Source organism: Stenella coeruleoalba (genome assembly GCF_951394435.1).
Source record: "Stenella coeruleoalba genome assembly, chromosome: 5".
Taxonomy (NCBI): Eukaryota; Metazoa; Chordata; class Mammalia; order Artiodactyla; family Delphinidae; genus Stenella; species Stenella coeruleoalba.
Window position 1 is genome coordinate 132,861,083 of NC_137150.1, and position 72,089 is coordinate 132,933,171.

The following is a 72,089-nucleotide window of genomic DNA, read 5'->3' on the forward strand; positions in this document are numbered from 1 at the left end:
GGTATATGCAAGGCCAGACAATAATGTCTGGTCCTGATTCTAGGATTGGAAAATGAGGACTCAGTCCCTGCTTAGGATGGAGTTTTATTTTGATTTATTCCTGAAGCAGCAAATAAGCTTTGCAAATGGTCAAAACAAGATAAAAAAAACAGGTGGGTACACATGGCTCTCAACGGCCTCCCTTATGACTCACTTTCACAATTCTGTGCTCTCAGCAGTTGTACTGAGAAGAGCCTACTGTTGTGGGTTCATAACGTTTTATTACCTCTAACCCAGATACAACTTATTCTACTAAATAAGACATCAGTTATAATGCTCAAGAATCATGTTTTGTGCTTTTTGAAAGAATAAACCAAACCTTTGACCTTTTAAATAAATAGATGTCCAAAGATTACCAGATGATGAGAAAAACTAGCAGCGTAAAAGAGAAGACAAAGTTAAGCAAACAGAGCAAATTGACTCTTGGAGAAATAGACTACTGGAACAGAAAAGAAGGTCACAAAAACCCAAGTTCTAAAAGATCTGAGGTGTTGGTGGATCCATAAAACAAGAACAGGGTGCTACTTAAAAAAAATCAGAATAATAAAGTGCTTTTGAAAATTAAACACACAGTTGCAGAAATAAAAATTTCATTGGAGGTCAAATAAGTCCTCCAAAACCAAGGACAAAAGTACAAAGGGATAAAAAAAAAACAAGAGTGAACAGATTAAGAGACATCAAGGGTCAAAGAAGAAAGTAAAACTTCCTACTAATAAGAAGAGAACAGAGAAAATGGAGAGGAGAAAGTATCTGAAAAGCAGTATAATGATGGGACTCCTGGTTCTGGATCTATATCAATACGCAGCTCAGGACAGCGATCCTTGAGAGAAGAGAAACAACCGAGATAAGCTCTGTGATTGCCCAGGCTGACTTTCTGGAGAGAACTGCCAGGAATCAGCACAGAGAGGAGGAACCCAGAGCCCTGTGGGTTGAGTAGATGGAACTAGGAATTCATGAAGGCTGAAGCAGCTAGATTTCACAGGCCAGAATAACAGGGTACAAAATCTGGATATCGGGAGAGAGATCTAAGTTGAAGACAATTTTGGGAGCCACCGGCATAAATGACAGCCAATGAACTCATGGAGGGGAAGATACCATGAGGGGAGATTGCTTAAAATGAGTAAAAAGAGGGGTTAGGACAAAACAGTGAGGGACACCAATATTAAGTAAAAAGCAGTGGTGTGGGTTTGTGCTGGAGCTTGAGAATGGCCAGAGAGACAGAAGGAACAGCAAATGAGTGTGAAATCATGAGACCCTGAGAACAAGGGAACAGGGAATGATGTGGTACATATATACAATGGAATATTACTCAGCCATAAAAAAGAATAAAATAATGCCATTTGCAGCAACATGGATGGATCTAGAGATTGTCATACTGAGTGAAGTAAGTCAGACAGAGAAAGACAAATATACGATATTTCTTATATGTGGAACCTAAAAAAATGGTACAGATGAACTTATTTACAAAATAGAGTCGCAGATGTAAAAAACAAACTCATGGTTACCAAAGGGGAAATGTGGTGCAGAGGCATAAATCAGGAGCTTGGGTTAACATACACACACTATTATATATAAGATAGATAACCAACAAGGACCTACTGTACAGCACAGGGAACTCTACTCAGTATTCTGTGATAACCTACATGAGAAAAGAAATGAAAAAGAATGAATATATGTATATGTATAACTGACCTGAAACTAACACAACATTGTAAATCACCTCTACTCCAATAAAAAATTTTTTAAAAATTGTAAATCACTATGTTGTACCCCTGAAACATATAATACTGTACATCAGCTATCCTGCAATTTTAAAAAAATTAATAAATAAAAAAGAAAAGGAAAGAAAGGCTGTGTCACTCCCTTGGTTTCCCTTTTTTCTCTGGATGGCTCTTCTGGGACCCATTTGTAGATTCTTCTTTTCCTTCCTGAATTTCTGTGCCTGTGTTCCTCAGTTCTCTATCATTCTCATTCTATACACTTTCCCTCTTAGGGACCTCATATGCATGCATGGATTCATTTAATAAAATATAAAGCTGATGACTACCAGATCTATTTTTCCAACTCAGACCTCTACATGCAACATTTACCTGCTAAAGCAGGTAATGTGTCTCAACATAAACTCATTGTCTTTCCACCCTGCTCTTCATTCCTCTTCTACTTTCTGTCTTGGTGATGGGCTCACCGTCAAGTCATTCTTTGAAGTGGAAGCCTAGGAGTTATCCTTGTTGAAAGAAATAATCAATAAACAATCTATAAGTTGAATAGAAAATAATTTTATTTGAGCCAAACTGAGGACTATATCCTGGGAAACACAGATTCAAGAAGCACTTGAATTGTGTTCTGCTGGACTACAAAAAAGGGGAGGCTTATAAAAGCAAAATTATATAAGTTTGTCAAGAATTATAATTGGAACTGGCAAGAAGTAAGGGTGCATGTGAAGCAAGGATTGGTTGGGGTCTGAAATGGTTGCATAGTTACAAGGCGAGACCTCGAGACCACAAGGTTGCAGCTGCTAGCAGATATTGTTTTGAGAATGGCTGTTGCTGTCCTTGAGTCTGATACAGTTCAGAAGATTCAAGTTCTCAGTAATGCAGGAACATGTCTGAAACCACATCCACAATGACCACCCAGTTCCATTTTGAATGGTTGAACTACAGTTACTCCATTTTGAGTTTTAAATGCATTCTTTTCTTTAATGGTTAAAGCAGATGTACAATGCATGTTTAATAAGCCACAAAACAGGCTGTTCTAGTTAGCATAAAGTTAAGCCAGAATGAGTTCCCCATATCTCAACACGTGAAAATTTCTTCCATCATCCTCAACTACAACCTCTTCCACAACTAATTAGCAAAAGATCGATGCTACTCCCTAGTATTCACTAGCTCCTTACCTTATCCATGAGTCCAGTCCTACCTTAAAGGGCATCACTTTTATCCAGGCCTAACCACAACTGTATTTTAAAAAATCTTTCAGTCTCCCACTGTTCTCTCTAACTCACTCTCTACACTGCTGCTAGAGTGTTTCTACTGGAAAATTGGATCAAATTATTGCTCCTTTTAAAGAAATCCATTTAGATATTCTCCATAGCCTTCAATTTCAAAATTAAACCTCTCAACTTAAAAAGGGTTTAAAAAAAGAAAAGAAAGAAAGAAAGGAAGGAAGGAAGAAGAAAGAAGAAAGAAAGAAAGAAGGAAAGAAAGAAGGAAAGAAAGAAAGAAAGAAAGAAAGAAAGAAAGAAAGAAAGAAAGAAAGAAAGAAAGAAAGAAAGAAAGAAAGAAAGAAAGAAAAAAAAAAAAAAAAGGAAAGAAGAGCTGCAAGTTCAGATGCATGTGAGATTTTGGTGGTGAGAAACTAAAGTCTGATCTGTGGTTGCCTGAATTTTCCAAGAAAGTAGGAGTTGAGTGGGACATCTGTTGAAAATGAGAAGTGGTGGGGCAGAGATTTGCAGTGAGTGCAGAAGGTTTTTAATGTCAGCCCAGTTGAGGTTAGACAAGAAAGTTTTGATTTTGGGGTCACATGATCCTTCAGAATAGCAGACCTAGATCTTCCCCCTGAGTCTTTCTGAAATAGAAAATACAATAATCACAATGGCCAGGGGAAAAATTAGCCAATATTTATTGAACACCTTGTGCCAGATTTTGGTGTTGGGGTTCAGGGAGGGTCACCCCAAAATATGCTGATGGCATGTTGATTATTTTGAATTGAAATTGTTTGAGAAGCAGTGGATGCAAGAAGAAAATTGATCCTCCTCTGTCCCCCTGAAAGCAGGAAATAAATCTTCCATGTGAAAGGTGCATTCCCTTGCATCTAGATGTAGGACACCCTTGTCACAAGAGATAGGGAATTCAGGCCCAAGAAGCCTATATAAACCAACTTTGTTACTTCTTTAATTTACTACCCCAAACCCAAACTCTGTTTAATATTTATTTATTTATTTGGCTGTGCCAGGTCTTAGTTGCAGCATGCAGGCTCTTAGTTGCAGCATGCAGGATCTAATTCCCTGACCAGGGATCGAACCCAGGACCCCTGTATTGGGAGCACAGAGTCTTAACCACTGGACTACCAGGGAAGTCCCCCAAACTTTGTTTAGATTCTTCACTAATTAAGCACCCAAAACTAAGTTTCTTTGTCCTGAAAATTCCTCACAAATTTATTATTTCTTTATCAAAAAAGTATAAAAGCTGCCTGCCTTGGCCACTTCTTAGGGCCCATCTCTATGAGAACTCCATATATACAAGTTAAAATTTGTTTCTTTCCTCCTGTTAATCTCTCTAGTGTCAATTTTATTATTAGTCCAGCTGCAAGAACTCAAGAAGGGAGGGGAGGGGGAAATTCCCTCCTCCCTGACAGTTGGTAAGCCAGCCAGGAGACTGGCCAGACCCTTGCCACCCCAAGGCTGCTACAGCTGAGAGATCCTGAGACACCTGACAAAGGCCAGCAGAAGCTAAGATTTCTTATCACGTCAGCCTCCCAGATCTCTGCCTGCAGGGTCTGGTTGAAAAGAAAGTGGTGGGAGTCCCTTTTCTCTCTCTCTCTATTTAGATTAGCAGGAGATTAGTTTTGGAGCTAGTTCCTTGTGACATAGAGCCTCTGGCATTTGGTAAATGATTCTGCTTTTTATTGATTCTGTCCTCCCAGATGGTCACTTGCTTTTTATTGATTCTGCTTTTTATTGATTTTTGCTTTTTATTGATTTTGCTTTTTATTGATTCTGTCCTCCCAGATGGTCACTGTTTTTCTTTGTTTCTATCTGTTGTGTTATTTATCAGAAGGAGGAAGAACTATAGGGCAGAACACATGCGTAGGCCCTATAAGTCTGCTGTTCAAGCAATAGTAGAAGTCTTCCCCCCCCAGATTAATTGGTCTAAGGTCAAATTATACACTCAGAAGAATGGGGAACATCCAAAAGCCTTTGTTGAACGTTTTAGACAAACTTTTCAAAGACACACCGCACTGAACCCAGAAGCCCCAAGAACACAGGAATCTCTTCATATCTGCTTTAGTGGGAAATTTTCTCCCTGTTATTAAAAACAGATTCAAAATAGTGTGGTCAGTTGGTCTGGGCAACTGCTAAGCTAATAATGGAAGCTGTAGTTCAATTCTTTGAAAATAGTTTGCAGGAAGAGTTCTTGCTTTGCAACTGGAATCTTTAGAAAAACAAAAGCATGATTCTAAGAGCACCTCCACACCCACTCAGAGCTCTTCCTATTTGCCTCCAGACAATTGCAGATACTGTAAGAAATCCAGACATTGGAGGAAAAACTGTCCTGCACTTAAGAGAAACGAAAATTTAAGAAACAACCTCTCTAGGTCCCATTACTCCCAGGTTCATGTTTCTCCTCCTGACAGACAATTCCCCCTCAAATGACAGTGTCAGCGGATCCTCAGTTCAACCCCAAAAGCCTACCATTAAACTTAAAACAGAGGTTCCAAACTGGATTTCTTAATTGACACTGGTGAGATTTTCTCTACCATCTGCTCAGAGGATTTATCTCTACCTGTCACCTCTGAGTCTTTTCAAGCAGCTGGAGTCTCTAGGCAGCCTACCTCATTGCCCATGTCTCAGCCCACCCTAATATCTTTAGAGCCTCTTAACACCTGTCATGCTTTTCTAGTTTCAAACTCCTCACCAGCAAGCCTTTTGCTACCTCCTTTGCAGCCTTAAAATTAGCTCTGGCTACACCTCCAGCTCTTGGCTTACCTCATTTTGACCAACCTTTTCATCCATACTGCCATGAAAATAATGGAATTGCTGCAGGCATTATAGGACAGTCTTTTGCCTCTCAGGTGAGTCCTATAGCATATTTCTCATGCCAGTTAGACACTGTAGCATTAGGTAAGGCCCCACACTTACATGTGGTGGCCACAGTTGCCACCTTGATTGACAAAGCCAGTACTCTAACAATAGCGTCTCCCATGCAACTTTCTGTTCCCCATGCTGTGTCTGCTATCTTGCAAGTTCATAGGATGCAGCATCTCCCTACATGGGCAACAAACCACCTATGAGCAGCCTCGCTTATTTATTTATTTATTTACTTATTTATTTGCCACACTGCACGGCATGCGAGATCTTAGTTCCCAGACCAGGGATCGAACCCACACCCCCTGCAGTGGAAGCATGGAGTCCTAACCACTGGACCACCAGGGAAGTCCCCAGGCTCTTTTTTTTTTTTTAATAGATCTTTCTTGGAGTACAATTACTTCACAATGCTGTGTTAGCTTCTGTTGCACAACAAAGCGAATCAGCCATATGCATACACATGTCCCCATATCCCCTCCCTCTTGAGCCTCCCTCCTACCCTCCCTATCTCTCCCATCCAGGTCATTGCAAAGCACCACCCAGGCTCTTTTAATTAACCCTCCATCATCTTCCATCGTTGTAATACTCTAAATCCAGCTACTTCATGCCCCTCCCTGATGATGGAGAGCCTGATTCCATTCCACATGATTGCCTTGACACTACAAAAATGGTCTCAAAGCCACAAGAAGATCTCTCAGACATCCCTTCAGACAACCAAGACTAACTTCTATTTTGTGATGGCTCATAAATGAAATTTCGAGAGAAAAGTAATAACTAGTTATGCCATGGGTTCCCCACATGAAACACCTGAAGCATAATCTTTGACCACTGTCAAACCAGCCCAAGCTGCTGAGCTTGTAGCTTTTGCTAGAGTGTGTACGTTAGAAAAAGGGAAAACCACCTCTCTTTTGGAGTCTGCCGTGCTGTTGGCTCAATTTGGAAATCCCGTGGATTCTTAACCTCTGCAGGGACTCCTATTGCTAATGGGCGTATAATTGCTGCCCTATTACAAGCTATCCACCTCCCTTCTAAAACTGCTATTGTTCACTGTTCAGCCCATACTGAGAAGACAGATTCTATATCTCTAGGGAACAATAGGGCTGGCAGAGCAAAACGGACCCCCTTATCCTTTCTCCAGCCAGTTTTTCCTCTCACTGCTGTGGCCTCTCCCGCTGCGGAGCACAGGCTCCGGACGCGCAGGCTCAGCGGCCATGGCTCACGGGCCCAGCCGCTCCGCGGCATGTGGGATCTCCCTGGACCAGGGCACGAACCCGTGTCCCCTGCATCGGCAGGCGGACTCTCAACCACTGCGCCACCAGGGAAGCCCTCCAGCCAGTTTTTAAACCTGCCTTCATCCCTGACTGATAATAATTATCAGGCAAATGTCCCACAATCTGAAAAAAAAACCCAAAATGGTACCAGACAATTATGAGATGGATTAGGCATTGAGCCAAAGGAACTTCCCGTAGCTCCTTTGACTTTTTGATTTGCACTTCTTTAATTAAAACAAAAGTTTTAGTGCCCCCATCTTGGTTTCTAAATACTATTTCCCACTAAAAGAAGCCTGGGCCCCTTGGAGAAATGGTTGATTTCAGGGCTGGGGCAGGAAAAGTATAAAATGAGCCTAGAACATTTTATGCCCAAAGGTAAAGAAGTGCTCAAAAAAAAAAAACAAAAACAAAAGATGGGATGTATCAAAAGAAACGGGAGCCAGCTTGAAATGGCTGCCCCTGGCCAAGACTGGGACAATTTGAGCACTAAAATAAAAAGGGGGATTTGGGGAGCAGTAAAACTATTCTTTTTTTAAAAAATAAATTTAATTCTTTATTTATTTTTGGCCGCATTGGGTCTTCGTTGCTGCGTGTGGGCTTTCTCTAGTTGCGGCGAGCGGGAGCTACTCTTCATTGTGGTGCACGGCCTTCTCATTGCAGTGGCTTCTCTTGTTGTGGAGCACAGGCTCTAGGTGTGCGGGCTTCAGTAGTTGTGGTACGTGGGGTCAGTAGTTGTGGTACATGGGCTTAGTTGCTCCGCAGCATGTGGGATCTTCCCAGACCAGGGCTCGAACCCGTGTCCCCTCCATTGGCAGGAGGATTCTTAACCACTGGAGCAGTAAAACTATTCTGTATGATACTGTAGTGGTAGATTAATGACATTAACCATTTGGCAAAACCCATAGAACTATACAACACAAAGAGAGAACCCTAATGTAAACTATGCACTTTAGTTAATAATAATGTATCAGTATAGAATCATTAATTGTAACAAGTGTACCATATCATTGCAAGATATTAACAACAGGGGAAACGGGAGGGGGGGAATGAAGGGAATATATGGGAACTGTCTATACTTTCTGCTCAATTTTTCTATAAATCTAAAACTGCTCTAAAAAGTGAAGTCTATTAATTTAAAAAGTTTTTAAATAAATAAGGATTGGGACTTCCCCGGTGGCTTAGTGGTTAATAATCCACTTGCCAATGCAGGGGACACGGGTTTGCACCCTGGTCCAGGAAGATGCCACATGCCTTGGAGCAACTAAGCCCGTGCGCCACAACTACTGAGCCTGCGCTCTAGACCCCTGATTCCAATCATGAAGAAACATCAGACAAGCCCAAATTGAAAAGCATTCTGTAAAATAATTAGCCTGTATAAAAAAAAAAAAAAAGTCAGTGTTGTGAAAGACCAAGGCCAAGTAACTGCTCCAGATTAAAGAAAGCTAAAGAAGTTCAGGGAAAAACAAGTTCAGGGAAAAAGAAGTTTGCACGCATACTTGTATGTGTAGACAGAGATGACAAATATGACGAAGTATTGACTTGGTGAATCTGGGCAAAGGGTATGCAGGAGTTCTCTTACTATGTTTGCAACTTTTCTGTAAGTTTGAAATTATTTCAGAATAAAAAGTTTAAAAGAACATGTTTTATGGAAAAACTGCAAGCGTAATTGATGACGAATTTCAGCCTCTGCACACTGGTGCTGGATGAAATCTTGGAGACAGGGTTTTGGGTGAAGAAGAAAGAAATAGCTTTATTGCTTTGCCTGGCAAAGGGGGCCACAGTGGGCTAAAGCCCTCAAGCCTGTGTGTCCCACCCTGCAGTGGGTAGTGAAGAGTCTTACAGTGTTCCAGGAGCAGGGTGTGATCAGCTTGTGGACATTCTTCTGATTAGTTGGTGGTGAGGTAATTGGGAGTCAGCATTATCAACCTTCTGGTTCCAACCGGTCTGGGATCTATGTGCTTGTGGGCAGCATACAGTTAACTTCTTCCACCTGGCGGGGGTTTCAGTATCTGCAAAACAGCTCAAAGGATGTGGCTCAGAATATTATCTATAGCCCTTGAGAAGGAACTAAAGGTCCTTGACGCTAATGACTAAACTATTATTATTTTGCCTTGCTTGACTGTTTTCCTTTCTTTCTGCATTTTCTCACTTCTCAGGTCAAATTTATTCTTTTTTTTTTTTTTTTTTTTTTTGGCGGTACTAGGGCCTCTCACTGTTGTGGCCTCTCCCATTGAGGAGCACAGGCTCCGGACGCGCAGGCTTAGTGGCCATGGCTCACGGGCCCAGCCGCTCCGCGGCATGTGGGATCTTCCCGGACTGGAGCACGAACCCGCGTTCTCTGCATCGGCAGGCGGACTCTCAACCACTGCGCCACCAGGGGAGCCCCAAATTTATTCTTTGACTAAAGTTTTTCTACAGACAAAAGGCAGGCGGAGGACATGGAGGGGTGGGAGTAGGGTCTATTCTGGGAAGGCCTGATAGGGTCCTGCTCAGTTACATAACCTCTGATGGATCATTTTGACTTGAATAAAGGGGGTGAGGGGGAAGTTCTAGGTTAAGGTTACAGAGCTAGCACCACACAGGAAATTAATTCATGTTTCATCCAGAGACAAACTATCACAGCAAACAAGTTGAAACTGAAGTGCACAAAATACTACAGGGTGTCACGCCTGTGGTAATTTTTAAAAATTCAATCCAATTTTATTAAGATACAATCCAATCTTTACAATTATTGTATTAAGATGGGAAAAACCATGAAAGTCTTCTGTGCCATTCAACTGGTTTTACAAAATATATTTACTGACCTTTTCTTTAATAAGTGTAAAACATTAGCATGTCATGTAGCAATACTGAAAAACAAAACAAAGCATTAAATCCATTAAAATTGGTTTTATTGTGAACAAATGAAAATCAAAAGAAACTATACAGGTATTCACTATATATAATTCTTGCATTTTAAAATAGATTTGGGGGACTCCCCTGGTGGCACAGTGGTTAAGAATCCACCTGCCAATGCAGGGGACACGGGTTCGAGCCCTGGTCCGGGAAGATCCCACATGCTGCGGAGCAACTAAGCCTGTGCTCCACAACTACTGAGCCTGTGCTCTAGAGCCCACGAGCCACAACTACTGAGCCCGCATGCCAAAACTACTGAAGCCCGCATGGCTAGAGCCCATGCTCCCCAACAAGAGAAGCCACCGCGATGAGAAGCCCACGCACCCCAACGAAGAGTAGTCCCCCCCTCGCTGCAACTAGAGAAAGCCCACACGCAGCAACGAAGCCCCAATGCAGTCAAAAATAAATAAATAAATGTTAATGAAATAAAATATTTGGAAATATTTCCATTTGAATGTGATTTTTGTTGCTAAAAATGCTATGTGCATCTCGAGCTGCCCACCAAAGTGGAGGGAAATTTTTCAACATATTTTAAAATATTTCGAATGAAATGTTTCAGTCTATGAAATACTTTGGGCCCATTGTTCTATTCCAACTAGTTTGCAAGAACAACTTTTGGACGGCAGGAAATAAAAACTTTAATGAAAACCATAAGTCGTTGTCAAGGCTTTTAATGAGAGTATGATTTAATAAGTGCAATCAGGAACTTCCTTCTTCCATTTAGAGCCACATATTCTCATCTAGTATTTTTCCATCTATGACCTCAATGGAAGCAAGACACTCACATACTCAGAACCAAACCTAAAATTTTATGAATCACAAAGTAATAATCCAAGGTTTTTAAAAATGAGGGCTAACAACTGGACAGATTTACTAAAAATCATTGTTCACTTGAAATGGGTGAATTTCATGGTATTCAAATTATACCTCAGTTGTTTACAAGGCAATATTCAAGCGCATAGTTCTTTACCAAAACTCATTTTACTTTATAATCGAGCATTAAATTGTCTGGTTCTTATAATTAACAGCTACGCCTTTGACTACTTATTTCATCATTCGTCCTTTACATTTTCCCTTTTGTGTATTTTTATAATGTACATAATCTATTACTAACGTACTTAAATAACCATTGAATAATGGCCTCAAATTATTTACTGATAAGGGCAGACGGTCAAAAGAGCTTAGAGACCTCTGCTTCGGACACCACCCCCAAGGCCCGGACGCCGTCACGACCCTCTCCAAGGGACCCGTGCTGCCCCGGGCCAGGTCGCTCGGAAAATGGGAGCTCAACGTGTCTAGGCTTAACTCTGGACACGCCTACCCTTCGCGGCCTGACCCGCTCGGAAGTGTCCTCATTGCTTTCTCCCTTAATCCCCAAGCCTCCCCAACACCGCTTTCCCAGGCTCCCTTGTCCGCTACCCGGGCTGGGGAGGGCGAGGGACGAGAGCGCCCGACAGTGGCCTCCGGCTGCTAGTAGCGGGAAGCGAGGGGGCAGGGGGGACGGGGGAGCGGAAGCCAGGCCGCGAGGCTTGCGCAGACGCACTGGCAAAGTTCCGCGTTCCTGCCGGGGGCAAGGCCTCCGCTTAGACGCGGTCTTCCCGGAACCCAAGAGTGTACCGCGAGTGTGCGGTCTCGGGCCGGAAAGAGGGGTCGCGGGGGGGGGCAGCGGAGGCTGCGCTGCCCACCGGTGTCCCACGCGCGTGCGCGGACGGTGGCACGCGCGCAGAAAGGACGGCGCGTGCACGGGAGTCGGTGGGCAGAGGGGCGGGTCGACGCGGAGGTGGGCTTGGTGAGCTTGGGGCGCAGGCCCGGGGACAGCCAGTGCGCCCAACCTTCCTTCGTGCCGCCTCGTCCTACCTGCGGTGGCAGAAGATGTGACTGGAGGGCTGCCGGCGGCCCGCGGACTATGCTTGCGCTCCTGGGCGCGACGACCCTCATGCTGGTCACTGGGGCGCCGTGGGTGTTGCCCGCAGCCTCAGGTGAGAGATGGCGTTCCCTGGGGCGGGGGCTGGGCGCGAGGCTGGACAGCGGCAGCGTGGGAAACCTCGGACCCGGGAGGGACAGAGGTCCTCTCTGGGAGACCTCTGGTTGTCTGTGGTCGCAGCGCTCACATTGAAACCGACTTGGGCTCGAAAATCAAACGAGAGAAAGTGATGTTCAAGATCTTTCCACACCGCTTGCTTGGGGGCGCCCTCCTCGCCATCCCTTCCGCCCTGTGCCGTTCCCTGGGCTCCTACCCCGCGGGGCGGGGTGTGGGAGAGCTTTGGTGTCGAGTTTGTTTCTGTCCGAAAAATCTGGCAGCTCGACTGGACTTTTTAATAATAAGGCTTTAGCCACGAGCTGTGTGCTGCTGTTTCTTCAATTTAGTAAACAGTCACTTGGTCCCATGTGGGAGGGGGATAAGGTTTGCAAGCATTTCTCTGCCCTCAGGATTCGTACAATCTAATAAAAAAGTAATAATAATAAAAGAAAAATACAAAGCCAAAATACAAAGGCTGGGAGCCACCAAGCTAATTTGCTGCCTTTCTTAACTTAGCTGGGATGCATGGAGGAATGGCAGCTATCATACGGTTGACTTTGTAGTGAGAGGGGGGACTCGGTGTCCCCCTTCGTCTTTGTAGGCCCAGAGACAAACAGGACCTAGCAGCTGAGAGCAGGAATCCAGGAGTTGGTGAGGCTGCCTAGAGGGCTTAAAGCACCCGTTTGTTTAGAAAAGCATATCCTTATTTTCTGGGGTACATGGTATCCTATCTATCTTGTCCTAAAAAATAAAACAGCCAGTTGGTTATTTTACCAGCATAATGGGTTTCTTCCAGAATAACAGAGGAATTGCAATTTGGGACAAGCAAGTTAGGTCAAAAACCTTAGGCAAGTCCAACAACAAAAAGAGAAGAAGGTGACTTGATAGAGAAAAAGGAGAAAGTTGGGTGGGGCTGTTTTGAGAGAAAGTCCATTGGAGGAAAGCAAGAGTTCAGGATGGTGCTGCTTTTCCCATTGGCTGGGCTTGTTGCTGGTAGAGGAGAATTCTTCCTCCTGGAGTCTGGAATTGATGGTGAGTGAAAGTGCATGAAGGCTCCAGCTTCTGGCCTCCTGACTTCATTTTAAATGATGTTTCCTTTATTCTGTTTCACACCTATTTCTCAAACCCTTCCACATACATGGTATATAGTATATGGGTACTAGGGTCCTGATGTAACCCCTGGTAATTTCTTTGGAGTCTTTTGTTCATGAAAATTTTGCCTTAAACTCATGTTTGCTTTCGTATAAAAAGACTTTCCCCAGAATTTTCATGTAAAATTAACATTCCAGGAGGGCGTTCATTAAGATCACAATTTTAATCTGGATTAGAGGAGAGCTAAAATAAACTTCACATACACCTGGCATCTATTGCCCTCCTAACTGTGTACCAGGCACTACTCTTAGTGTTTTAAAGGGATGAACTCATTGAGCTTTCAGAACAAAGCTAGGCACTGTTATCCTCATTTTACAGAGGAGTGGACTGAGGCCATATAGCTAGCCAGTGCTTTAGGAGGAAATCAAACCCTGAGAATCTGGCCTCAAAGCCCTGGGGCCTAAGGCTAGACTTTTTCTAAAGGTCACACAATTTAGTTCTTGATTATCCACCTATATGTTAAGGGCTTAGTTATCTTTCAGTTAACTAATCTACTTTTTTCTCAAAGGAATAGCAATGTTGAAAACTAAATGAAATGTTAACCCTAACTTGAGATCATAATGTTGCTCTATGTTTCAAAATCATCAAACTGTTCATACTTTCAAACCTAGTAAATGCAACTCTGGGATCCTAGTCTAAGAAAACTATCCAAAATATGGGAGGAAATTTATATCTGTATAGATGTATGTGTCTGGATTTATGTCAGACTTAAAAATATAGTAAACCATGGGACTTCCCTGGTGGCGCAGTGGATAAGACTCCGCACTCCTAGTGCAGGGGGCCCGAGTTCGATCCCTGGTCAGGGAACTAGATCCCACATGCATGCCGCAACTAAGAGTTTGCACACCACAACTAAGGAGCCCGTGTGCCGCAACTAAGGAGTCCATGTGCTGCAACTAAGGAGCTGGCGAGCCGCAACTAAGGAGCCCATGAGCCACAACTAAGGAGCCCACCTGCCACAACTAAGACCCAGCACAACCAAATAAATAAATAAATACTAAAAATGTATATATATAATAAACCATTTCTAGTCATCAATATGAATGTGAAGGGTTGAAGCAACCAATTGTATAAATAGAAATATTGGATTAAGTACCCTTTTGTATATTTTACATGCTAAAGGTTGAAATAAACTATTATCAAAGGGATATTGCTAATACTAATAGAATAAAATCTATGAACTCTAAAATCCTATTTAATAACTATTTCCAAGTCCCTCTCCATTTATCAATTATTTGTTTGTCTCCCAAATGCCAAGATGCCTCTAACTCCAGGGTTTCCTTCCCTTAGTAGCAGAAGGATTTCATCTCTGAGGAAATACCTGGCTCTACCCCAGGTATCAAATTGCTGCATCCTATCTCAGGGCCCAGAATTACTAGAATTAGAGTATTCTGGGCTGGAGACTACAAATGCCATCAGACCTTTTGTTAACCCCATAAACCCAGTCACTGTCCTTTGGCTGCATACAATCTCTAAAATTCCAACAACTGGGATGGGGATTAAGTTTAGAGTGGGATACGAGGGAGTATCGGTGATGATGTCTATTCGGTGATGATCACTATTCGGTGATGATGTCTCGGAGAATAGGAGTGTAAAATAGAAAATGTGGGTGGGGAGACTCAATGAGTACCCCCCAAATTAAAAAGAAAAATCAGAAAATGTTTCCTCAGCTGTCTCCCCTTTGGACTCCGTACCATAATATCTCTAACCGGAAAGTAGAGGCAGCAATCCCAATAAATAAAAGTTCTATACGAGGACCTCTGTAGTAGAAAGTCTGTGAGGAGATAACATCCTTGCCCTGAAGCAGAAGTAAAGGCTAGAAATAGTGCAGGGAAAAGAGTAAACTTAAAAGCTGGTCTTTTAAAAATTGTAATTTATCATCATGAAAGATCGTCCTTTGTGATATGGAAAAAGTTCCTGTGAACTCAGCATTAGTCTGAGGACTCTGTAAAATGCAGGTTAAGTATGAAGCTATGTATACCTTGCCTTAAGGAACTTCCAGTATGGTTGGAGGTTGTGTTTAACATAAAGAAGCAATTTTTCTAAATAAATGTATTTATTTTATTTATTTATTTTTGGCTGCGTCGCATCTTCGTTGCTGCGCACGGGCTTTCTCTAGTTGCGGCAAGCAGGGGCTACTCTTCATTGCGGTGCGCAGGCTTCTCACTGTGGTGGCTTCCCCTGTTGCGGAGCACGGGCTCTAGGCGCGTAGGCTTCAGTAGTCGTGGCATGCGGGCTCAGTAGTTGTGGCTCGCGAGCTCTAGAGCTCAGGCTCAGTAGTTGTGGTGCACGGGCTTAGTTGCTCCGCAGCATGTGGGATCTTCCCGGACCAGGGCTCAAACCCGTGTCCCCTGCATTGGCAGGCAGATTCTTAACCACTGCGCCACCAGGGAAGTCCCAAAGAAGCAATTTTTTAAAAGACGTCTTCAATCAGCAAGTTTTGAGAGCCTGTTAGATGTCGGGTACTGTGCTGAGTACATCTACTTTAGTGTGAAATTGAATGGTGCAGATTCATGATGCAGCATGTAAAGAAAGAGCAAGGTTGGCATGAGCTGCAGTATTTGAGGAAGGTCTTCTATTAGGGGGCAAACTTGATCTGGGTCTTGGAGGATTTGGGCGGTCAGAGAGGAAGAGAAACGCTATTTGGAGAGGCCAAAAAGGAAAAAGCAGAAGAGAGGGCATCCAACTGGTGGAAGATTTGTACTAGAAGTATAAGAAATAAAGGGGGGAAAAAAAAAGAAATGGCAAGGGGTGGGGGGTTATAAATTAGGAGTATGGGAGTAACTGATACAAACTACTATACATAAAATAAATAAGCAACAAGGATTTACTGTATAACACAGGGAACTATATTCAGTATCTTGTGATAACCTAAAATGGAAAATAATCTGCAACATGTATATATAAAACTGAATCACTTTGCTGTACACCTGAAGCTAACACAATATTGTAAATCAACTACACTTCAGTTTTTTAAAATAGCATAAGAGGGCTTCCCTGGTGGCGCAGTGGTTGAGAGTCTGTCTGCGGATGCAGGGGACACGGGTTCGTGCCGCGGTCCGGGAAGATCCCACATGTCGCGGAGCGGCTGGGCCCGTGAGCCATGGCCGCTGAGCCTGCGCGTCCGGAGCCTGCGCTCCGCAACGGGAGAGGCCACAGCAGTGAGAGGCCCGCGTACCGCAAAAAAAAAAAAAAAAAAAAAAAAGCATAAGAAATAAAATAGGTCTCTAGGTGGAAGTCCTTAAAAATAAACAGAAGGGGCTTCCCTGGTGGCGTAGTGGTTGGGAGTCCGCCTGCCGATGCAGGAAATGCAGGTTCGAGCCCTGGTCCAGGAAGATCCCACATGCCGCAGAGCGGCTGGGCCCGTGAGTCATGGCCGCTGAGCCTGCGCGTCCGGAGCCTGTGCTCCGCAGGGGGAGAGGCCACAGCAGTGAGAGGCCCGCGTACCGGAAAAAAATAAAGCAGAAGGGTTCAGACGATACATTCAGTGGTCAAGACCCTTTCAGGTTCCTGTAGGGCTTGGGTGACGTGATAAACTTTTATATCTCTATCGATTTTCTTATGTGAATGTTTGGTTCCTATGAATAGTTGTCAGCTCTGAAACCACATCTGTTCAGCTCTCTATCAGAGTCTATCCCTCTCTGAACATAGTATGCGAAACCAAATTGAGGCTGTTAAACAGTGCAACCCTGTATCCTTTACGTCAGTATCACTTCTAAGACCAAAGAAAAATATGATTTTTATACAGAGACTTTTTTTTTCCAGTTAAAAGACAATGCTTACCTTTTTATGATTTATTTTTTCTACCTTTATTGAGATATAATTGATATATAATGTTTGCTTTTTGTAGATTTTAAAAACTCAACCAACTCTCTCAAATACAGAGATAGAAATAATTAGCAGCCTCCCTATCCTGAGAGCAAGCACTAGGTTTTTTAGATTCCTTTATATACTTAACTTTTATATTTTATATTTAAATGTATTCATTCTTCAATCAGTGATGTGAAGAATAGCATTTAAAAATATATAAAATATCTATAGTATGTATATATGTGTGTATGTATAACTGTCTTCTTTCTTACTGCCTTGACAGGGGGAACAAATCTAAAATCTCCTGAAAATGGCAGGGTCTGCATCATTGATGACAACTTTATCCTGCAGTGGAACAGCAGCCGTGAGTCTGTCAGGAATGTGACTTTTTCAGCAGAGTATAAAATGTACGTTACTCTACTTATTGATTTGCTGAATAATTTTTACCACTTTTAACTTCATTTTAAATGATGTTTCCTTTATTCTGTTTCACACCTATTTCTCAAACTCTTCCACATTTTAACACCATAAATTTTTTTTTCAGATTTAGGAAACATTTGGTTTTTCCATTTTTTAAAGAAAATGCCTATTTTGCATAATATTTATAACTTCATTTCTACAAATAGAGACACAGTCAAATTCATCTTTGGGTATTGAAGCAAGAGATTTGGGGGACGAGGCTAGCAGACAACTTCTGTAGTCCACAGCCATACCTTCTCTGTTCTGTATGCTCCAACTTCTTTAAATTTATTTATTTATTTATTTATTTATTTATTTATTTTTGGCTGTCTTGGGTCTTCGTTTCTGTGCGAGGGCTTTCTCTAGTTGTGGCAAACGGGGGCCACTCTTCATCGCAGTGCGCGGGCCTCTCACTGTCATGGCCTCTCTTGCTGCGGAGCACAGGCTCCAGACGTGCAGGCTCAGTAGTTGTGGCTCACGGGCCCAGTTGCTCCGTGGCATGTGGGATCTTCCCGGACCAGGGCTTGAACCCGTGTCCGCTGCATTGGCAGGCAGACTCTCAACCACTGCGCCACCAAGGAAGCCCTCCAACTTCTTTAAATATAAATTAGGGGCTGACCTAGAGCATACCTTGAGGATATGGAAGAGTGCCCCTAAAGGTCTAGCCACGGTCTTGCAATAGGCTTCTGTGGTCAGGCTTTCCTCTTGTCTCCATCATACACGAAGTTTTAATTCTAGATACACTTTATAAACATCAGTATATTGGACCCTGCCTTCCCACAGACTCAGTGTTTCTGGTGTTTCTGCCTCTTCCCTAGTGCTAACTTTCTACTTAATGATTGCCAAGAGGATAGGCAGACAGGGAGTTGTGGATGAAGGGATTACAGAAGGAAATACCACTCAGAAAGTACAGTACTTTGCTTTGGGTTCTGGGACCCTGTCTGCTAACCATGATCCCTCTCCAAGAAAGAGCAGGCAGGGAATCAGGCAGTGAAGAAACAGGGTGTAGGACCTCTAGAACCAGGATTCCGCCACTTCAGCCCGGTTGTTCTCCAGTTGATGGTTAGTAATTTGTGTCTGTGTGTATATACAGTTGACCCTTGAACAATGGCGGGGGTTAGGGATGGTCACCCCACCCAACCCCCATCCCGTGCAGTCGGAAATCTGAGTATAACTTTACAGTAGGCCGTCCATATCTGCGGTTACGCATCTGTGGATTCAACCAACCCTAGATCGTGTGGTGCTGTAACGTGTATTTATTGAAAGAAATCTGCGTGTAAGTGGGCTCACACAGTTCAAACCTGTGTTGCTCAAGGGTCAACCATATATATGTATACACATACACACACACACACACACACACACACACACACACACACACACACACACACACACACACACACACACACACACACACACCGATATGGTTTTTCTCAGAGCTGATAATTTAACAGTTTTCATCTTTAGAGATTTTCTTGAAATTGAACTTTGAGTTTTGTTACCAAATTTGTTCTTTGCCTTAGTTCAGAATGTTGTTATGAAACAACTGTTTTAGGTATAATAGAGATTATTTCAGATTCCTTTATTTAAAATTACCCTCGTAGGGGCTTCCCTGGTGGCGCAGTGGTTAAGAATCTGCCTGCCAATGCAGGGGACATGGGTTCGAGCCCTGGTCCGGGAAGATCCCACATGCCGCGGAGCAACTGAGCCCGTGCACCACAACTACTGAAGCCCGCGTGCCTAGAGCCTGTGCTCCGCAACAAGAGAAACCACCACAATGAGAAGCCCGCGCACCGCAACAAAGAGTAGCCCCCGCTCACCGCAACTAGAGAAAGCCTGCGTGCAGCAACGAAGACCCAACATAGCCACACACACAAAAAAAAATTAAATTAAAAACTAAATAAATAAAAATAAAATAATAAAATAAAATTACCCTTGTAATAAAGAACAGAGCCATAGACAGTGCTCTCGTGTTCTTGTTCTTTCACACGTTCTGTCACTTCTACTAAATTCTCCAGTTCATGATAATCTGTCGGTTCTGACTTTAGTATCCAATGCACTATTTCAGTGTGTTCTTTCTCTATTCTGTTCTGCTAGCTTTATAAACAATTGCCTTGTAAGAACATGCCAGGTCACAAGTTCGGGGAGCCAGTTTAGCGGTTAGTGTGATGTAGCGTTATATGAACTTGAGCCAGGCTGCTTGGGTTTAAATCTATCCTCTGCTACTTATTCTCTCTGTCACAGTTTCCTTATCTGTTAAGTAAAGATAAAAAATTAGTATGATCATATGTAATTTATCATTCAAACCAGGGTACTTGTGAGAGTGAACAGAAGCACTTGATTTTAGATAAGCTGGAACAATAAGGTTAAACCAGGACAGTCCCAGGCAGACTGGCCTGGGACACCCCAGTGATGAAGCATGTAACTCGGAAGGCTATTGTGAGTGTTGCACAATTGTGTATCAAGTGCGCATAACAGTGGTGCAGAGAACGTGGTCAACCAAATTGTAGTTAATGTCAGCAGCAGACAGATTTTTTTTTCAATATAGTGTTTCTCAGAACATTAGACATATCACTGGTGATAAATGATACACAGACACATAAATAAGCTGCTGGGATACCAGTGCCTGTAGAACATATGCTTATCTAAGACGTCAGTGTTTGTGACTTATATCTAAAATGTATTATGGGGACTTCCCTGGTGGCACAGTGGGTTAAGAATCCACCTGCCAGTGTAGGGGACACAGGTTTGAGCCCTGGTCCGGAAGATCCCACATGCCACAGAGCAACTAAGCCCGTGGGCCACAACGACTGAGCCTGCTCTCTAGAGCCCACGAGCCACAACTACTGAGCCCCCGTGCCACAACTACTGAAGCCCGTGCGCCTAGAGCCCATGCTCTGCAACAAGAGAAGCCACCGCAGTGGGAAGCCCGTGCACCACAATGAAGAGTAGCCCCCGCTCGCCGCAACTAGAGAAAGCCCACGCGCAGCAACGAAGACCCAACACAGCCAAAAATAAAAATAAATTAATTAACTAAATAAATGAATTTATTTATTTATTTAAAATAAATAAAGTGTATTATGACGTATGTAGTGTGCAGTCTTCATTCAACAAACATTGAATGCCTTTTATGCCAAACACTCTTCTGGGTACTTGGAATACGTTAGTGAATAGGAGAGACAAAGATGGCATGAAGTTTTATTATGAAACTGGTTTTATGAAATGAATTTTCTATTGGTTACACATTTATTTTCAAGTTATATTTCTGTTGTGATCTAAACACTGTATATGATAAAGTTTGTTTTTTTTTTTAAGAAAATATAAAAGTAGCTACTACTGTAGTAGCTCCCTTACATGCAAAAGCAGTTGTAATAGAGTGGGCAGCTGCATCTCCTGGAGCAGGGAAGACAGATGTAAAGAGTGAGCGTGGGTTAAAACCATATCAAGGCTTAGTTTTAAATGTTTTATAAGGTTTTCTGTTGAGTATAATAAAAGTTCTCCATATAAATGGACCAGAAATGCTTTACTGACCTTTTGCCTGGAGCTCATTTTATTTGACCCTCTATGCACCTGATTTAAAGAGGTCTGTGTACTGTACCCACTTCCCAAACTTCCTTAATCTCCTAATTTCTCTGGAATTATATTTTCTAATAAATGACATTTGAGGGGAAAAACAATCTGAATTTTTGGTTTAGATTTTTAAAGTCTGGATTTTAAAAAAATAGATTCTGTTGTGGAGGAGTTTCTCAGGAAGATTTGCATTTAAATCAAGGTATTATCAATGCCAACTCTAATCTCAAATAGGTAAATCTCAGATAGGTAAAGAAGGGGAAACTCGCCAGGAATGAAGTGTATATGGTAGTGTATATTATTGGTAACTTTTTTTCTTTTGGCTGTGTTGGGTCTTTGTTGTTCCACGCGGGCTTTCTCCAGTTGCAGCGAGCGTGGGCTATTCTTCATTGCAGTGCGCGGGCTTCTCATTGCGGTGGCTTCTCTTGTCGCGGAGCACAGGCTCTAGGTGCGCGGGCTTCAGTAGTTGCAGCACGCAGGCTCAGCAGTTGTGGCTCGCGGGATTAGTTGCTCCACAGCATGTGGGATCTTCCCAGACCAGGGATAGAACCCTTGTCCCTTGCATGGGCAGGCGGATTCTTAACCACTGTGCCACCAGGGAAGTCCCAGTAACATTTTAAAGATGTTTCTTTTTTGAAAAATAAGGTAGACTTGAATTGGAGTCAGCACAAACATTATTTAGATATCATCCCTAATTTCTATTAGCTTTTAATAAAGAGCATCCTTAGCTTTTTATTAAAGATGCTTTAGGGACTTCCCTGATGGTCCAGTAATTAAGACTACATGCTCCCAGTGCAGGGGGCCTGGGTTCGATCCCTGGTCAGGGAACTAGATCCCACACACGTGCCGCAACTAAGAGCCCACACGCTGCAACTAAAAACAAAAAAAAGATCCCGCATGCTGCAATGAAGATCCCCAGTGCCACAACTAAGACCCGGTGCAGCCAAATAAATAAATATTTTTAAAAATAAATTAATTTAAAAAAAAATAAACATGCTTTAGCATCTTTAAAATGAGGTCTACAATATTACCCAAAAAAATAAAAATCAGCTAGTGCTAGAACTATGAATTAGGCTTGACAAAAATGCCTTCTCAGAGGATAGTTTCTCTCTTTGGTTTAAGGCAGACAGGGCTTACCACAGGCAAAAATTTTGAAATCTAATGTTTGTTTTCTGTCCCTCACCTTCACTTCAGCCTCCTGTCCCCTTTGTAGCAACATGTCCTTTCTGTTTAAGGCACTCTGTGCCAACTTAGTTTCTTCACATGCTTAAAAAAAAATCTAATATCACCCAAACTTTTTAAGGGACTAAATCCACATTGAGAAGTTTGTTAGTTTATGTTAACATTTTAAGTTCTTTGTTTCTAGTCATGTAACAAAGGAATTATAGAGATCAGTATGCAGAAGGGATGGTTTGGTTTTGAGAAGAGCAGAGGAAATTCTCAAACCATACCGATTCTGAGGTCTTCCTTAGGGTTAGTAAGTCTCTTCATAGGAAGAGGTCAGAAGGGAATCATCAAATCCACTTCCGAAATTTTCAGTAAGGAAGAGAGGATCCAAAATACAAAGTAGTTGGCCAAAAGTCACACAACTGTCTTTAACAAAGCCAACAGTAAGTGCACTTTTATCTTACGGGTTCTTTCTTTCTCTGCTTCTTTGAAATCCTAATGCATTAGGATTTTTTACATTAAAAAGTTAACTATATGTCAGAATTATTCCATTGTATAAATAATAACTTGGTATATAGGTATTGAGAAAGAGTAGAATGTTACACACAAAAATATTGTCAGGACATTAACTCAAGTAGAAGAAATAACTACTTACACTTTATAATGTTAATGTAAATAGAAAACATGTTTGTCACTCTTGTATTTATAATGTTCATTCATTCATTTGCTTTTTTATCTTGAAGACCAGGGATGGATAATTGGAAGAAATTGCCTGGGTGTCAGCATATTACTAGTACCGAATGCAACTTTTCTTCAGTCAAGCTTAAAAATGTTTATGAAAAAATTGAATTGCGCATAAGAGCAGAAAAAGGAAACAGCACTTCTCAATGGCATGAGGTTAAGCCATTTATACCATTTCAAGAAGGTAAGAAGTTGCCAGCTGAATTACACTGTATTCTTTATTAAATATTACCAGAACAGCCTCTTTCATTTACATGATATAAAGTCTCCCATCTTTAAAGACAAACAAACAAACAAGGATTCCCTTAAACCGGTATCTCCTTCCTGCTATGGCATCATTTTCCTGCTTTCCCTACGGTGCAGGGGACCCCAAACCACCCCTTCCACCCCGGGCTGCGCAGCAGGAGGTGAGTGTCGTGCGTGTCGGGCGAGCGAGCAAAGCTTCATCTGCCGCTCCCCACCACTCTTCACCACTCCCCACTGCTCCTCACCACTCCCCACCACTCTTCATCTCTCCCCACCGCTCCCCACCGCACCTCACCGCTCCCCACTGCTCCCCACCGCTCCCCACTGCTCCCCACCACTCCTCACCGCTCTTCATCTCTCCCCACCTCTTGCATTACCGCCTGAACCATCTCCTCCCATCACTGCCGCCCCCACCAATCCATGGAAATATTGTCTTCCACAAAACTGGTCCCTGGTGCCAAAAAGGTTGGGGACCGCTGCTATAGTGGCTGTTCTCAAAGTGTGGTCTCCAAGACCCTTTCAGGCGGTCTATAAAGTCCAAACTATTTTCTTAGTAATTCTAAGACTTACTTGTCTTTTTCATTTTGATTCTCTCGTGAGTGTACTCTGGAGTTTTCTAGAGGCTGTTTGATGTGAAATGGTGACTGACTGAATGCAGAAGTAGGTGTGAGACACAGCTGCCTTCTTTATTAAGCCAGACATTAAAGAGATTTGAACAGAGTGTGAAATAGCACCACTTTCCTCACTAAGCTTTTTGGCTTGTTTGTTTTGGGAAATATAGTCATTTTTTATCACATAGTGGGTTTTATCATTACTATTTTTTAATGAATTGGTAGATATTTTAAATTTTTATCAGTTTTAATGTTTAATATGCTAAATATTCAATGACATAGCCCATGTAAACAAAAGCTCTTTAGGACCCTCAGTTTCTCTAAGAGTGTAAAGGGGTCCCAAGACCAAACAGTTTGAGAACCACTGCCCTATACCAAAACTCACACGAGAATGATCTGTACCCCCTCTCTGCACACTTTTCCTCCTACACCCTCTTCAGCCCTCTCCATCTGAGCTTTGTTCCCCATCACTACCCTGAAACTACCCTTGCCGAGGTTCCCGTGACCTCCACAGCGCCTAGTGGATTCCCTGTCCTCTTCTGGCCCAGTTCGCCTGTGGTATCGGCATGTTCATCACTCCCTCCTTCCTGAAACCCTTCCATCTCTGATCTCTAGGGCGCTGCCCTTTCCTGCCTCTCCTGCTGCTCTTTGGTTGCTCCTTTGTCAGTTTCTTCTCATCCCCCAGACCTTTAAATGTTGGACAGCTGCAGGGCTCAGTCTGCAGGGCTTGGTCGTTGAACCTCTTCTCCTACGCCCCCTCCACCAGGAATCGTATGGCTTTCAACATCATCTGTGCTCTTGACTCCCCAAATTATATCACTCCAGCCGCATTCCTTCCCCTTACCTTAGACTCATATCACCAGCTCTCTATTAAGCATCTCTACTTAGAGGTCTACAAGTCGTCTCAAATTTAAAATGTCAAACAGAGCTCTTGATTTTCCCCCTCCAGACCTGCTCTTCTTGCAGTGTTTTTCATCTCGGTTAATGACGTCACCTATTTATTTGCTCAGGCCAAGAGCCCTGGCATCACCTTTGACATCTCTTTCTCTCATGCAACATCCAGTCCATCAACAAATGCTGAGTGATCAACCTTCAGAGTATATCCTGAATCGGATCCCTTCTCACTTCCACTCCTGCTACCAGCCTTCGCCAGGCCACTTCCATTTGTCACTCGAACTGCTTCCGTAGCTTCCCTGCTTCCTCACACATCAACCAGGGTGATCTTTCCCGGATGTGAATCAGGTCTCAGCAGTCCTCCAGAGACTACAGACTCAGACGACAGAGTTCTGCCTGTTACCTGGCTTCTAGCTGCCTCTCTGATCTCATTTTCTACCACTCAGCCATTCGAGCGCCCCCTACTGTCTCTTGAAAATGGTGAGCATGTTCCCATCTCAGGGGCTCTGCCCTTGGTGCCCCCTCAGCTGGGGACGCTTCTCCCCTCGAGACGTGCACGACTGACTCCCTCACCTTGTTCAGGTTTCAGCTCAAACGTCTCGGGGAGCCTTCTCCTCACTAACTTACCTAAAACAGCTCTTGCTGACATTCTCTGTCCCTTTACGTTACTTCATTTTTTCTTATAGCACACGTGACCTGATAACATTACATGCACTTGTGTATTTGGGATTTTTGGCCACATCCCTCACTAAAGTGTGAGCTCCATGAGGGATTTTCTCCGTTTTAGATGCCAGGCACATATTAAGTGCTTAGAATTGTTTGTTGTATGAATGTTTGGCCTTGTATTCGTGAACTTACATAGTAAATGTTTTTATTTTTACAGCTCAGATTGGTCCTCTAGATGTACATTTAGAAGCTGAAGATAAGGCAATAATAATAAACGTCTCTCCTCCTGGGACAAAAGACAGTATCATGTGGGCTATGGACCATTCCAGCTTTATATATAGCTTAGTCATCTGGAAAAACTCTTCACGTCTAGAAGTAAGCATTATCTTTATCTTTGTTTGATGTGAGAGAAGAATGACATGAATTCATTCTAAAACTTGACTTTTTACTTTTTTAAAGAACAGACTTCTTTTTCTTTTTAATTATAGGAAAGGACTGAAACTGTTTATTCCAGAGATAAAATCTATAACCTCTCACCAGAGACTACTTATTGTTTAAAAGTTAAAGCAGAACTACGTTCACCAAGAAGAGTTGGTTTCTATAGTCCAGTGTATTGTATAAACACCACAGGTAAGGAGGAAGTCTTGCTTCAGATTCAATAACCATGTATATAAATTGGCAACCTGCCAATCTGGGCATTTTTCCAATAGTTGCTAAAGCTTATGTGATGGTTTAATAGACATTAAAGCAAAGGCATTCTAACAGCATTTACGTAAGCAACAAATGTTATTTGGGATTTTTGTCTCAAGTAAATAATAATGAAAATTTTGCATAAAATCCAAGTATTTTCTAATGAAAAAAATTGTTTTTATTCAGAATCCACAAGAAAGGGAGGTAGTTGCTAGAAGAACAGTTAGTCTTCCAAAAAGTTTACCTTTATAGATGAAATGTTAAAATATGAAAGCATCCTGATACATTTAATCAGTGACATCTTGCCAACGATTAAGGTTTAAGGGCAGGAGCTTGGATTTATTATTTTAATTATAAGTTTAATATGCTTTGTTTTTAAAATCAAACAGTATAGAAGGGTTTAAAGGTTTCCTCTCCTGCCTCCTGACCCCCAATTCCATTTACCAGAGATAAGTATCACCAGCAGTCTGTGTACAACCTTTCATACTTTTTTCAGGGCTTATGTAAGTATATACTTGGACTTACAGTTTTGGGGGTTTTGTCTTTTAAATTAAAAACTAAGGTCCTGCCAGATATATTTTAAACTTGCTTGTTTAACCCAATATATTGAGGCTCTCTTTTTATGTCGGCACATGTAGATCTATCACGTTCTTTTAAATGGCTGCGTAGTGTTCCCCTGTGTGAATACACACCATAACTTATTTCGCCGTTACGTCATTATGATAAGACGCAAGCGTTTTATCTTCTCGCTCATGCTGTTAGGAGTTCTAGCCATCTGCCATCTCACTGGAGAGAATGTGTGTGTGTTTTGTGCTCTTTGTCTTCTAGAGAAACACAAAGTGCCTTCACCAGAAAATATACGAATCGATGCTAAAAATCAGGTCTATGTCCTTCAATGGGATTACGCACGTGAAAACACGACTTTTCGAGCTCAGTGGTCCCAGTAAGTTCTATTCCATAAATGTCCTTTTGCAGTTCATTTTGCCCAGTTTGTTAGGTTTCTTTTCACTCGGCTTCAGCCACCTGCTGCTCCGTGCACACATGTGGCCTGAGGGAAAGGTGGTTGTGATATACTGGAACTGGAGTGTTTAATTCTAGTCCCAGGATGTCATTGAGCTAATCACTTAACTTCTTTGGGCCTCAGTTTCTTCACTTGTTGTAAAATGGGTGTATTCTAATAATATCTAGTGTTCTTACCGGCTCTCTTTTTTTTTTTGAAGGTGTGATTCTAGTTGCATGTGCTATTTCCTCAATGTGGAATACTTGACACATGGCCGTGATCTTTTCTTCAGAACCCACTTCTTCCATGAGTCCTTGAAATGATCTGAGTCCAGTCACTCTGTCGTGTTCAATTCAAGTTAGCCTTCCCATTGTCTTGATCATTTTAGTGGCTTTGGCAGAGTTTTTAGTGATCGCTTTGGTGGGAAATTAAGAAAGTTGGAGAGAGCTGGGCTCTACGTGATTGAGTAGAGACCAGTCAAATATGAGTGAAGCTTAGCACCACGTGAGTGGAAGAGGACTGCATAAGTTTATACTAGTTGGAAAACTGTAGGGGATAAGTAGAGAGGGAGGAGAGAAGAGGGTAATCAAGTGGAAGGTGAAGTGGACTATGGGAAAGAAAGAGATACTGAGGACTGAGGAATAGAGGGGCCAAAGGCAAGTATAGGTAGAGCAGGAAGGGAGGAGTGAGAGGCAAGAGACTAGAAAGACGCAGAAAAAACGAGGGAAAAGGGAAGTCAGTACTGCTGCGATTGATTGCTTTTGACCCTTTGGTGTTAGTTTCGAAGCAGTAACAGTTTGCATAATAAACGCATTCATGTCATACACGCCCTTACGGATACACACACACACACACACACACACACACACACACACACACACACACACGCACGCACTGATCAGGAAACTGTACAGGAGGAGTCTTTTATGTATTCTTCACTTTCAAAAGCATGTTAACCAGTAGGGCCACAGACTAGACAGGGATGGGGGTTTCTGATGGCTGGTCTCTACGTTTCTTCTGGGTCCTTAGCACGCTGTACAAAGCACTGAAGGAATCGTAAACGTACAGCAGAATAAAACACACGGCGCTAGAAATCCGAAGCAGTTATCTGCCTTCGCATAGCAAAATGTGATTTAGGACTGAGGAGTGGAGTACCGACTATAAGGGTTACAGAGTCAGAAGCGTAAAGGTGGATGGGGCTGGAGAGACCGAAGAAGCCCTCTGGAAGGAGATGCAGTGTGAACCAGGCCTTGATTGCTAAGTCACATGTTTTTAAATGACAAGAGAGGGCATCCCAGGCAGGGGCTACACACAGGGGGAAGCTCAGGATATGAAGAGACAAAATTAGGTTGGGGTAACGAGGAGGTGTTCATTTTGCATTGCTCTGTAACGAACTACCACAAACTTAGCAGCTAAAAACTCACTGTTGGGCTTCCCTGGTGGCACAGTGGTTGAGAGTCCGCCTGCCGATGCAGGGGACACGGGTTCGTGCCCCGGTCCGGGAAGATCCCACATGCCGCGGAGCGGCTGGGCCCGTGAGCCATGACCGCTGAGCCTGTGCGTCTGGAGTCTGTGCTCTGCAGTGGGAGAGGCCACAACAGTGAGAGGCCACGTACCGCAAAAAAAAAAAAAAAAAAAAAAAAACCACACTGTTTATTATCTGTCCGTGACTTTGGGTCAGGAGTCCAGGTGTGGCTTAGCTGGATTCTCTGCTCAGGGTCTTGCAAGGCTGCAGTTCAGGTGTCAGCTGGGGTGCTGTCTCATACAAGCTGTCTCGTGCTGTCTCCTTAGCTCATGTGGTGGTTGGCAGAATCCATTTCTTGCAGCTGCAGAACTCATGGTGACCTGCTTCTTGGAGGCCATCAAGAGAGAGAATCTCTGTCCTCTAGAACCTCTAGACCCTCTTTTAAAGGGCTTATCCGATCAGGTCAGGCCCACCCAGGATAGGCTCTCATTTGATAAACTCAAAGTCAACTGGTTTGGGACCTTGATTTCATTTGTAAGATCCCTTCACCTTTGCCAAATAATGTAACCTAATCAAGAGTTCATGGATCCTGCCCACACTGAGGCGGAGGGGATCATGTAGGGCTTGTGCACCAGCAGGTAGGAATTTGGGGGGCCCGTTTGGAATTTTGCCGACAAGAAGGGAGGACCTGCTTTGAGAGTAGCAGAACATTTGGGCCTGGGAGAGCAATGAGAGAGAACATTGAATTAATAGGATGGCGTAAGCTTAGACTTAGCCTCTGACTGCCCTGTAGGCATTTGAGTGCCATTGGGAATTTTGTGTTGAGGAACGGGTAACGTGAGGCCTGTGTTTGAGGAGGGTGAAGGTGGCCACATTGTGTATGGTGCAGCGGGACTAAGGAGACAGGACAGACAAGGGGGCAAGTCAGGAGGCTGTTACAGTTCCAGGCTTGAACTGAGATGCTTGGAGCTGTTGGTTTCTGAGCAGCTTACTTAACCTCTCCAGGCCCAGCCTTGCTCTGTGCAGACTTGCTCTTAGGACACTGGTGTGTATCTCTGATACAGCACTTACCCACAGTTGTGCTGGTACGTTTAGCAGCTGGCTTTCCAGAAGGGAAAAGCCTTATCTGTAGCATTTGCCAGTTTTTATAATATAACTACTCCTATTATGGCCCCTGTCAAGCTCCCAACAGGTCACTGAACATGCATTTGGGAAGATGCACAGTAAGCCCTCTGTCATACGGCGTTTCCGCCGCATAGACACGATAGACGTAACTAGCCTTGAGCATAGATAATAAAATGTAGGAAAATAATTAGGACAAGATGAGTATTTATTACTTTTGTTTTTAATATAATTTATTTATTTGTAAGTTTATGTAACTTAACTTTTAAAAATGGCTGTATTTAACAACTAGCTGGCAGCATTCCTGAAAATTTAGCAGTTGTTTCTGTGCACCGGTACGAGCCAACCCTAGCACACCACTACCTTATCACACTCTGGAGCAAGATCTTTGGTTTTCTTTTGTGAACATGTCTCTTCCACCATCCTGTGAGTTTCCCGAGGGTGAGGACCGTTTATCTCTGTAACCTTAGCCCCTAACGGAGTGTCTAGTGTATTATAGGTATTCAGTAAATGTTTACTAAATTAATGTGTTTGGAATAAAAAACATTTTTTTGTCTTAAAAGTGAGTTTTTAAAAAGGATTCCTGGGAGTCATTCAGACAAATGGAAACAAATACCAAACTGTGAAGATGTCAAAACTACCCACTGTGTGATTCCTCAAAATGCTTTCCCAGAAGGAATTCACCGTATCCGTGTACAAGCATCTAATGGAAATAGCACATCTTTTTGGTCTGAAGAGAAAATATTTAATACTGAGATGAAAAGTAAGCCGATAGTTTTTACTTTACATTGTAATGCTCCAATTTGGTGCGAACCCTTAACATTGTTTTTTGAGTCTAATTTGAACTTTGTGTCTTTACACATTTTTTCTAGCTGTCATATTTCCTCCAGTCATTAGCATGAAATCCGTTAATGATGACTCACTGCACGTCTCTATCGGTGCTCCAAAAGAGTCTGAAAACAAGTCTGTGAACCAGCCTTACCCACTAATTTATGAAGTTATTTTTTGGGAAAACACTTCAAACGCTGAGGTAAAAAAGCTATGTAGTATAGGTTTATAATTTAGAGTTATAACGGTGGTTTGGTCAAACAAAGCTTGAAGTTAAAATTCTAGGGAAATTTTTAAACTTTAAGACTATGTGATTAACTCAGATATTTACAATAGGAAGCAATGAGCATTTCCCATGTTTTACACAGTAAGAGTTACGATCACCTGCATCTGGGCCCCAGTTAATTGTTGTTGTTGTTATTGTTGTCTCTTTGGCCGCGCCACGTGGCATGCAGGATCTTAGTTCCCCGACCGGGGATGGAACCCGTGCCCCCTGCAGTGGAAGCACGGAGTCCTAACCACTAGACTGCCAGGGAAGTCCCCCCCCCCAACCCCGCAAGTTAGTTTCTAAAATTCAGATCCTGAGGTTATTCCCTCTCAGTCAGAATCTCTGGGGGTAGAACTCAGGAATTTGTATTTTTAACAGGATTCTCAGGTGTTCGTGAACCAGGGTTTCTCAACACTCTTGACATTTGGGTTGGCTGATTCTTTGTTGCGGGAGCTTCCTTGTGCATTATAGGATGGCTAGCAATACCATTGGCCACTACCCACTAGATGCCCGTAGCGCTCCGTCCCAGTTCTGACAACCCAAAATGCCTCCAGATATTGCCACATATCCCCTGGGGGTGGGGCACCTCCAAGAGGGCAAAAATTGGTTTTTAGGGCGCAAAAGAATCTTAGCTGTTACAGTGGTTCGTGACCCTCCAGGAGGAAAACCTGCCTCGAGTGTTCAACTTCGCCCAGCAAAATCTTATTCAACTTTGTAAAGGGGGAGGGATTAGGAAAAAATAGTCTAAAAAGGCTCCTTAGGGGAGTAGTCATGACAAAAGGGTTGAGAAACACTTGTTTAAACCCTAAAATTCAAAAACCACTGACAAAGCTAATATACATCAGATAATCCACATTATTCCTAGATCACTTTTCCCTGTGGAATTGCAAGCAAGGAATCGACCTTTAAAAATCTTGTGCACATAAGTTGGTAAACTCTGTAACTTCATTTTCTGTTGAAAATCTAAGAAAATTCCAGCAACTTGGCTAGTTTCATTTTAACTATCTGAACACTCTGTAACCATAGCAGAATTTAGCCCTATTGAGCACTATGGTTAGTTCTCAGTCATCCCTAGATCAGAAAGATCTAAATTCGTGTCTCAAGCCCCCAAATTGTGTAACCTTAGGCAAGGTGGTTAACTGCTAAAATTTTGTTTCCTCTCCTCTAAAGTGGTGGTGGTCATAGTAACTTAATTTTTTTTTTTTTAATTGGGGTATAGTTGTTTTACACTGTTGTGTTAGTTTCCACTGTACAGCGAAGTGGAGTTCCCTGTGCTATACAGCAGGTTCTCTCATTAGTTATCCATTTTATACATATTACATTGTAACTTAATTTTTTTTGAAAGGATGTTTATAAGGTTTAAAATGAGGTAAAATATATGAAAATACATACCACATTGCTTGACAAATAGTAGATTCAATAACTTTTTTTTTTCCCCTTTGGCCATCCTATGCTGGGTAACACATCAATAATTATAATTGTAATAACAACTCAAATTTATTGAATACTCATTATGTATCAGGTACTGGGCTAAGTATTTTACATGAATCGTCTCAATCATTCTTCAACCCTGCCAGACAGTTTGATTAAATTACTATTCAGCAGATACTTGGGATGGAATATTCATTACTGCCTCATTGATACTAGGCTGTAAACAGTGGAATGGGAGTGGATGTGGTATGAGCAGAGGCCTTAAGTGCGCATGCGTGCTTCTCCCATTTGTCAAGAGGAAAGCAAGCTCCAGGTGGTCTCTGGCCCCAGGCGGATGCGAGACTGTGGAGCAGACCTAAACCTGATCCACGGCCTCAGTGAGCGTTCCCCCAGCACTTTGGGACACTCACGAGTAAGAAAAACATCTTTTGAGCCACAGGCTCTTTTGTTACACAGCATTGCACAACATTATTTTGTTGGCCTTGTAATGTTTTGTTACACATTATTGTGGCAATAGCCGACTAATACAAATAGGAGTAATAATTGTCCTCACTTTACAGATCTGGGAGTAGGGCCCAGGGAACTTAAATAACTTGCCTAAGGCCACGTAGCTGTGAGTGATATCTTGCTACAGGCAGTTTGAGGCCAGAACCTCTGCACTTAATTGTTCTGCCACTAAACAGAGATAACATGATGGTGATTAAACCAAATCAGCATGTACTTATCAAATAAATTAGAGTCGTCTCAGGAACATTTTTTTTTTTTTTTGGCAACAGCCATGTTTAACTTTTGAGTTTGGTTATAATGTGTTGTCCAAAACAAATTTATATTTCTCAAACATATACCAACTAAGTGTTTGGGAGAGGCCAGTCTTAGCTTGACTATTTAAGGAATTCAGAAAATAGATATTCCCTGTATGAGTTCTTGGGGTTCTAAATTTTATCAACAATTTACTTATTTTTTATAGAGGAAAGTTGTAGAGAAAAGAACGGATGTTACCTTTCCTAACTTGAAACCGCTGACTGTATACTGTGTGAAAGCCAGAGCATTCACTGAGAATGGCAAGTGGAATAAAAGCAGTGTTTTTAGCGCTACTGTGTGTGAGAAAACAAAACCAGGTCAGAACCTTTGATTGCATCTTTTCTTTTTTAATGTAACAAGACTTAATAAAAATAACCAATTCATTGAAAGTTGTAAAATATTTCCTTTCTACCACAAAAATATAGAGAATATTTTCTTCATGAACTGTGTGAGTACTTCACGCCGAGCCTTCCAGTTTTAGAAAATATTTTTAATACTCAGCTTAGTTCAGTGGTTTTTGTATGCTTTCTATTTCATGCATCTCTGCATAATTAATTTCCTTTTATGATTACTCTTAGAATTTAACGAGACTATTTTAATTTTTTATATAATCCTTAATATTATTATGTGGCAATCCCTTAATTAGTTCAGTTGTGACTTTTTTTATGTTATTGTTGGTATTATTTAATAGAATGTATATTTCCTTTCACGTGGCTGTATTTGTTTCACACAAACTGTCAGCAGTCTTAATGTATTTGTGTGTCAAAACCTATATAGATGCTAAACACCATTTATTTGTTTCTAGGAAATACTTCCAAAACCTGGCTGATAGCTGGAATTTGCACTGCGCTATTTTCTATCATCGTTATCATTTATGCTGTGAAAGTCCTCTTGAGGTGTATCAATTATGTGTTCTTTCCATCAAGTAAACCTCCTTCCACTGTAGATGAGGTATGTTACTTTTCTTTTCAACAGTTAACTGGATTTTTCTTAAAATGAATGGGAAATATATTTGATTTCAACAGAATGTAAATGTTTTCTTGATATTCAGAAAATAGTACAGACTGATTTGGGGTTTTTTTCTTCAGAGTTTCAGGAAATTAACTTTAGAAATGGTCATTTAATAGAATATAACATGGAATAGTAAGGTGTGTCCTTAATCTCCTATTTTTTGGCAGCTTGGTTACTGTGGCACTTGTTTTACTGTTGAAAGTCTATATTCACAAAAAGATTAAAACATTCTCATCAGTGCAAAAACTGTATTCTGTGGATAAAAGCACAGAAAACGAAGGAGCAAAACATGAGTTTCCTTTCACAGCACCCGGTGTTTTAGTTGGCAGAGTTAGTGAAGGAACTGAGTGAGGACACCAGCCTGGGGGTGGTGTGTTCACTGGGGCAGCTTCCACGCTGCCTGCCCTGTTTCAGGTTCTCCAGGCTTTGGAGCCAGAGACCTGAAGGTGAATTGTTGATGGGCTGTAGCGTATTTGCATTTACTGGCTCTGTGAACTTGAGCAGCTCTCTTAAGGGTACTTGAGCAAGTGCCCGTAGACTGTAAAACAGAGCCAGTAGTACCATCCTGCAGAATTGGGAGGACCGCAGGAGATAAACCAGAAGGGCCTAACACTGTACAAACGTTCCATAAATATGAACCGTTTTACTCTTTTATGCCTGAGTTTTTAAATATCATTTCTATATACTCTTCTATTCAGAGCTGTTATTTAAAGAACTTAAAACTATCAAGTTACAATAGCTCTTTATTCTTAGTGGGACGGGGAAAAATTAATTTCTCCCTGTGCTTTCTCTGGGTATTTGTGGATTAGATACCAAAATTTTTATTATGTCAAAATAAAATGTCCCAAATCCCAGTGTTCTCCCTTTCCTTCCTCGCCCACACTCTTCCACTCCCCACCCCTTGATAGCACAGTGGACCTTTCTTAGGAACTCTTCATATAATTCCCAAAAACAATACCAACATGTACGTGACCTCACTAGCGATGGTCTTATTCTAAACGTTATAGTGCAATCCATGTGCTCTTAGCTTGCTTTTTAATATGCATGTCAAAAGATAGGGTTTCTAGAAAACTGAAGAAACCACAGCTTATTAGAACTAGAAAACTAATTTTTGTGATTTTAAATAATCTGTTTCTGTTCTTTCCCTTTTGAATTAGTATTTCTCTGAATGGCCAGTAAGGAATCTACTCCTTTCCACTTCTGAGGAACAAACGGAAAGATGTTCTATAATTGAAAATGCAAACACTCTTACTGTCATAGAAGAGACTAATCCAATTGAAGATCACAAAAAGTACAATTCCCAAACTAGTCAAGACTCAGGAAACTATTCTAATGAAGACGAAAACAGTGAAAGTAAAATAAGTGAAGAACTTCTGGAACAGGAAACTGTGTGACCAGGAATGAACTCGAAAATACTAGGGAGTCTTGCGGGAGTTGCAGTGGGAGCCTGGGCTCCTCACTCCTCTCAGTAACTAGCAAGAGAATATTTGCTTGTGGGGGAAGAAAGATCATCTTCAGATCGTAGGTCCTAAAAATACAGGCAAGAGCTTAAGTATTTGAAAGGAATTTGGAGAAGAGTTTTCTACATTCTTTTCCACGTGTAAGGTCTTGAAAGACCTGTCATGGGACCGCCCTGGATGTGAGAAGTTAAATCCAGAAGATGCCCTCTGTCTTCCTAATGATTCCCTAAGCTCCACCGCGCCGTCGTGTGGTAAGGGCGGCGCTTGTGTTCCCATCGGCTGAATACTGTCGCCATGCTGCCACTGCTGCTGCATATACCATCTGTCCCTCCTCCATCCCAGTATTACAGTCCATTATTTTTCAGGACACATTTAGAACATAATGGTCTTTTCTTTGGACACGAAAGTAGGCCCTTTGGAAATGTCTTTAGAAAAGCCTGAATACCACCATCACTTGGTTTTCTGAAAAGGTAGCTTACTCTGGAAAACAGCTGCAGATGCCAGAAACATGGTATGGTCCTTACAGATTTTCCAGGGGAATTCTATCCGTTTTACCAATTACATTGGCTTCTACATCACAGTTACCTATCCCTTCTACGGTTTAGGATTAAAACCAGATAATCTTTTGCTATATGTCCATGAAGTCTTCCTGATTCAGAACATTGGAACAATAGCTTCTGATTACAGTGCATAATCACTAAAATGACAGAGAAATGGGAAACTATCTGAGTAGATAGCTTACTATTATCTTTTAAGATATGGGAGTATGTGACATTAGTCACAGCGGATGTAAGAAGTCTTGGGACCAGAAAGTGGTACTGAGAGAAGAGACAGAGTAAGAAGTAGAGTCATTCCAGTAGGAAAGAAGCAGGTGACTTTAGCGAAAAACAAGAATAATGTGTGTAATCAACTGTTGATGACTAACTTCCTGAGGGTGGTTTGTTTTTGTGGCGTATCTGCATCGTTTCTAACGCCAGGCCAGCTTCTCTACGCCGTCCGGAAGTATTCAGGTACCCCTTCTGCTCAGCCTACATGCACTCAAGAAAATGCAAATTGTTTATTATCAAGGTGTGGGAGGAAATGTACCTGGGAAGAAAACAATTTTTAAAATATGTAATGCCTTTCAAAGGCATCTATAGCTTATTTTTAAATGATTCGCTATTTGGGATTATTCATGGAGATCCTGCAGAGGAGGGAAGTGGAGGAATTCTGGTGGCCTCTGAGGCCGGGTTCTCAGCTTCAGTCGTTGCAGAAGGACCAGTGAAAGGGAAGGGAGATGGAGCTACCCAGAGCATCACGGCAGGCCAGTCTTATTTACACAGTGGTCCGCTGTGGTCTTCTGGGTGGAAGAAAAGGTTGAAAGCAGCTGCCCTGGGAAGGGCCGTGACGCTCAGCACGTCCTCTGCAGAGCACACCGTGTGCTTCCCTGGACCTCGGTCCGGCTCCTAGGGGAGCATACAGTATGGGCCAGGGATCCCCGCCGAGGCAGTTCTCTGCTGCAGAATCCCTACGGGGACCCACGCACACCTTTGATCCTGCCGACCGGAGGCCTTTGGTTCAAAGCAGATCTGGGTTGGCCCTTCGCTTGTAAAGGCCCTGTCAGTGGGAATTTGCCTCTGTAGCGAGGAAGTGAGGAACATGCCAGGACCCTGTCAGCCCGGGCTTCCACGCTGTGTCAGCGCAACAGGCCTGGTCAGCACGCGGGCCCGGGATTTACCACAGGAAGAAGGCTGCTTCAGAATGGACATCCCAAAGGGAAGCAGCACTTCCTTCATGGGATGTGGAAGAGGGAAAACTCGGGCATTAGGATGAAAAGACACCACACAAGTCGCCAGGTCCCTGGATGTGGGAGTCTGTGTGTCTTTGGGGTTTAGGACCCCCTGTGGTTTTCAGCGAACAAGCATCTGAGCAGCAGCGAACAAAAAACCCTTGATTTTTGCCTTGTCTTCTGACCTAAAAATGCAATTCCATCCCCTTCTTCTTTGTGGTCCACATGTTGCTTCATCAGGATGTGCTTGTAAAGTGACAAGTATTTTTTCTGAAGCATAGTTTACTTGGAAATACCATATACTTGGGAGCACCAATAAATTGCCTCAGAACTACAATATCGATAGTTCTTGGAGAAGCTGGATACAACCTACGCATTTATGTAAAAGATTTGTATCATTACAGCCAGAAATAATGTATTCATACGTAATGTAGATTAACATATACGTAAGTGGTGACACACGTCTGTAAACATACGTGCATACTTATACCTACACGTGCACATGCATGATGTGGGCCATACTCCGGTAGTACAGCCATAAAGACTTAGCATAGCTTCTAGTTAGAAAAGTATAAATGCTGCTCGAGGACCATGAACTAAACAGTCTGACCAGAAATTTGCAACCTATAAAAAAGTTATTTCAAAAATATAATTGAGAGTTTGTATCTTTTCCCCAAACTGTGACCTTCAAAGCAGCCTCTGATGGCTCCTAAGAATTTGGAGAGTGTACAGAAACTTTGCCTACCTGCCCGCTCCTCCCCGTAACCCTTTGACTACCTGACATGTTTGTTTCGTGGTGTCTGTCTGCCCCCCAGGGGACCGGAAGCTCTGTGAGAGCAGGAATTTACTTTCACTTATTACTGTATCCCCAGCACCTACCACAGTGCGGTACCTCACACGGAAAAAGTGCGCAGGAAATCATTGTCAAATGACTGAAATCTAAAATTTGAACCAAATGGGTGTTTCTGACACTGTTTGTGTGTCTTGTTGAGTTGTGGAAGGACACAACCATGTCTCCAATGTTTCTATGCAGTGAGCTTTGTATCTTATTTCATTTGTACTTTGTCTTAACCCCCATTGCTGTTTTTTATTTTTTTTTTTTATTTTTTTTTAAGGCTCTGAGACCAGGGTTCAGTTTATTTATTTATTTACTTATTTATTTTGGCTGCGTTGGGTCTTCATTGCTGCGGGCAGGCTTTCTCTAGTTGCGGCGAGCGGGGGCCACTCTTCGTTGTGGTGCGCGGGCCTCTCATCGCGGTGGCCTCTCCCGTTGCGGAGCACGGGCTCCAGGCGCGCGGGCTTCAGCAGTTGTGGCTCGCGGGCTCAGTCGCTCCGCGGCATGTGGGATCCTCCCGGACCAGGCATCGAACCCGTGTCCCCCGCACCGGCAGGCGGACCCTCAACCACTGCGCCACCGGGGAAGTCCCCCATTGCTGTTTTTTAAACAGTTTGTTAAACAGTTTTCTGTAATAAGCACTGAGGCCAAAAGTCTTGGCTTTTATGGTGGTTCTGCTTGAACTGATTAAACATGCATCACAGGAGTGGCAACTGCTGTCTTCACAAGGTATTCACAACCGAGGGGGCTGGTCCCTGTACCCGGTGTGCGCATGCCCGGCGTTGGTATCCTGAAGGGGACCCCACTGCCGTCACCGCCCCACGGAGCTCCTGGACAGGGAGCTCTCTTGCTTGCCCTTTGCATTTTCACAGCCTCAACTTTAGACTTGGCCGGAGCACAGCCTTGACCCAGTGAGTCTGCAGTGTGGTGCAGACTCTGCTCCGTCGAACTACACTGCTTCCTTTTACCAACATTTCTTCTCAGGATAAGCTCTTTAAGGAGACTCCCTAGTCCCACATGTAAATTGATCTGCCTTCTAGACACGTTTGAATCTGAAGTTAAACACCACTGACATTCAGGCTGGGAACCCTTCGTGTGTTTTTAGTAAGCTTCCGCAAATTTTTTTCAAACTGTAGAGGGAAGTAAATATGAGTAAATTCATCTCTGACGCCCGGGAAACGCCTTGTTACTTAACAGTAATGACAAATACCAGTAACATCCAGTTTTTTCACCTGAGTGAAAAAAAGGCAAGAAGAGAGAATTTGATACGTCTTTCATGGAAAGGATATACCTTCCCTTCCCACGTTCTGTCCCCAGTAGAACTCATGTTGTAGCAGAAGATACCTTCTGGGCGAAGAAGTAGTAATTGATGCAGACCAAGAAAAGAAAAAGTGGGCAGAGTCGATATGCTGGCTTAGAAAAAGGTCTTGGGAAGAGGGAGGAAATGGAAAAATTCTCTCAGGAGCAGGTTGAAATTAAACATTTCTCCTCACGGTGACTGGCCACTCCTGGTCCTCCATCCCCAAACTTCCTGCATCCATCAGAGAGGAGGAGTTGAGGGGAAAGGGAATGACTGAAGAAGAAAAGCATTTTCCTATCTCTCCTATAGAAAGATGGTCCATTTTTTCCAAAAGACTGGAATTAGTCCTTAACTGCATAACAGATAGCAGAGTGCATTTTGTGTACTATTGTCTGTTCCCAGATTTTATAAGGCTTTAATACCCTGGAATTTAACTTTTAAAAAGAGCTGGAGAATTCCCTGGCCGTCCAGTGGTTAGAACTTGGCTCTTTCACTGCAGTGGGCAGGGTTCGAAGCCTGGTCGGAGAACCAAGATCCCGCAAGCCGAACAGCATGGCTGGAAAAAAAAAAAAATGATGATTGGGCTTCCCTGGTGGCCCAGTGGTTAAGAATCCGCCTGCCAGTGCAGGGGACACGGGTTCGAGCCCCGGTCCGGGAAGATCCCACATGCCATGGAGCAACTAAGCCTGTGCGCTACTACTGAGCCTGCACTCTGCAGCCCGCAAGCCACAACTACTGAGCCCGCATGCCACAACTACTGAAGCCCACGCGCCTAGAGCCCGTGCTCCACAACAAGAGAAGCCACCGCAATGAGAAGCCCGCGCACGGCAACGAAGAGTAGCCCCCGCTCACCACAACTAGAGAAAGCCTGCACGCAGCAACAAAGACCCGATGCAGCCAAAAATAAATAAGTAAAGAAAGTAAAATTTTTTTTAAAAAAGATGATTATGAGTGTTTCAGAATAAAAGTGCACCATCCACTCTGAAATCTTCCTAGAAGACCTCCACCATGTACACATGTAGAAGTCGCCTTTGTGCCCATCTTACCTTCATGTCTGTCCAGCAGAGACATTGCCCTTGGAGAGACTTTATAGCACTTGCCAACATATGTATCCCCTTCTGCTAGATAACACGCTCCATGAAAGCAAGGACTAGCTTTATTTTTTTTTTAACTTTGTAGCTGACACTTGGTAAGTGTTTAGTAAGTGATTAAGTGGGCATTGAATTACATACATTGACTGGACTCGCCACTAGGGGAAGATAAGTCATCCTATTTAGGTTCACAGCTAGTTGGTATTTTCGAAATAGATTCCTAAACCTCTGTGTCGTGAGGAAATACAAAGAAAGCAATGTGTTGCTGAAGACGGTGTATACCGTTTAGAGTTGCTAGATTTAACAAAAAGACAGGACACCCAGTTAAATTTAAATTGAATTTTAATTTCAGGTAAACAATACATAATTTTTTAGTATATGTCTGTCCCAAATATTGCATGGAACATAAACTGAAAAGTTTTTTGTTATTTGTCTGAAATTACAGATGAGCCACAAAGATGACTTCTACATGTCTATGTGACAGAATTCATTTAGAAGATTTCAAAACTTGTTTTATACTAAAAAATTCATAATCATCTCTATGTAAAATGCTAGAGTATTCAAAGCATTGTACAACAACAAAATTTTTTTAGTAATGTCCCATGCGATATTTGGGACATACACTAAAACATTATTCATCTGCTTATGTGAAAGCATAATTTTAATTGTGTATTTTTATCGGGCAACGCTGAGGATGTTAAGTTTCAAAAATACTACTAGCCCTCCCAACACCTCCCAAACCAATATAAATAATGTTTCGTACAGAAATGTATACTAGCTTCATCACACATAACATGTTTTATTCACAATTTAAAACAATGTTTAAGGGACTTCCCTGGTGGCGCAGTGGTTATGAATCTGCCTGCCAATGCAGGGGACACAGGTTCGATCCCTAGTCCAGGAAGATCCCACACGCTGTGGAGCAACTAAGCCCGTGTGCCACAACTACCGAGCCTGCGCTCTGGAGCCTGCGAGCCACGACTACTGAGCCCGCGTGTAGCAGCTACTGAAGCCTGCGCGCCTAGAGCCCGTGCTCTGCAACAAGAGAAGCCACCACAATGAGAAGCCCGCACACTGCAACGAAGAGTAGCCCCCACTAGCTGCAACTAGAGAAAATCAGCACGCAGCAACGAAGACCAAACGCAGCCTAAATAAATAAACAATGTTTAAGACAGTCAACATTGCAAGCATTGCAAGCCGAAAAAATGAATGCTAATCTAATTCTGTCCCAATATGAAGGCGTTGAGGGAGGCAGCTCCGTGGGGTGGGGACCTTCTGAAGAATCTGGCCAGCTACCACCTTCCACTCACTTCTCAGCTGGTTCTGTTCACATGTTCTTTCACATCACAGTTACTCACATGCTTGTCTTTCCTGCCGGACTGTGAGCAACATGAGGTGAAGGGCTGTATTTGTCTTTTATTCCTCAGGCCAAATGGTGCCCAACATACCGTGAGTAGTTGCTCAAAAAAGGGATCTGTTGAATTGAAATGAATTCACTGTTTCATTTAGAGTTATTTCTTTCATATCACTCTCTAAGAGTAGGATTACTTGGTCAAAAAGCCAGAATAGGACTTCCCTGGTGGTCCAGTGGTCAAGACTCCACCCTACCTAAGCTGGGACGAAGTGAGAGAGTGGCATGGACATATATGCACTACCAGATGCAAAATAGATAGCTAGTGGGAAGCAGCCGCATAGCACAGGGAGATCAGCTCGGTGCTTTGTGACCACCTAGAGGGGTGGGATAGGGAGGGTGGGAGGGAGACGCGAGAGGGAGGGGATATGGGGATATATGTATACGTATAGCTGATTCACTTTGTTATACAGCAGAAACTAACACACCATTGTAAAGCAATTATACTCCAATAAAGATGTTAAAAAAAAAAAAAAGACTCCACCCTACCAATGTTCCCCTGGTCGGGGAACTAAGATCCCACATGCCACACAGCGTAGCAAAAAAAAAAAAAAAAGAATATTTTTGCCAGCTGAATTACTACCTTCCATGTATTGGTCTGCCTTTCTTTCTTGCCCACTAGACTGCCTTCCTTCAGGGCAGGGACAGCCTTTTACTCTACTCTTTTCAGCACCTCCATGTACTGACCTCTTCCTAAGAAATCAGTAAACATAGATGAAGAAATGAACCTCCAGGCTCCCCTCCACTGCACTCTGTGCACGCTCAGGAAATGGATCCATCCTTTTGCTCAGACTGGAAACCCACAAGGTGTCCTTGACCCTTCCTTCCTCCTCACTCCTTATCCAATCCTTCCCCAAGTCCCATTCCTTCCACCTTCTCAGCTGCTCTTGAATCCTTCAGCTTCTGTGTCCATCACCCCTGCCCTAGTCTACACCGCCATCTGGTCCCCACACACCACCTCCTAACCGGTCCTGCTCCTCTCTTGTCCTTCTCTAAGTCATTCTCCTCACAGGAGAGAGTGGCCCTTTAAAGACAATATTTGGGACCTATCAGATGCTTTCCCATTGCTCTTAGGTTAAGCCCTGAATCCTTTCCTCGCCTAATGTGGCTCCTTTTTCCAGCCCGACCTTCCCGGCCTTACTCTTGTTCCTTGAGCTGTTACCCTCTGACTAGGCTATCTCCTCCTGTTACAGGCCCCTCAGCACTCCGTACTTCCACATCACCCTAGAAAGAACTCGTATAATGACCTTTCCCCTATTAGACTGCCAGCTCCCTGGAGGCGGGGACAGTGACACTTGCTCACTACAGTGACCCCAGTGCTCAGCATCACACCTGGCACAGGGTGGAGCTTAATACAAGTTTTTAAATGAACGAATAAATTACATGCCTTTACTTGTACTCATGAATCCACCAAATGGCCTGGAATAAAAGAAATTAGAAAATCATGGACAAACAGGTCTGGGGAAGGGGCAGGTCTGGGTGTCTGTTACCAGTGCTCACCAGAGAGCTTCCACCATGGGGGAGCCCTGGGCCACTGAGTGGAGAGGCTCATTCATCCTATAGAGGTCAACCAGTCTCCATCTTCAGCCCCCATGGTGTTTGCACAGTGTGCCCAGGACTAGAGCAGCCATGAAAGAAGCTATGCACGGGCCCAACAGCCTGGGCTCCCTGTCACCAAGGCTGGTCGGTCAACCCCACATCAGCCTAGATGGATGCTGAATCCTACACAGTCATAGCCTTCATCCACCCACGCTCCAAGCATCTGACCACTTCCACCTGGAGGGCTAGCAATTCACTTTACTGGGATTAATGCTATTTCTTACATGCCCGGCAATGCCTTAGTCCCCATCACCATCCAAAGGTCAAAAGACTGGGTGGCATTTTAGTGTCAAAATAGCTATGCAGAAGCTACATTTCCCAGAATTTCCTTCTCTGTATTGTTGCAGGTTAGGAGCCCCCTGGGAAGCAATTTGCCGAAGATGTTTAAGACAGAGGCAAGCATCCATCATGGCATTGGGCAGCTGGGCAGATGGTTGCTGACTCGCTTGCTTGCCTTGCTGGTGTGGGACAGCAGCTGGTCAGTTCACGTTCAGCTTTCCTTCCTGACAGCATAACTGCCAAGGGTCTAATCCCTATAATAAACATCAGTATTAGCTGTCCGTTGCTACTCTAACAAATTACCACAAACAGTGGCTGAAAAGAACACAAATTTAGGGACTTCCCTGGTGGCGCAGTGGCTAAGAATCTGCCTGCCAATGCAGGGGACATGGGTTTGATCCCTGGTCCAGGAAGATTCCACATGCCGCAGAGCAACAAAGCCCAGGCGCCACAGCTACTGAACCTGTGCTCTAGAGCCCACGAGCCACAACTACTGAGCCCATGTGCCACAACTACTGAAGCCCATGCGCGTAGAGCTCGTGTTTCACAACAAAGAGTAGCCCCCCCTCACCGCAACTACAGAAAGCCTGCGCGCAGCAATGAAGACCCAGCACAGAAAAAAATTAATAAATATAAATAAATCAATAAATTTATTTTTTAAAAAAGAGCTCAAATTTATTATATGACTGATTTGTAAGTTCTGTGACTCAGAAGTCCAAAATGGGTCTCACTGGGCTGAAATCAAGGTGTCACCAGAGCTGTGTTCCTTTCTGAAAGCTGTAGGGGAGAATCATTTCCTTGACTTTTCCAGCTTCTAGAAGTCACCCATATTCCTTGGCTTGTGGTCCCTTCTTCCATCTTCAAAGTCAGTAACAACAGATCAAGTTCTCACTTGGCATTGCTTGACCTCCTCTTCTGCCTCCCCCTTCCACATTTAAGGACCCTCGTGACTACATTGGGTCTACCCAGATAATCCAATTTTAAGGTCAGCTGATAAGCAACCTCAATTCCATTTGCTACCCTAATTCCCCCTTTGCCACCTAAACTAATGCATTCACAGGTTCCAGGAATTGGGACGTGGACATCTTTTGTGGGGGGCATTATTCTGCCTACAACAATACGTTATTCTACGTCATTCAGGGTGGTTCTGCTTCTCTGGTTGAATCCTGACACATTGCCTCAGACCAAGGGTTCCATTTTATGTCAAAGCAGGTACAACAATGGGCACATGATCCTGGGATCCGGTGATGCTACTGTATGGAACATCACCTAGAAGCTACCAGTCTGATAAAACATTGGGATGGTCTGAAACACCACAGCTAAGGCACCAGCTGGCAGGTGATTGCTGAAGGATTGAGGGTTTGGTTTCTGATAGGTAGAATTCAAAGGTCTGGGAACCAAGGGAAGGAAGTCTAGTGGCATCTCTCACCATCACTCCCAGGGTCCCCCTGGGGAATCTGTACTTTAGGTTTGGCTGGACTAGAGGTCTCAGTTTCCTGATGGGGGTAAGGGGGTGTTTTGCAAAAGGACATAAGACCCCACTAAACCTGAGTCTGTGGCTAAAACTTAGTTATTTTGAGCTCCTCATGCCAATAGACCAGAAGACAGAAAAAGGAGATGCTGTAAAGGCAAGCGTAATTCACCCCAATTATTATGAGGTGATAAAACTACATAATGGGACAAGAAGGAGTGGTTCTGAAACACAGGGAATTCCCTGAGGCATGTCTTCATGCTTCCATGCCAAGTCATGACTGGGAATGGACAATTAAAGTAATGGCCTGATAAGGGCACAGTCATGGGGGTACAGATCACTAAGGGATAAAGGTCTGGGTTATCCCATCAGGCAAGCAACCCAGATCAGAAGTGCTGGCTTAGAGTGAGGAGAATCTCAAATCGGTGGGAGAAGAGGGGAAGATGAGTGTCTATTATGGCCTTAAGAACATCTTCAGAAATAGGGACTGTAGCTGTCCCTCTAATCTCCCTATTATGATGATTTTTAAAATTCTTTTTTAATCGTGACCAGCCATCACCTGGAAGAAGCAGTTACAGTATAAAGTGAGTTAATGTGGGGCAAAAATTGTTCTGATGGTATAAGGGTTAACTATAGCAGATGCTACTGGTGCCTCCCCATATCTCCTTTGCATTTAATGTTTCCAAGCCTGAGGGAACTTCCAAATCTCTAGTTTCCAAAGCGCATTTTACCTGAGGATTGATGAGAGTTGACATCAAGCAGGCAGAGGCCAGAGATGTTGCTAAATATCCTACAATGCACAGGACAGTGAAGAATAAATTTTGGGATCAGCTTTTCAATTTCTGCCAAAGAGCCAGCTGAATTTGATAGGAATTGCATTGAGTCTCTAGACCAGTTTAGGGGAATAGTGCCATATTGACAATATTAAATCTTCCAATCCATGAATATGGGATAGCTTTCTGTTTATTTAGGTCACTTTTAATTTCTTTTAATATTTTTTAGTTTTCAGTGTGAAAGCCTTGTACTTCTTTGGTTACATTTATTCCTAATTGTTTTATTCTTTTTGATGCTATTGTAAATTGAATTGTTTTCTTAATTTAATTGTCAAATTGTTCATTGCTAGTGTATAGAAACAAAATTATTTTTATATTTATCTTGTATCCTGTAACCTCATTGAATTTATTAGCTTTTTGTTCAGCAAGTTTTTTGTTTGTTTGGATGGGTGGGGTTTTTTTGTGGATTCCTTAGGATTTTCTATATTCAAGATTACATCATCTGTAAATAGAGATAGTTTTACTTCTTCCTTTCTAATCTGGATGCCTTTTATTTGTTTTTCTTGCCTAATTGCCCCAACTAGAACCTCTAATACAATGTTGAATAGAAGTGAAAGAATGTCCTGTTCCTGACCTTAGTGAGAAAGCTTATGGTCTTTTACCATTAACTATGATGTTAACTGTGGGGTTTTTTATAGATGCCCTTTATCAGATTGAAGAAGTTCCCTTCTATTCCTAGTTTGCTTTGTGTTTTTATCATGAACAGGTGTTACATTTTTGTCAAATGCTTCTTCTGTGTCTGCTGAGATCATCTTTTTTTTCCTTTATACTGTTAAAATGGCACATCACATTGATAAGTTTTTTTGTGTTAAACCAACCTGCAATCCTGGGATAAATCTCACTTGATCATGGTGTATAATCCTTTTTACATGTTGCTGGATTCAGTTTGCTAGTACTTTGTTGAGGATTTTTGCATTTATATTCATAAAGGATATTGACTTGTAGTTTTCTTCTGATGCCATTGTCTGGTTTTGGTATCAGGGTAATGCTGGCCTCATGGAATGAGTTGGGAAAGGTTTCCTTCTCTTCTATTTTTTGGAAGAGCTTATGAAGGATTAGTGTTCATTTTTCTTTAAATGTTTTGCAAAATTCAACAGTGAAACCATGCTGATTTGAGCTTTTCTTTGTGGGAAGTTGGATTGTAATTGCCTTCTTTGGCATCTCCTAATATTGACAATTTTTAAATTATAATATTCCTTAAATATGTGTGAATTTAAAACCAAATATAATCTTCAGTTTATAGCTCTCATACAACCACAAAACCAAATCAAATTTATAAATGAATTCTAATCAAAACTGAAAAACAATAAAGTTAAAGCAAAAACATTAATTCAGTATTTAAAATAATGTTATTTGGTCAAGTTAAATTGCCACTGTCAGAATGAATCTGGTCAGAGAGAAAGTTCTTCTGAGTTCAGCATGGCTTGTCTCCCATGCACCCTATAATTAACCAATTTAGCCATTGCTTTTTTTTAAGATCAAACTACCATGACTCTCTGATTGTACAGTATGGTTAATACCATTTGATTACATTTGGCTGGAATAGAACATATTAAGTCTGTCTCTGTTTAGGTCCCATTATCTGGAAATGATCAAAATAGTGCTCGTACATCTCAAGGAGATCCTAAACAATAGGTTTATTCTGATGATTCCAGAATATGCTTATATTGGTTTTTTAAAGATTACCACCAAAGTGAAGGCAAATTCTTAAATTTCTGGAAGCGAACTAGGATACCCTACAAATAAACCTGTAATTTAAAAAACACTGGCTTAAAACTTTTCTTAAATGGTGTGCCTCAATCCTTTCTAAAGGGCTTCATGGGAATCCTTTGGCACTATCACCCTCAGAAGATAGTTCCTCAAAGTATGGTTACACAGGGAGCTTTGTGAAGTTCTTCTATTTGTGAATGCTTCATCTTGAACAAGGAGGAAAGGAAAGAAAAAGTAAGAATCTTGTGCTGGTCACCACAACTTGCCCCGGAAATGGTTTGGTTGTTGGTTTTACTAAGCAAGATAAAGCAATTGAGCAAGTACGTAGCCACCACCTCCCTTACTACAACCACCTTTGCCTTTTAATAAGTAGGACTTTGTAGTAAATGAATCATTGAGAAGGAAGCCCCACATCCGTAGAAATACCCTTAGAGAGGATGGGAAGAAGTAGGCCCTGCTTCAAAGCTGAGTTGGACCTGAAAGGAGATGGCCCTGGCCCCTCCTGCACACTCTTCTGACTGAGTTGATTCTGACTCATCCTCTTTCACCTCTTGAACAAGCTACTGAAGACAGGGGTGGTACAGAACAGTTGGAGCTATTACCCAAGACAGATAGCTAACACTGTTGCTTCTCCTGCCCCATCACCCCAGGGAGAGGCCAGACCATGCCAGGTACAACTTTGAGGTTATGGGTAGAGTGCAGTTTGGGGACAGAGTTTGGTATCACTCCTTCCTTCTTTGTCTACTGAACCCAATAAAAATTTTGAGTATACATATGCTCAAATGATCTTTGACAAGGGTACCAAGACCATGCAATGGGGAAAGGACAGCAGCCTCTTCAACAAATGGTATTGGGAAAATTGGATATCCACATGCAAACAAATGAAGTTGGACACTTACCTTATACTCTCTACTAACTCAAAATGTATTAAAGACCTAATTGTAAGACCTAAAACTATAAAACTCCTAGAAGAAAACATAAGGGAAAAGCTTCATGACATTGAATTTGTCAATGATTTCTTTTTTTGGGGGGTGGATGTGACACCGAAAGCACAAGCAACCAAAACAAAAATAGACAACGCAGGTAACGTAAAACTTTAAAATGGCTGCATATTAAAGAAGAAAATTAACAGAGTGAAAAGGCAGCCTACAGAAAGAAGAAGATATTTGCAAATCACATATCTGTTAAGGGGCTAATGTCCAGAACACATAAGGAACTCCTACAACTCAACAACAAAAAAATCAAATAACCTGATTTAAAATGGACAAAGGAGGGACTTCCCTGGTGGTCCAGTGGTTAAGACTCCACACTTCCACTGCAGGCGGCATGGGTCCAATCCCTGGTTGTGTTAGGGGAACCGCTGACTGAAACCCCCTGCTCTGGCCAGGCAAGATAGTAACCACTTGCATGAGTTATCTTACAACAGGAGGTCCTGGTAAGGAATGCAGAACTAACAAGCTACTACCAACTGGAAGAATTCAGGAAAGGTCAAAAAGATAGAGGAGACGCCAGTCCGTATGTCCCGCCAACCTCCCAGAATTCTTCTCACTGGAATCCATCTTGGCTGAGTGATGCGCACGCCACCAGGAAGGATCCTGAGTCAGAGTGATTGGCCAGAGACAACCTGGAAACTAACCCTGTTACTGTAAAACCTGAGACTGCGAGCCACGTGGCAGAGCAGTTCTGGGTTCCCTCACCCTGCTGCTCTCTGCCCGGGCGCCCCTTCCCAGTAAAATCTCTTGCTTTGTCAGCACGTGTGTCTCCTCGGACAATTAATTTCTGAGTGTTAGACAAGAGCCCACTCTCAGGTCCTGAAGGGGTCCCCCTTCCTGCAACAGCTGGGGAACTAAGATTCTGCATGCCACACAGCATGGTCAAAAATAAGATAAAATTAAAAATAAATAGGACAAAGTATTAGATACTTCAACAAAGATGTACAAATGACCAATAAGCATATGAAAGATGTGCAGGGCTTCCCTGGTGGTGCAGTGGTTAAGAATCTGCCTGCCAATGCAGGGGACACAGGTTTGAGCCCTGGTCCAAGAAGATCCCACATGCCATGGAGCAACTAAGCCCGTGCACCACAACTACTGAAGGCCACACACCTAGAGCCCGTGCTCCACAACAAGAGAAGCCACCGCAATGAGAAGCCTGCATACTGCAACAAAGAGTAGCCCCCGCTTGCTGCAACTAGAAAAAGCCTGCGTGCAGCAACGAAGCCAAAAATAAATAAATAAATTAATTAATTAATTAATTAATTTAAAAAAAGAAAGGTGCACAACATCACCGATCATTAGGGAAATGCAAATCAAAACCACAATGTGAGGGCTTCCCTGGTGGCGCAGTGGTTAAGAATCCACCTGTCAATGCAGGGGATAGGGGTTTGAGCCCTGGTCTGGGAAGATCTCACATGCCACAGAGCAACTAAACCCGTGCGCCACAACTACTGAGCCTGTGTGCTGCAACTACTGAAGTCTGCGCACCTAGAGCCCGTACTCTGCAACAAAAGAATCCACCGCAATGAGAAGCCCGAGCACCGCAACGAGGAGTAGCCCCATTCACCGCAACTAGAGAAAGCCCGTGCACAGCAACGAAGACCCAACACAGCCAAAAAAATAAATCAATAAAATAAATAAATTTTTAAAAAACCCACAATGTGATATCACCTCACAGCCATTAGGATGGCCACTATCAAAAAGCAACAAGAAACAAACAAAACCAGAAAATAGCAAGCGTTGGTGAGAACGTGGAGAAATTGGAACTCTGTGCACTATTTTTGGGAATGTAAATTGGTGCAGCTGCTATGGAAAACAGTATGGATGTTCCTCAAAAAATTAAAAATAGAACTACCATATGATCCAATAATCCCACTTCTGTGTATATATCCAGAAGAACTGAAAGCAGGATCTTGGAGAGAGATTAGCACAACCATGTTCACTGCAGCATTATTCACAACAGCCAAGAGACAGAAGCAACCCAGATGTCCATTGATGAATGGATGGATAAAGAAAATGTATTGAATATTTACATATGATGCACCTCCTGCTGGAGGAGCACGTGACCATCTGTGGACTACTCTAGCCAAAAAAATAAATCTTCATCTAATCCAGCCTTAGGTCCAATTACTAACTTATACGAAGTACAGGGGACAAAGAAACTTCCTATATACAGATGCAATTAGCAAACCCCAGACTCTGATCAAGTCTCCAAGACAAGTTGTCTGGTGTCGTTAATAAATCAAGTGCAAGGAAAAAGAGAGAGTTCATCTATTTTCTATTTTGACTTAAACAAGCAAACTTGAGAGAAATGGCGGGGGGGGGGGGAGAAACATGACACTTATGAGACAATTTAAATAAAAAATTAGCACTAACTGCATTTTTATAATATGAATTATTAATTTAGTTTGGATGAGATAAGGATATCATGGTTTCCTGTATTTCGAAGACAGATTGAAATGTTTATAGATGAAGTTATATGATATCTTGGATTTAATTCAAAATATTACAAGATGAATGGGAGTGAGAGGGGAGTAGAAATGCAGTGCAATGCAAACACTGTAATGTATCAATCAGAAATGAAAAGTTTATTCCCTTACCTCCTACTGTCAGCATTTTCAGGGAGAACCTTGCTGCGGACTGCTGCCTTGCCCTCAGAGAACCCCTGCCTGGGGCAGCCCACATCTAGGGTCTTGCCCATGCAGGGCTGCCTCACCTTGAGACACCTCTGAAGGACCATCCCAGCTTCTGCCTCCCTCTTCGCAGCCCTACCTCAGTCTCCTCCTTTGCATAGCGCTGATCCTGAGAGCGCTCTCACTAAGCCTCCTGCAAGCTAACCTTCATCTCAGCCAGCACCTGCTTCCCAGGGAGCTGATTCTGCAACAAGAGGAAACAACTTTGGCCATGAGTTCCTGAAGCTGGATGTGGTGGGCAGAATTCAAAGATCGTTCCCAAGATCCCCACACCTGGTGTAAACACCCTGTATGATCCCCAGCCCTGTGAGGATAATGGATTTTACTCCTATGGTTAGGTTGTATTATAGAGCACAGTTGACATTGAGATAGGGAGATTATCCTGGTGGGCGTGACTTATGAGACCTTTAAAAGCAGAGCGTTTTCTCTGGCTCATCATAGCAGAAGAGGAAGTCAGAAATTTGAAGCACAGAGATTCAACACCCTGTTGCTGGAGGGAAAGAGCCCCATGGCAAGGAATACAGGGGGCCTGTAGCCATTGGCTGGCAGTCAGCATGGAAATACGGTCCAAGTCCTCAGTCCTACAGCTCGAGGACTGGAATTCTGCCAACAAGAAGAACAGGCTTCACGGAGGGTTTTCTCCCCCAGAGCCTCCAGACGAGAACTCAGTCCAGCCAACATCTTGATTTCTACCTTATTATATGTTGAGCAGAGCACTTGGCCATGCCTACTTGCTGTGGTCAACAAACCTGCAGGCTTAGACATTGGGAGAATTCATCTTAAATGACCAATGACTTAAAGGATTTGAGTACATATTTACCCTGAATGAGACGTGTTCATTTGATTTTATTAAAATCATAACCATATGGAAAATAATAGATGTATTTTGATTTTTTTTTTTTTAAGAAAGAGGATTTGGTAAGATGAAGCATTTATCTTGCATATTTGTTTTCCTTGGAAACTATACTGAGGGTGTACCCAAAAGCTTTCTTCTGTAACTGGCCCTGTACTAGCTGGTATCTGCCTCCTGTAATTTACATCTTGATGACGCTGACCATCAAGAATAAATACGTCAGCTGGGCTTCCCTGGTGGCGCAGTCGTTGAGAGTCCGCCTGCCGATGCAGGGGACACAGGTTCGTGCCCCGGTCCGGGAAGATCCCACATGCCGCAGGGCGGCTGGGCCCGTGAGCCACGGCCACCGACCCTGTGCGTCCGGAGCCTGTGCTCTGCAATGAGAGAGGCCACAACAGTGAGAGGCCCGCGTACCACAAAAAAAAAAAAAAAAAAAAAAGAATAAATACGTCAGCTGAAGACTGGGTCTTCCTAGTTCTGTTGCTGTCTGTCATTTCAGGGAAAGGAAGTTGAAAAAAAAGAAAGCCAAGAACATTCATTCATCCCACAAACCTCGATTGTGTACTGTATGCCCCCTCACCGTGCAGGTCTCTTCATTACCATGTTCAGGGATCATCGACTTAGACTGATTACAAATTAAGATGTATACTGCTTTTGAGTTGTCCATTCAGTTTTAAACAATTATTATGGAGAAGTGTGAATTTCTCTGATTCTTTGTTGGCCTCTTGGGCAATGGCCTGTTAACCCACTTCCTCAAATGTATACTGTCTTTTATTTTGAAAATTTCCCCTTGACTAAGCATGCAGTTATCTAGCTACACTTCCTCTAACGCAGGGAAGCTTATTTTTTCAAGTGTGGATCTCAGGCAAAAACTCAAATGCCCTAAGAACAAATAACTTACTGAGTTCGCTGTTCTCGAGCGTGGGAATGGATAATTCAGAATTACTCTCAAGCACTTCTTTCCGACGGGGCACAACATTCAGTTTTGCAATTAGGCACCAAATTGTGTGTCAGACGGATAAGAGCTTCAGGGTTCAGCAAACTGGTTCAGATCCCACCTACTGGCTGGATGAACTTGGGCAAACAGCTTCACCTCTGCCTGAAACACGAGAAGTGCTCAGTATGTATGAGCGATCGTTAATTACAACACAGGTGTAACATAACACATCAGACAGTAATAAACAGAAATTTGGCAGGTGACACCATGTCACATGGATGTGCTAAGATAAGCAGTTACTGAGCTAATGTACAGTTTTTAGGACAATTTATGGGTTGCAGGATCATCTAGAAGATCCTGGAATCATGTGCCTCAGACACAGTATCTCTTTTTTAAAAAGTCTTCTGGGAATTCCCCGGCAGTCCAGGGGTTAAGACTCCATGCTTCCGCTGCAGGGGGGCTCGGGTTCGATCCCCGGTCAGGGAGCTAAGATCCCACATGCCACACGATGCTGCCAAAAAAATTTAAAAGTCTTGTTATAAAATAAGATATGTTTATGCTGATTTGAAACCAAATCAAACTTCCTGCCCCCTCAGTCTTCCCCTTCACAGTAAATGGCAACTCCCTTCTTTCATTTTTTTGAAGCCAAAAAGCTTGTGCCACTCTTGACTCCTGTCTCACATTCTATCTGTTGGGAAATCCCACCAAAACATCTCAGTCTGACTACTTTTACCCACTCCGCGGCTACCACCTGGTCTAAGCCACCATTATCTCCTGGTAGATGATTGCATTGCTTCCTAGTTGACCTTCCTTCCTCCTTCAGCCCTTTCCCCTATTCAATGATTTTAGGTGACCATTCAGCATTGTAAGCCAACCACACTACCCATGGACTCCAAACCCTCCCATGGCTCCCTTCTTAAAGCAAAGTCCCAAATCCTTCCAGTGATCTATGGGGCACCTCATCACCCCTGTGGCTTCATCTCCCCCTTTGCTCCCTTCTCTCCAGCCACATTGGCCTCCACTGCTCCTCAGGCACACTGGGCATGTTCCTGCCTCAGGACCTTTGCACTTGCCAATTGCTCTGCCTAGCGTGCACTTCTCCCATGCTTATCCCCATGGCTCACACGTTCACTTCAGGCTTTTTTTTTTTAAATAAATTTTATTTATTTATTTTTTGACTTTTGGCTGCATTGGGTCTTCATTGCTGCGCACCAGCCTTCTCTAGTTGCAGCGAGCGGAGGGCTACTCTTCATTGCAGTGCCCGGGCTTCTCATTGTGGTGGCTTCTCCTTTTGCAGAGCACGGGCTCTAGGCGCACGGGCTTCAGTAGTTGTGGCCCGCAGGCTCAGTAGTTGTGGCACATGGGCTTAGTTGCTCCGTGGCATGTGGGATCTTCCCGGACCAGGGCTTGAACCTGTGTCCCCTGCATTGGCAGGCAGATTCTTAAGTACTGTGCCACCGGGGAAGCCCTTCACTTCAGGTTCTGACTTAAATGTTATTTTTTCAGGGAGGCCTGTTCTGCTCAGTCTACTTTAAATTGCACCCCCGCCCCCACACACACACATTTCCTAACCCCCTTCCCTGATTTATTTTTCTCTTTAGGAAAAAAAAAATTATCTTATATCTCTTAAATATTTTCTGTCTCCCCCACTAAAATGTAAGCGGGATAGAATTTTTGGTTTTTTCTTTTAATCTCTTTTGATCACTGCTGTATCCCCGATCTTAGAAATTACCTGGCACATCTACACAGTAGATGCTTACTAATAATTTATGGTTAAGTGATGAATGAACAGATGAATGATCTATTCACTAAATTACAAAGTGTTACGAGAAGCTAAAAGTGTTAAGCCCTATTTGTTGACTTTACTTGGAGGGACGCGTAGGAGGGGAAATCAGACTGGGAGAAATAAAATCTTCTTTACAGAGATTTCAGTTTACTCCACGCCTTTGAAAACTCAAGCAAACACAGGCAGCCACGGCCACAGTCATTCTCCAGACATCATCACTTTGACAAGAATGTTAAGTCAAACCCTTAACGAGCTCACACGATTAAAAATTAAAATTTGACTTTCTAATCTGGGTGCTGTGGACTGAGTATTTGTGTCTCCCCAAAATTCATGCATTGAAACCTCACCCCTCATGACGGTATTAGGAGGTGGATGTTTGGGGAGGTGATTAGGATGAGATGAGGTCACGAGGGTGGAGCTCTCACGAATGGGATTGGTGCCCCTATAAAGGTCACCAGAGAGCTTGCTTCCCCTCTTTGCTCTCCTCCGGGTAAGGACACAAGAAGTCGGCAGTGTGCAACCCGGAAGAGGGCTTCCACCAAAACTCAACCCTGCTTACATCCTGATCTCAGACTTCCAGCCTCCAGAACTGTGAGAAATAAATTTCTGTTTATAAGCTACCCAGTCTATGGTGTTTTGGGTATATCAGCCCAAACTGACTAAGACACTGGGTGAAACTCTTTTTTTCAAGTGAATGTCTTGAGAGGAAAAATGATAAAAGAAATTCAAAGGAAGTTAGCCAAGTAGCCTAGCTCTTCATCTGCTACGGGCTGAATTGTGTCTCTCTCCGTCCCCTAAAAATTTAGATGTTGAGGCCCTAACACCAAGTACCTCAGAATGTGACTGTATTTGGAGACAGAGCCTTTGAAGAGGTAATTCTGGTAAAATAAGGTCATTAGGGTAGACCTTAATCCCATAGGACTGCTGTCTTTATGAGAAGAAGAGATTAGGACACATCTAAAAACTATCTTCACAGAAACATCTAGAATAATGTTTGACCAGATATCTGGGTGTCATAGCCAAGCCAGGTTGACCCATAGAATGAGCCACTATGTTATGCTTGATAAAATTTTGAATAGTTGATTGATTCATTAAAATGAGTTCAATTGGCTTAGTTTAAGCTATTGTCACTGAAAGCAAAAACACTACTTTAAAAGACTTTCAAATTTCTGGGTTTTTAAAAAATAGATATCCATATTTTCTCTAACACTAATTGTACTTAAGATGTTTTTAAGAGTTAAACAAAAATGAGCAAATATTCTGGACTGCAGTAGTGGTTGTACAACTCTATATAATTACTAAGAATTATTGAATTATACACTTAAGATGGATGTTTTATGGCATATAAATTATACCTTAAAACCTATTTTTTTAAAAATTAACTGGGCAATAAATGAACTGTTAGTCATAAAGCATTTCTATTTCATGAAAAAACATCCAAACAAGAGAATTCCAAGGCTGCAACAAAACTAGATTCCATAGTATTTCAACATAATTAAGATAAAGTCTGGGGACACTTGAAATATAGTACCATGAAGAAAATTCTGACAGGCATAGAAAATAATCATTTAAAAAAAACCTTTTTTTCTGTTTACAAAGGAAACAAGTTTTTTTTGTTATAAATTTGTATGACACTGAAAATGTCCACTGCTTTGGGATAAGGGGACTAAAAAGCATCTTTTGGATTTAACCACAAAGAAGTCATGGGTCTCCCGGAAGAGGTTGGGTCTCCCTTCATGCTAGAAGGACATTCACACTGGGCTCCCAGCAGTGTCTGGAGGAAGGAGCTTCCTTCCTGTCTCCTCAGGCAAAACCTTCCAGAAGACTCGGACACTATTGCTCACCTGGCCCCTTGTTTTCTTTCTTTTTTTTTTTTCCATCCTACTGAAATTTCCCACCCTCACGGCACGACTGTGTCTTCCCAGCTTTTTGACATGTGTCAAATGAGACTCAATTGACCAAGGCCACTGCCTGCTCAACTGACCTTCTGAAGGGCCCTGGACTATGTGAGGACACAGACACAGATACCCAGTCACACCTACTGATTCACATGAGGCTCAGGGACCCACCTGTACAAACTCCGCTCCCTGATGGCAGCTCCTGGAAGGGAGATGAACTGGAGGAAGAGAAAGCACTGCCCCTTTGAGACATGCTCCATGAATGCAGAGGTCTGGCTGGTGGGCCAGAGTGCCAGAGAGGGTGGCAGATCCCAGAGATTGTGCGGTGCCTTCCTGACCACCCCTTGGGCCAACTTCTCAATCACCTGCTCCCCTCAGTGCCCAGGAGCCATGGGAAGATCAAGGCAGCACCAAGAGAAGCATGGGATCCTCTCTGCAAGGCCTGGCCGGCGGATGTCAGCAGTACAGTGTGGGGGAGGACTTGGAGGGAGGGCCAACAGCACACAGTAGGGTTCCTCACAGCAGGCACAGCTCTGATGATATATGTGAGCCCTCATTCTCTGCCTCCCCATCTTGTCTGCCTTTTTTGCCCCATCCAGGAGCCCTAGAAGGAATGCTAGGGAAAAGGAACACTTGAAAAGCCTAGACTCCCAGCAACATGAGCCATGGATTGTTAAGATTCCAGATTTGCTATAAAGGTGACACAATGGACACACACACACACACACACACAACACACACTGTGTTGAGCCTGGGACATTCCAGAGATGCTGGTGTATGGGAAAGCGATTTGTCTTCATACATTTATCATTTATCCAGCCACTTTAGCAAGCTAATAGATACTAGTAAAGCTTTTAACTGAGTCTCTTGAGTGTTCCAGAACAGCTGTTCTCAAACTATAGTCCCAGAAACACTTTCAGGAGGTCCGCAGGGTCAAAACTATTTTCATAATAATAACCAAGAGGTTATTTGCTTTTTTCACTCATTCTCTCATGGGTGTGAAGTGGAATTTCCCACTGACTGCATTACGCATGACAGTGCACCTACTGAGTACAGAGCAGACATAAGGACCCAGCTGCCTTCCAGCAGGCCTGAGGTTAAAGAGATCTGTGAATCTACAAAAGAGTAGCACTCTTCTTACCAGATGCTTTTTGTTTGGGAAAATATAATCATTCTTCTTAAGAATTCGTTGCATTAACACGTAATTGGTTTTTTTTACTTCCGAATGGATAAGTAAATATTTTAAAGGTTTTTTCTCAGTCTTAATTTCTCATATGGTAAATATATATATATATCACATTTTTAAAAAGCCATTTTGTAATTTTTAAGAGGGTAAATGTTAAGAAGGTAAAGGGGTTCTGAGGCCAAAAGGAGAACTGCTGTTCTAGAAAAAGTATTATACTACATAGTGGTGATTTTGTATTCTTATTTCTAGCAATTATACGTCTTTTTTAGTTTTTATCTTACTTTCTTAGCCAGAACCTTCAGAACCATGATAAATAATGGCCATGAGAGAGTGGGGAGCTAATTCCATTCCTGGATGAAATGAAAAGCCTCCTAATGTTTCCCAAAACCTGGTAGTATTTTCCAAGCCAGGTCCTGTTCTGGGACGTGTTGACAGGAGTTCTAAAAGAACAACAGTTTGGTATGCACTGCTCTGGTGTTTTGGAATTGTTTCAAGGGAAAGGTTTTTCTTTCGGTATAAAAAAAAAAAAGGAGCCTTTGATTGCCAGTTACTGTGTGATTTTGAGCAAATCTTTATACCTACCTGAACCTCGGTATTTCTCCTCTGTAAATGTGGCTATTGGACTGAATCGCTGCTTCTAAACGACGTTTGGTTGACATTAAAATCATCTGTGAGGGCTTCCCTGGTGACGCAGTGGTTGAGAGTCCGCCTGCCGATGCAGAGGACGCGGGTTCGTGCCCCGGTCCAGGAAGATCCCACATGCCGCGGAGCGGCTGGGCCTCGTCAGCCATGGCCGCTGAGCCTGCGCGTCCAGAGCCTGTGCCCCGCGGCAGCAGAGGCCACAACAGTGAGAGGCCCGCATACCGCAAAAAAGTCATCTGTGAAACAACAAGGGAAAGCTTTCTTCATAGAAGAATTACAGACAATAAAGGCAAAATGAGTGAAAGAATCATACAATTAGCATTTTGCAACTCCCAGTGGTGTAACTGACTCAAGAAAGGAACACCAATGCTTGTTAAAACCATTCAGTGAAAAGTTGGGGAGTGGAATGTTTGCACAGTGACAACATACTACTCCACTGACTGCTTGCTAATTGCAACGGCACAAATGGATCTTTACAGTGGACAGATCTGGCTTGTCATGCCTTAACTGAGTGGTCATTAAAATTGAGACACACAGTCATTATGGGAGCACTAATGTGATATATGTGTGAAATATTTTTGCCAAAATGTTAAACGTGAACCTAAGTGAGCCTTTAGATGAGAAGCAGACCCCAAATGTTTTGGGGCATAAAACTCATAGAATCTTGGGAGTCCCTTTTTGAGAAAAAGAATACAAAATTTGGTGCAAAAGTGAACAGCTGTGTAGAATGAGAAAATAAAATTACAATTTACAAATCTCATAAAGGAATCAAATATCTTGGACATCACAAAACCTAGGAAAATAACACAGTATTTGTATTAATTCACTGCCTGAGACATCTCTGGAATACTTTCCCCCTCTGTTTTGCCTGCATGCACTTTGATCTATTCTGTAATATTTTCTGCAGAAGAGGGGTTCTCATCCTGGCTGTACAGTCAAGGTGTGGGTGTTCACCACCCACCGCAACTGACTCAAGAGACTTTGGGTACAATCCTGGGCGTTGCTAGTGTTTACACAGACCCAGGTATTTCTAAAGTGCAGCCAGAACTGAGAGCACTGAGCTGGGCCGTCTCTTGGCCTCCCACACCCCCAGTTATGACTTGTTCTAACTCACACGAAAGGATGGCAAACAGAAGCTTGGCAAGAGACAGGAAACCACAACTTCAGGGCAAAACTCAGCTCTGTGACACAGAAAACCCACATTTGAGCAAAAGAGACTGAGAGCGTCGAGAGCATCTGGGCTGTGTTGTCCTCCCTCCCCATCACCTCCATGCGTCAGAGACTCCTTCACAAAGCGCTGGTCTTGAAGCATAAACAGAGCCCATGGATAATGGGCCCCGCAGAGGTTACACAGCATGACTCTGGGAGGCACACTGGTAGAATGTGTGACCCCCCGAGTTGACCTTCTGTACCCTGCAACCGTCCCTCCCCATCCCCCTCCTCCCATCCCCTGGCATCCGTTAATCTATAGTCTGTCCATGGATTTCCTTATCTTGTACATTTCATATAAAGAGAATCATACATGTGACCTCTGACTGGTTCCTCTCATTTGGCACAAGGTTTTCATAGCTAATCCACGTTGTAACGTGCACACTTTGGGTTTTTTTTTTTTTAGCTGTTTCTTTGGTTTTTGTTTTCTAATTGATCTCTCAAAGAACCAACTTTTGGGTTCATTGACTTTCTCCATTTTTCTTTTCTTTTTTTAAATGTTATTTATTTATTTATTTTTGGCTGCACCAGGTCTTAGTTGTGGCACGCAGGATCTTCGTTGCGGCATGTGGGATCTTTTAGTTGCAGCATGTGGACTTAGTTGTGGCATGAGAACTCTTAATTGCATCATGAGAACTCTTAGCTGTGTCATGCATGCGGGATCTAGTGTCCCAACCAGGGATCGAACCCAGGCCCCCTGCATTGGGAGCGCAGAATGTTACCCACTGGACCACCAGGGAAGTACTTGGGGTTTTTTTTATTGCTGAATAATTTCCGTTTTACAGTTAGACCAGTTTCTTTATCCATCCATAAATTGATGGGTATTTGGGTTGTTCCCATTTTGGGGCTGTTACGAAGAGTGCATTAGTGCCTCCTTTTTTAAAATATTTATTTATGTATGTATTTGGTTGCACTGCGTCTTAGTTGCAGCATGTGGGCTCCTTAGTAGCAGCAGGCGGGCTCCTTAGTGTGGCATGCATGTGGGATCTAGTTCCCTGAACCCGGGCCCCCTACATTGGGAGCGCAGAGTCCCATCCGCTGCGCCACCAGGGAAGTCCCAGAGCCCACTTTTGATTCACACACAACCACTTCCCAGAAGGCACCCCACAATGCGCTGGTGGTCGTGTCCCTCATAGGTTGACCCAGACTAACACTCCTCCCCAATGACTTAGGCTCCAAGACCACTGTTCAGATCCCCTCGGTCCTAACCCCTTCACACACCCGGCCCTTAAGGTGAATCAGGACCCCCACTGATCTTTCTTCCATCAGCCTCAGTTAAGCTTCCCCACCCTCCATGCATCAGATGGGCTCCAGTAACACTGAACTTCAAAGCAAAACAGTAGAGTCCCAGTCACTCTCTCTCGGAGCCTCCTTGGCGTCTCAGTAAATCTGCATCTCCCAGGTTGAGGCATCTCCTAATTTCCCCCACTGACTGCATCTAAGCCCCAGGTCCTTGTCCAGCCCTAACGGTCCTGCCAAGGTCCTCTCACTACCATTAGCATAATCCTCGGGAGTTTGCCTTGCATCTCTGTACCTTGCAACCTGACCTCAAAGTGGACCTCAAAAGAAATTCCAATTTCCACTACAAAAGGAGAAACTGATCCAGCCCCTAATCTAGTGCTGGTTTGGCTTCACTAATCTTAAGATCCAGCCTCCTGCCCCGGCCCACGGGAGCCCTGTCATACATCTGTAATGTGACCCTATGACTTCAAGAGAAGACCATCTCAGGATGAGAGAACCTGGGACTGTCCCCCAAAACTGGAGAGATCTTAGTCTTGACTTCTGCAAATCGTTTGACCAGAGCACAAGATAAGGCAATCACTCATCCCTGTTTACCCGGGACTTTCCCAGTTTCAGCACTTGAACTTCCCTCTTCTGAGGAAATGCCCCATCCCTGACTAACCAGGACGGTGGGTGCCCCTGCAGAGCCTGGTACATTTCAGGCACAACATCGGCTAAAGACTGAGATGCAATGAAGCTTTGGGAAGGGGCACGCAATCCACGCCGTGAGGAGGACAGCAGGAGAGCAGCTGGGGTCACGTGGTGCCAGGAGGTTAATTGCCCTAATGCATGTTAGGATCCCTATTTCAGAGACCAGCAAACTGTGGACTGGGCTGACTTGCAAGGCTAGTGAGTAACAAACCCTTGAAGGGAAGAATGCAGAGTCCAGCAATGGGCAGCGCCCAGCATCATTTTGAGCTGTTTTTTGTTTGTTTTTTGTTTGTTTTGGCCGCACTGCACAGCTTATGGGATCTTAGTTCCCCAACCAGGGATTGAACCCAGGTGCTCAGCAGTGAAAGCACGGAGTCCTAACCACTGGACTGCCAGGGAATTCCCTGTTGTTGTTTTTTTTAATTGAGATAAAACTCATATAACATAAAATTAGCCATTTTAAAGTATATTATAATTTCAGTGGCATTTTGTATATTCACAATGTTGTACAACCACCACCTATACCTAATTCCAAAATATTTTCATCACCCCGAAAGGAAACCCCGTACCCGTTAAGCAGTCACACCACACCCCTCCTCCCCGAGGTCTCCGGCAACCACCAATCTACATTCTGTGTCTTTGGATTTGCCTGTCCCGGACATTGCATATAAATGGAATCGCACAGTATGTGACCCTTTGTGCCCGGCTTTTTTCACTTAGCATAATGTTTTCAAGGTTCATCCATGTTGTAGCACGTGTCAGTACTTTGTTCCATTTCACAGCTGAACACTATTCCATTATATGCATAGACGTTTATTTATCCATAGTTGTTATGTTGTTATTGAAGGTCTGAGCTGAGCTCAAACTTGCCCTGAGCCCCTCCGGGGAACAAGGTCGACCTCAACAAACACCTGTTCTGGCTGTTGTTTTTAACCTCACAAGTAGGATATTAATAGGTTCTCATTGTAAAGCAAACAAAACTCAAAACAATACTCATTAAGCGATGAAACACCCGTGCTCTGAATGCCTTCCAGCAGTTATGAAGCGTGGCTAGGTCTGCATACCGGGCACGGAGAGAGCTTGGTGATCACTCTCACGTGTTCGGCATCTTTAATCCCTCCTCCACTGGTTCCTTCTCCACATCTATAAACATCCTCAGGTCTTCCTCTACGTAAGAAAAATGACACAAACTTCCTGCAGCCCCACCACTTCCTGGGCTCACCACCGTACCTCAGCACCACACTTTTCTCGGCTTCCTCACACCCACTCATTGGTGAATCCCTCTCAGTTTGGCTTCCCTGCCTGCTGCTCTCTGAAAGCCACTGCTGTCCCCGGCAACCACACCCCAAGATTTGGTCCAATCTCTCCCATCTTTTTGCTCTGCAGCGGTGGACCCTGTCGACCAGCCCCCTCCTACTAAGAACTCTCTTTGCTTTCCTCCTCCTCTGCCTTATTTGAGTTCCCATCTTATTCTGCTATTTGATTGCAAGATCCTGGAGGCAGAGTCTATGTTATCATTTTACGTCCTTTGGAATGTCACATGCCTAGTCAGTTCATCAGTATTTGTTGATGTGAAGTCGCTTGAGCTGTTTGTTACATCTATTTCCAGAAGGAGACAGAGTCCACCTATCCTTCTCTAAACTACCCTGCATCTCAGCGACATGATTAAAAACCTCTCTATCTCTCTTCTATGGGACATTAGAATGTACCAAGTACGTATACACAATGGAAGGGTACTCAACCATAAAAATGAACGAAATAATGCCATTTGCAGCAACATGGTTGCACCTAGAGATTATCAGACTAAGTGAAGTAAGTCAGAAATATGTGGAATCTAAGATATGGCACAAATGAACTTATCTACAAGACAGAAACAGACTCACAGACATAGAGATCATACTTGTGGTTGCCAAGGGGGAGGGGAGGTGGGGGGTATGAATTGGGAGTTTGGGATTAGCAGATGCAAGCCATTACATATAGAATGGATAACCAACAAGGTCCTGCTGTATAGCACAGGGAAATATATTCAATATCCTGGGATAAACCATAATGGAAAAGAATATAAAAGAGAATGTATTTATGTGTATAAATGAGTCACTTTGTTGTACAGCAGAAATTAAAACAACATTGTAAGTCAACTATATTTCAATTTTAAAAATTAAAAAGAAAGAATGTACCAAGGAGACTCGTTCACCAGGGTCTGATTCCTCGGCACCCTGAGAGGGGGTTTCAGCACATGCAAGAGCACATGACCTTGATCTGAGAAGAACGTATTTGATTTTTGTGCAGTACTGGATGTATTCAAAAGGCTTCGAGGAATAGTCTCCTAAGTTTCTTGATGTTTGCCATGCTTACTATTACTTTCACACTTAGCTAAGTAACCTTTGATACTGTGTGGTTATAACATAATAACCACATGTCACTTTGTCTTCTCAATCAACGGTGAAAAATCCGAAGGGCTTTAACCACTGGTAAAAGTGTCTTCTCACATCAACCACATAGCAGCACACATCGTATGATGTGAACCAGATGGCTATTTTCACTAAGCGAGTTGTGTACAAATTACAAGGCAATTGCAAAATTGCCTGGGCTCCGCTGAGTGTAGGCTAGCCAAAAAACATTGCTCTGGGAAGCTAACTCTCCTCTATCGTCTCTTTTCTGTTATTCTTAAGCAACCCCGGGGCTGATTCCAGGATCTGAATGATGATGCCATTAGGAAAGTCCAATCTGTGTTTACCTAAGCATGTTCAGGGCCTTCCCAGCTGCAATCATGCTTTCTTCCTTTGCCATCTGTCCTTTCCCCAGCTTTAGTGGAACATGCTCCTAGGAGGGCAGGTCCTGCCCAGTGGGCGTGTGGGGCAGGGAACTGGCCACCAGTATCAAGGGTTTGGGCGCACCTCCAGGCCACGACGCTTCTCTCCTCTCCTGGCAGGAGCCCTCCCTGCCCTGAGAGTCTACCTTCCCCAGGGGACCTCAGCCCAGGCCACTTCACCACCCTACAACATCACCTCTGGGAAACTCGCTCTCCTCTCCTTCTGGCCCCCAACGGGGGTGACTCCTCTGAGTGAACTACCAGCTGAGAAACTCGAATCCCCTCCTTTACGAGGCATCTTTCTCATTCGACTCCTCTCCCCTCCTGGGAGAATCGTTGAAATCCTCAATAATTTCCAGGCTTTGCTCTGCCATTGTTGTTGGCGAAACTGACCCCAGAGTTACACCGAGAAATCTGTCCCGGGGGTCCCCCACGCCAGCCCGGAACCTTGGCATCTTTTCAGGGCCCCCACCCCCTTCCAGGCAACAGTTAGGACTCTTCGGAATCTTACTTTTCACATACTACATCCCTGTGGGGTGGCCCTGCCAGCTCTAAGGGGAGATGCTCTACGTAAACAGTACCATTAACTGGCAACCAAGCCACCCAGTCTAAATCCTGTCCAGGGCCCGGAAGATAGAGGAGCAGCTATCTGCTCAGGGGCAGGCTGGGTAAGAAGGCAAGATCGCGAACGCTGACCGCGCTAAAGCCTTAGCCCGGGTCCACCCACCAACCGAGGCCGTGCCGCTGTTTATAAACACCAAAGCATCATCTGGGTCTGTGCATTTTTAGGTCTCTGGAAACAATACCTCAGAACATGGGCTCCATCTGAATGGTGTGTGATGGCAGGTGAAAGAGGAGGCAAAATCATTCCCGTAGAAGATGATGTGAGAGTGAAGGTGAGGAACCGAAGACCATCAATGGGAAAGGTATTAGAAACAAACAGGGGATTTAATCATGGAACACCTTATGAAAGTAAGCTATACAAAGCAAATTTCCTGCAGAGAAACAAAAACCAGTCCTACAGACATCATGGCTACAATGGAATACTATTCGTCCATTAAAAAGAAGGAGAGCCTGCCACTGATGACAACATAGGTGAACATCATGTTAAGTGAGATAAGTCAGAGAGAGAAAGATAAATACTGTATGATCTCACTCACCAGTAGAATCTAAAAACAAAAAACAATACAAAGAAGAAAAAAGACCTCATAGATACTAAGAGGAGATTGGTGGTTGCCAGAGGCAGGGGGTGTGGCTGGGGGCAAAATGGGTTAAAGGGGGTCAAAAGGTACACACTTCCAGGTATAAGAAGAATAAGTCCTGAGGATGTAATGTACAGCATGGTAACTATAGTTAACCGTACTGTATTGTACATTTGAATGTTACTAAGAGAGTAACTCTTAAAATTTCTCATCACATACACAAACAAAAATTTGTAACCATGTGTGGTGATGAGTGCTAACTAGCCTATGGTGGTGACCATTCTGCAATATATACATATAACAAATCATTATGTTATACACCTAAGAGTAACACAATGTTATATGTCAATTATGTCTCAGTTTAAAAAAAATTACTTTCAATACCTATGCCTTCTTTCAGAAGCACAAACACATTCAAAAACACTGCCTATCAGAAAAATAAAATAATATAATGAAAGAAAAGTTCTCTTCTACAATCACGGCAATAACACATCAAAAGATGAGAAGCAGGAACTTCCCTGGTGGCTGAGTGGTTAAGAATCCACCTGCCAATGCAGGGGACATGGGTTCGAGCCCTGATCTGGGAAGATCCCACATGCTGCGGAGCAACTAAGCCCGTGTGCCACAACTCCTGAGTCCGCGTGCCACAGCTACTGAAGCCCGCGCACCTAGAGCCCGTGCTCTGCAACAAGAGAAGCCACAGCAATTAGACGCCTGCGCACGGCAACCAAGAGTAGCCCCTGCTCGACACAACTAGAGAAAAGCCCGCGCACAGCAATGAAGACCCAACGCAGCCAAAAATAAATAAATAAATTTAAAAAAATAAAATAAAAAGAAGTTCTTTAGAAAAAGATGAAATGCTGAGGCATAAACTTAGCAAGAACTAGAAGGGATTATTTTGAGGAATATAAAAGAAGATGAATAAATAGAAAGGTCCACTTGGTTGTAAAATATGTCAATTCTCACCGCATGATTTTCTAAATTCAGGACTATCCCAATTAAAATGTCAACAGGAAGAAAAGGACTGAGATCCTAACTTTATTCTTTACATAAATATGAATTACAATTAAATAAATATGAAACGAAGTCCTAGAAGAAAACATGAATGGATCTGTTAACAATGTTAAACTACAGAATCTCTTTCCTTCTAAGGAAAAAAAAATTCAGAAGCAGAAAGGGAAGTAATTATCACTTTAATTACATTAAATAATTGATTAATCGTTTTTTTTGGAAGATAACACATCCACAGTTCACAAAATTCAAAAAGAACATTTGTCTTTTTTAAAGGGTATATATACACACAAAAGCAATGCATGTTCATGTATTGAACCATCATTAGTGTTTTCCTGTGTATCTTTACGGAATATAGAGTACATGCACAACCATATTTTTTAAATAAGAACGGGAGTGCACTAAACACACTCTCATGCCCCTAAGATTTTTCACTTGCTCCAAACAAGAGATCAACCTCTATCTGTCAATTTGGTTCTGACTCATTCATTTCCAGTTGTATAATATTTCATTGTTCTGCATAAAAAGTATTAATTTCTATATGGGAAAAATGACCACAAACCAATTCAAAAGACAAACTACGATCTGGGGGACATATTTGCAACACACATGACTAAAGAGGGCTAATATCACTAATACAAATCAACTTTAAAAGGGACAATAACCCACCCAAAGAGAGGCTAAAGATGCGATCGGACAGTTCATAGAAAAGGACACTCAAATGTTCTTAAACAAAAGGTAGTCAACCTATTCATGGTCAAAAGATACAAATCTCACAAGTTTTTTTTTTCCTACCACATGGGCAAAAATCACCCAGTTTAAAACCTTGGTGCTGGTGAGGCTGTAGGAAAAGAATGTGCCCAGTAGAACTGCCCACAGGTGATGTGAAAACCCTTCCTGTCCATGGGGCCCCCAGGCCTGGTTTCTGGCTCTTCAAGGATTCTGCTTCCTGATACCCTTTCAGACACTTGTTTTCTACTTGAACTAGCTAGGGTGGGTTCTGTTGTTTCCAATTTAGACCCTGACGTCCAATGTAGAGTAGGAAGGTAAGAAGGGGATACCAATTTCCTCTTTACAGGTTGGTTGACAAGATTCCCCAAGATACCAGGTACTGATGTGTGGTCACTGGGAGTGGTTATCAGCACAGAAGCGCAACCTTTTACCTAGAAACCTTGGGCCAGTCATATTTTGCAGTTTGGGGTTTTAGAAAGGTGAGATGCTGCAGGTGATATCATGTAGCCCCTGTGGCAGTGTATGGGCCAGCACCCTGTAATCATACCATTGATCATCCTCAAGGGAAACGTGTAACGTTCGCATTTTATGGCATAATTAAAGGGTATATATAGCTTCATGTTAACTCAGGTCATAAATTACGAAAGCTTGTGATTTTCAGACTCTTTGGATCTTGGAGTTGTGGATTGGAATTGTGCACCTGTATTGTATCTACTATATTTTCCCATGGCCTAATTATTTTGTTCTGTGATACTTGGTTTTTTTAAATCCTTCAACACCAGCCTGAAATATGACACATCCAATTCTCAGTGGAGACAACTCCGGCTTCTTGGCGCATTTTCACTTCTTATCAGCCCCAGTGACCTTTGGCCAGGCAGGTGGAGTGAGGCCCAGTTTGCATGTGATATCACTGTGTTGTTGGTATTGCCAAGTCCAAAGTGACACTGGAGTCTCCCCAGTGTGGAACCACCTTAGGAGATCAGAGCCACTAGCATTGAATGGGGATCATTTTCTATATGGGTCCTGGTCTCATTTCCAAGGGAGAAATTCCTAATTCACATTAAGGATGGAATATCTTTACAGTTAAAATTCTCTCTCACTGAGGTTTTCTAAGAGGTAGAATTTGACTCCTGGAATATATAGATTGATCTGATGCCTCGATAATCATCGACTAAGCATTTTGCAACCCTATTTTAAGATCTTAAACATGACATGCAATTTTTTTGTTTCTTTTTTTGCAGCTTGATTGAGGTATAATTGGTATGCTTTTTGCTGTACACATTTGAAATATACCTTTGGATGTGTTTTTACATATGTGAAACCATCACCACAATCAAAATAACGGATATCCATCACCTCCAAAGTTTCTTCATTGTGCACAGTTTTTAAGTAAGGCATGTTGAAATTATCAAGAACTTTAAAGTTTTCCCCCTTAGCAAACGCTTGCTTGTAAGGGACAAATCCAGGTGTTTGTCTTTATGATCTAGTTTATTTTCAAAAAGCAAACAAAACTCAAAACGAAAAGTGCCCAGATTTCAATGGTACCAACAAGAAACCATATAACTAACTCTACACTTTTTGTAATCCTATATCTGCCAGTTCAAAACGAATCCAGTGTAATGTAAGGTGGTACCCTGGACTTCACTCCAGGAACAGAAAAAGAACATTAATGTGGAAACTGGAGAAATCCAAATAAAGTCTGGGGTTTAGTTAATATTAAGGTGTCAGTTTGGTTTCTGGGTTTTGACAAATGTAAGATATTAACCTTAGGAGAAACTGAAAACAGGATAAGTGGCATACAGAATACTCTGTACTATCTTTGCATCTTTTCTGTAAATCTAAAATTATCCAAAATATACACTGTATATAAAATGAATCCAGTGATAGTTACTCAAAAACCACGTTTTAAACATAAAAGATTTCATTGTACCTCTTGGACTTTCCTGGTGGCACAGTGGTTAAGAATCTGCCTGCCAATGCAGGGGACACAGGTTCGAGCCCTGGTCTGGGAAGATCCCACATACCGCGGAACAACTAAGCCTGTGCGCCACAACTACTGAGCCTTCATGCCACAACTACTGAAGCCCACACGCCTAAAGCCCGTGCTCTGCAACAAGAGAAGCCACCGCAATGAGAAGCCCGCACACCACAATGAAGAGCAGGCCCCACTGGCTGCAACTAGAGAAAGCCTGTGTGCAGCAAACGAAGACCCAACGCAGCCAAAAACAAATAAATTTATAAAGAAAAAAAAATACTTGCATATGGAGGAGGGATACTTTGGGAGCATGGGATTAACAGATGCACACTACCATATATAAAATAGTATACACCACCATATAGTGTATTTATTATTCTAGGCTGCCTTAAAATTCTACAGAACGAGGTATGGAATTTTTTTTTTCTTATTGAGTTCTAGAAATCAGCTGATGTTTCATAGGTCCTGCCCAAGCTAAGCCAATATGCTGATCCAGGTGACGCATTATTACATCAAACACCAGCTTTTCCTGGAAGTCTCAACTCTGGCACAAGCCTTTTTAAGGGGAATGTGTACCCAGAAAGAATTGTTAGTGTTGAGGAAGGAGATAAATGAAGAAGCCTGTTGTTCCCAGTAACGCTTTCTCTTCCCTACCAGTACAGTAAGTCCCCTACATACGAACGAGTTCCATTCCGAGAGCACATTTTTAAGTCCAATTTGTTCGTAAGTCCAACAAAGTTAGCCTAGGTACCCAAATAACACAGTTGGCTGTATACCCACTGCATTTACTCTTGCTTCCAGACATCCTGGGCTTGAAACAAAGATACTGTACTACTGTACACTATACAGTACTGTAAAGTACACAAAGCACAACCACTTGTAGAGGAGGCACGCACGTGACAAGGTACACCAGACACATGAACTTACGTGATTGGACATGCGAATGCACATTCGCATCTTTGAAAGTTTGCAACTTGAAGGTCCGTAGGTAGGGGACTTACTGTAGACTTAATGACTGGCCAGCACTACCCACATCATGGCCCAATGAATGCTCTTTTGCAAACAGAAAGTCATAGCCTATTTCACAAATGAGTGTATACAGATTACTGGAGAAATGCAGCCAATCCTTTCCACTCTCACCTGCTGTAACCCCAAGCTCTAGAAAACTAAGCTAATTCTTCTATCCCTTCTTTTTTTAAGGTAGGCTTTTACACCCACCAAGTTAACGGTGCACTGAGTTTAACAAGAAGAGGGTGAACGCCAGTCTTAGGAGGCAGAGTCCTGCAAGGTCCACAGCTTTCAGATTTTGAGAGAGAGGGAGTGTGGTGTAGTGGCCAGCCTGGGGATGCCAGGATTTAGAGGTGTGGGTGTGCTAGGTGAGGGGGCGTGCAAGGCTGAATTGGCGCAAGAGCCCAAAGCAGAGGTGCTAAGAGCAGCTACCCGCCTGTCTGGTGTCATTCTGTGCAGCTCCTCTGGTGTGTTCAGTAATGGCCCCCGAAAGTGTCCACATTCTAATCCCCACAACCTGTGAATATGTTACCTTACTTGACAAGATGGACTTTGCAGGAGTGATTAGATTAAACATCTTGAGATGGGGAGATTTTCCTCCGTTATATATGTGGGCCCAACGTAATCATAAGGGTCCTTATAAGGGATAGAGGGGGCAGGAGTGTCAGAAAAGAAGATGTGTCCATTGATGGATGAATGGATAAGGAAAACTGCAGTATATATACAACGGAATATTATTCAGCCATGAAAAAAGAAGGAAATCCTGCCATGTGTGACAAGGATGGGCCTTGAGGGTATGATGTTAAGTGAAATAAGTCAAACAGAGAAAGACAATTACCATATGATCTCACATATATATGGAATCTAAAAAGAAAAAAAAGGAAAAAAGGAAGAAAGAAAGAAAAAGCTGAACTCATAAATACAGAGAACAGATTGGTGGTTTTCAGAGGCAGGGGGTGGGGTGAAATTTGTGAAGGTGGTCAGAAGGTACAAACATCCAGTTATAAAATAATTAAGTCCTGATTATATAATGTACAGCATGGTGACTATAGTTAATAATACTGTATTGCAGACTTGAAAGTTGCTAAGAGAGCAGACCTTAAAACTTCTCATTACAATGAAAAAAATTTTGTAACTCTGTGTGGTGATGGATGTTAACTAGACTTACTGTAGAGATCATTTTGCAATATATACAAATATTGAATATTATGTGGTACACCTGAAACTAATATAATGTTATATATCAATTATATCTCAAATTTATTTTTTTATGAAAAAGAAATTTTTCAATATTTGGCCACACGGCAAGGCTTGTGGGATCTCTCAGTTCCCTGACCAGGGATTGAATCAGGCCCCAGCAGTGAAAGCCCGGAATCCTAAACACTAGACCACCAGGGAACTCCCGCAAATTTTAAAAAAAGAAAAAGAGATGTGATGACAGAAGCAGAGATTGGAGAAAGAAAGGTTGAAGGCACTACATTGTCGGCTTTAAAGAAGAGGA

The 72,089-nt window shown here is 42.9% G+C and overlaps 1 protein-coding gene across 1 annotated transcript; it reads left to right on the forward strand.

The window, feature by feature from the left end:
* Nucleotides 1-11,882: 11,882 nt before the first annotated feature.
* On the forward strand, nt 11,883-38,610 carry IFNAR1 (interferon alpha and beta receptor subunit 1). Its single transcript, XM_079923118.1, has 11 exons — nt 11,883-11,987; nt 17,274-17,397; nt 22,930-23,111; nt 25,562-25,719; nt 25,833-25,974; nt 26,863-26,977; nt 30,185-30,384; nt 30,494-30,651; nt 33,116-33,266; nt 33,755-33,900; nt 35,118-38,610. Exons 1-11 carry the CDS (start codon nt 11,915-11,917, stop codon nt 35,352-35,354), a joined length of 1,686 nt encoding a protein of 561 aa, XP_079779244.1. The 5' UTR covers nt 11,883-11,914; the 3' UTR covers nt 35,355-38,610.
* Nucleotides 38,611-72,089: the final 33,479 nt, after the last annotated feature.

Excerpts from the sequence above, each read along its gene's own strand:
- IFNAR1 (XM_079923118.1), top strand. The coding sequence starts at position 11,915 with ATGCTTGCGCTCCTGGGCGCGACGACCCTCATGCTGGTCACTGGGGCG. Across the intron at positions 25,975-26,862 it reads GTATTGTATAAACACCACAG|AGAAACACAAAGTGCCTTCA; the intron begins GTAAGGAGGAAG and ends TTTGTCTTCTAG. Across the intron at positions 30,385-30,493 it reads ATTTAATACTGAGATGAAAA|CTGTCATATTTCCTCCAGTC; the intron begins GTAAGCCGATAG and ends CATTTTTTCTAG.